Genomic DNA, 72,089 nt, shown 5'->3' with positions numbered 1-72,089 from the left:
CTCAGTGATTTTTAAAAAAAAAATGTCCATTGATTTGAGAGGGTAGAGGAAGGGATAAAGAGAGAGAGAGAGAAAGAGAAAGAGAGAGAGAGAAAAGCATCAACTCATTGTTTCACTTACTTGTTCCATTTAGTTGTGCACTCATTGATTGCTTCTCATATGTGCCCTGACCAGGGGTCAATACATAATCTCTGCTGCTTCGGGTTCATACTTTATCCACTGAGCTACCTGACTAGGGCCTAGCTTAGTGGTTTTTATTTTTTTTATTTTTTTATTTATTTTTATTTTTATTTTTTGTATTTTTCTGAAGCTAGAAACGGGGAGAGACAGTCAGACAGACTCTGTACTTACAATAGCTCTGTTAGCCTGGTATGCTCATTCAACTTTGCTGACTTCAAGTCTTTACCTGTAAAATGAGAGGCTTGGACCAGATCCTCCTATTCATTTCCCTTTTGACTTCATGATCCAGAATTAGCTGTAAATGCCATTGTATTACTATTTACTTTTTTCAAAAATTAAGTCAGAGCAGGGGAAGCAGAGAGACAGACTCCCACCTGAGCCCTGACTGGATCCACCAGACAAGCCCTGTATGGGGAGATGTTCTGCCCATTTGGGGTGTTGCTCCATTGCTTGGCAACTGAACTACTTTTAGCACCAGAGGGAGCCGTGGAGCCATCCTCAGCACCCAGAGACAACTCACTCCAGCCAATCTAGCCATGGCTGTAGTTGTGGGGAGGGGTGGAGAAGCAGATGGTCACTTTTGTGTGTCTCCTGACTGGGAATCAAACCCAGGACATTCACATGTGCAGCCGATGCTGTACCACTGAGCCAACCAGCCAGGGCCAGCTATTTACTTTTAAAAGTACATTTATATTCATTTTCTTCAATACCTAGTTCTACATTGCCTACTGGTGACTTTAAGAGAGATTTCCTATTCTTTTCTCTGAAATTACTGCCATACGTTTATTCCACAAGAATATATTACTTGTTCTAATGATCTGGTAATTATCAGGTAATGAAATGGCTAACTGTAAACGTATAATTAAGAGCAGTTGTTGTATGGAATTTTTTGTCATGCAATTATAAATGTTACTTATAGTTTAGTAATGCATAAGAAGTTACATGCTGAGGAGCATAAAAATAGAGCAATATTCTTTTATCTCATTCTGAAATAAGTCTCAAACCCATATATATATACTGCTCACAACAATATCCCCTAATTGTTGTGAGCAGAACTGTGATATTTCAAAAAGAATATTAAGCGATAAAATATCCCTTAATTGTTGTGAGCAGTGTACCTCCTAAGGAACCTAACTGCATGGGCTAGAGTTAAGCCCTGCTTGGTCTTTGAGTTCACTGAAAGGTGGAAACCACGGAGCTACCTGAAGAACATGAGGCCAAAATATATTAAAAATAAGTTTATTAAAAATGCCCGGGTGGCCCTGGCCGGTTGGCTCAGCGGTAGAGCGTCGGCCTAGCGTGCGGAGGACCCGGGTTCGATTCCCGGCCAGGGCACATAGGAGAAGCGCCCATTTGCTTCTCCACCCCTCCGCCGCGCTTTCCTCTCTGTCTCTCTCTTCCCCTCCCGCAGCCAAGGCTCCATTGGAGCAAAGATGGCCCGGGCGCTGGGCATGGCTCTGTGGCCTCTGCCTCAGGCGCTAGAGTGGCTCTGGTCGCAATATGGCGACGCCCAGGATGGGCAGAGCATCGCCCCCTGGGGGGCAGAGCACCGCCCCTGGTGGGTGTGCCGGGTGGATCCCGGTCGGGCGCATGCGGGAGTCTGTCTGACTGTCTCTCCCTGTTTCCAGCTTCAGAAAAATGAAAAAGAAAAAAAAAAAAAAAATGCCCGGGTGTGAGTGGGCTGAGGCAATCTAAGAAAAGGCTTTTTCTTTTATACTGAAAGGTGCGGAATGGGGTGTTTTTCAGCAGGTGGGTTTTCAGTTAACTCCCCAGTTTTCAGTTCCTGGCCCAGCATGCCTCAGTAACTGTCTTAATTGGCCTGTCTTCAAGTGATTGATAAACAGATTTCTCCTGCAGGGTTCAGTGATCAGCCAGCAGTCAAACTGATTTCTAGCTATAGAATGGGAGTGAATTGCCTCTATTTACCTAACATTCACAGTGAGCCCTGCTTCATTGATGAGAGCTCTTCCTTCCTGGAGAGTTGAGAATGTTGCTGCAAAACTGGATTAGGCTGCTACCTTTCTATGCTGACCCTCCTGATTCATCATGCTGCTCTCAGTCTTTTACTGGGCAAAACTTTCCTTATGAGAGTACTAATTCTGATGGGCAGAGAGTTTTACACACAAAATCAGGCATAGGATAGGTCCTTGTAAGGCCAGTGCTGCCGCCATGGCCAGGCAGGTCCACATTGGATTTGGGCAGACGGTCAAGAAACTGTGGAGCCAGAAAATGGTGGGCCATTCCATTTATTAAAGTCATAATGGCGGAGGAGCAAACAGGCAGGAAAGACCACTTCCCTCTCTCTCTCTGGACTCATAGGCCCCCACAAGTAAAACAGCACTCCCCAGCAAAATAGGCCAGGCAGAAATACCCCTCCTCTGGCAAACAATAGCAGACAATGGCCCCTCCCCATTGAGGCAGGCAGTCCACAATTTGCAATCTGCTGCCCTGAGGGCAACACCTGCAGCCTTCCCCAGACCATACACAGGTGGCGCTGCCCCAATACAAGGTAGCAAACCTAAAAACACTTGTTTCACACTTGAAACACATTGGTTTGTCCAACAGTCCTTAAGAATGAACTACATTTTACCCACACTGTAGTCAGATCACTTTTGCTGCACATGTAGCTGTTTTGTGAACATCGGAATGTGACATTGTTATTGTATCATGCATCTGCATCATTGTGCTGAGTGTGGAGATTCCCAATGATTAACTGTGATCTAAGATTTTGACCTTTGATTTTGGCAGTGCTAAATTGGCAGTTACCTTCTTTTATTATGATGTGTTTCAGAAGTGTTTCTTTCATATGGCGAATCAGAAGTTGCCATGCAGTCTTCCTACCTGGAAACAGTCGCCTTCTTCCCAGGTTCAGTCATCCCTGATCTGCACTGACGATTGTCTTATGTCTTAACTTTCTATCTACACATGTTACCACTTTTCATTCTCGACCAGAAGCCCCTGGAGGAGAGGATCTATGTCTGATTCATCTTGGTGTACTGTCAGCTGCCCGGGAGAGTGCTGACTTTGAGTCCAGTCCTTGACATTCTTCCCCCATCTCTATGAGCAGAGCTGCACAATATGCGCAGCAATACATTGTTGTGGCCCTGTCCATGAGGTGCGTTTAGTCCTATTTTATGAATGAGGAAACAGGTGCAGAGAGCTCCAAAAATTGATTTAAGGACACTGAACTAGTTAGTGCTGGAACCAGAATATAACCAAGTTTTCTCCAACTCAAGAGTTTGTGCTCTCAATAGTTAAATTGTCTCTTATTGACCTCTAACATTGTACAAACTAGTAAATAATTATAATTGTATAATGTATGAGTGATTCTCCATCTATATTATGTGACAAGCTGATGTACTTTGGGAAAGGTAAAAAATGCATGAGGGTACTACATGGTATGTTCTTGGGAAGTACGTAGATAGTAACAGGATCTATGAGACATGCTTTTTAATGTTTTTTTGTTTTTTTTTTCATTTTTCTGAAGCTGAAAATGGGGAGGCAGTCAGACAGACTCCCGCATGCGCCCGACCGGGATCCACCCAGCATGCCCACCAGGGGGCGATGTTCTGCCCATTTGGGGCGTCACTCTGTTGCACCCAGAGCCATTCTAGCGCCTGAGGCAGAGGCCACAGAGCCATCCCCAGCGCCTGGGCCATCTTTGCTCCAATGGAACCTCGGCTGCGGGAGGGAAACAGAGAGAGAAGAAGGAGAGGGGGAGGGGCAGAGAAGCAGATGGGTGCTTCTCCTGTGTGCCCTGGCCGGGAATCGAACCCGGGACTCCTGCACGCCAGGCCGATGCTCTACCGCTGAGCCAACCTGCCAGGGCTGAGACATGCTTTTGATGTAAAGGAAATGAATGCTCAATTACCTGAGTAAACCAAAGAAACTACTGTATTGCTTGTTATACCTATCCTGTTCCCACAATCAACCATCTCTGGAAGGAACAATGTTGTTTTTTGAACTTGTTTGTTTTCTGTGTTGCAGTTGATTACATCTTACTTCAAGTCTAAGATAAGTGATGTCTTACCTGTTATTGGCTGATTCTGATGCAACCACTTCTTTGACCAAGGTTAGTCTTCATAAATTAGTGTTCAGTTCTTGGGATTACAATTGCTAAGAGGAGTATCTGGGGGACTGTAGTCAATCCAATTCTATTCCACAGCTTGGCATTCCCGTGCCATTCCATTCTAGTTCTTCCATTCTGTTCCACTCCATTCTACAAGCATATCTGAATAAGAAGACAGGCAAATACAGTGCAGATAGGTAAACCCTATGAAAAGGGTACTGCAGGGAGCTCAGGTTGCTGTGGGGGTGGGGAGGTGAGGGTTGACACCTGTATCATAGAAGGTGCTTGGAGGGAATCACTTCTTAGTTATGACCTGAGAGTTGAAAAGAAAGGAGTCAGGCAGAGGGCATGTAGCTGTCTACTAAGAGTAAGCAAGTTGCCCTGGCCGGTTGGTTGGCCTGGCGTGAGGGGGACCCGGGTTCGATTCCCGGCCAGGGCACATAGGAGAAGCGCACATTTGCTTCTCCACCCCCCCCCCCTCCTTCCTCTCTGTCTCTCTCTTCCCCTCCCGCAGCCAAGGCTCCATTGGAGCAAAGATGGCCCGGGCGCTGGGGATGGCTCCTTGGCCTCTGCCCCAGGCGCTAGAGTGGCTCTGGTCGCGGCAGAGCGACGCCTGGAGGGGCAGAGCATCGCCCCCTGGTGGGCAGAGCGTCGCCCCTGGTGGGCGTGCTGGGTGGATCCCGGTGGGGCGCATGCGGGAGTCTGTCTGACTGTCTCTCCCCGTTTCCAGCTTCAGAAAAAAAGAAAAAAAAAAAAGAGTAAGCAAGTTGAAGACAGGCCCAAATTCTCAATTTTTCTCTCTCCAGTCTCTTGCAAAAATACTCAGCTTGCTGCTGGCTTGAGATCCCTAAATTTGCTAAATTGGAAACAGGACATATTGGTTTAATGTTAGGCTTGAGTTTCTTCTCATGTAACTGGGAAGTATAGAATGGCTTGTTATTAAGAAATGGGTGAAGCCCTGGCTCGATAGCTTGGTTGGTTGGAACATCATACCAAAGTGCAGAGGTTGCCAGTTCAATCCCCCATCAGGGCACATACAGTAACAGATCTATATTCCTGTCTTTCTGTCTCTCTTCCTTCCTCTAAAAAAAAAAAGAAAAAAAAAAAAAAGGGTGATAGTCAGAGAGGTCAGGTATGGATGGAGTGTCAGGAAAATATCAAGTATTTTTCCATTTACCATTTTAATTAGCTTTCTCTCCCAAAGCTATAAGATGTGGGCATGGTAGATAATCAAGACTTATTTTAAAAAGCAGGAGTATGCTTTTAAGGTGTAATGACTTGTTCAGAAGTATTATTTATACTCAGGATGGGATTTAAATTTTGAGTTGTTAAAGATTGAACTGTTCTGACATAATTTGATGTTTAACTTTGATTTTCAATTTCAATGACTTGAGTTCAAACAATAGTTGATAACTTTGGTGTTGATGGATGTTGGTTCTAAAACAGAAAAACACATTTGATTTTCTGAGTATCTAATATTTTACATTTAACAGGGGTCCCCAAACTTTTTACACAGAGGGCCAGTTCACTGTCCCTCAGACCGTTGGAGGGCCGCCACATACAGTGCTCCTCTCACTGACCACCAATGAAAGAGGTGCCCCTTCCAGAAGTGCGGCGGGGGGCTGGATAAATGGCCTCAGGGGGCCTCATGCGGCCCGCGGGCCGTAGTTTGGGGATGCCTGTTTTACAACATCACACTGAGAATTTATTTTGTGAAATATGGCTCTGGAGATACCTTTAACAAGCTGATTTTAAAGAACTAAGGAGAATAAAAGACTTCTTAAGATTTTCTCCCTCCTTGTAAACATATAAAACACTTGATGTATTTGGTAAAAGAAAGATTCAGGTTAAATGAGCAGCGCTCAACTCTTGATGGGTAAAAGTGGTGGTACTTTTACCCTGGCTGGTTGGCTCAGTGGTAGAGCATTGGCTTGGCATGTGGATATCCCAGGTTCAATTCCTGGGCAGGGCACATGGGAGGAGAGACCATCTGCTTCTCCCCCCAACTCCCCCTTCATTCTCTCTCTTCTTCATGGAGTCTCTGCCTCAGGTACTAAAAATTGCTTGATTGTGAGCATGGCCCCAGATGGGCAGAGCATCAGCCCCAGATGGAAGTTGCTGGGTGTATCCCAGTGGGGGGGCATGTAGGAGTCTGTCTTTATTTCCCTTCCTTTCCCTTGGAAAAAGAAGAAAAAAAAAGTAGTGGTACTTTTAATGCAATTATCTACTTACAATCCTGAAAGGCAAATAGTTCTATGATTAAAGACTTTGGTAATTCAAATTGTTACTGAACTTTTATGAATGAAAATGGACGCATAATTTCAATTAAAGATAAAAGCAGCTCATTTCTTCAATTCAACAAAAGTGATGCCTGGATGCTTTTGCCTTTAAATCAAGTTTATTAAAGTTGTGTCTCCTCACTTGTCCAGTTGGAATTGACCAAACATAGCATTTTCCTGTACAATCTTCAACTTTATTTTTTGGGCTTATTACAAACAGGCCCCAGTGGCTAGGATTATGACCAATTCTTTTTCATTAAATGAAACCCCCTTTTACCCAGCACTACTGAACTCTTTCACACTGGAAAGCAGAACTGACCAGGCCAACACGATGGGGGAAAAGTTTGTCCTGACTGGCCTGCTGTCCTCTTCGGGCCGCTGCCTCCACATCACGGTTCTCCCTGTCCTCCCAAGGAATTAACTCTGCTTGTTCTTTTTGTTCTAGTGCCTTTGATTAGGAAGCATGTGGAATAGTTTTTCTTTTTTTGATTAATTTTAATAGGGTGACATTGGTCAATCAGGGTACATATGTTCAGAGAAAACATCTCTAGGTTATTTTGACATTTGATTATGCTGCATTCCCATCACACAAAGTCCAATTGTCTTCCGTCACCTTCTAACTGATTTTCTTCATGCCCCTTCCTTCCCCCAACCCCCTCCCTCACCTACCCCCCACCCTGAAACCCCCACACTCTTGTCCATGTTTCTGAGTCTCATTTTTATGTCCTACGTATGTACCTATGTATGGAATCATATAGTTCTTAGTTTTTTCTGATTTACTTCTTTCACTCAGTATAATGTTATCAAGGTCCATCCATGTTGTTGTAAATGATCCGATATCATCATTTCTTATGGCTGAGTAGTATTCCATAGTATATATGTACCAAAGCTTTTTAATCCACTCGTCCACTGACGGACACTTGTGTTGTTTCCAGATCTTCGCTATTGTGAACAATGCTGCCATAAACATGGGGGTGCATTTCTTCTTTTCAAACAGTGCTATGGTGTTCTTGGGGTATATTCCTAACAGTGGTAAAACTGGGTCAAAAGGCAGTTCAATTTTTAATTTCTTGAGGAATCTCCATACTGTTTTCTACAGTGGCTGCATTCCCACCAGCAGTGCAGGAGGGTTCCCTTTTCTCCACATCCTTGCCAGCACTTATTCTGTGTTGTTTTGTGGATGAGCGCCATTCTGAATGGTGTGAGGTGATATCTCATTGTGGTTTTAACTTGCACTTCTCTAATGATTAGTGATGTTGAGCATTTTTTCATATGCCTATTGGCTATCTGTATGTCCTTTTTGGAGAAGTGTCTATTCATTTCTTTTGCCCATTTTTGGATTGGATTGTTTGTCTTTCTGGTATTAAGTTTTACAAGTTCTTTATAAATTTTGGTTTTAACCCCTTATCAGCTGCATTGTCAAATATATTCTCCCATTGTGTAGTTTTTTTTTTAATTCTGTTCTTATTGTTTTTAGCTGTGCAGAAGCTTTTTAGATTGATAAAGTCCCATTTGTTTATCCTGTCTTTTATTTCACTTGCTTGTGGAGACAAATCGGCAAATGTATTGCTTCGAGAGATGTCAGAGCTTACTGCCTATGTTTTCTTCTAAGATGCTTATGGTTTTACGGCTTACATTTAAGTCTTTTATCCATTTTGAGTTTATTTTTGTGAGTGGTGCAAGTTGGTGGTCATATTTTTGCAAGTAGCTGTCCAAATTACCCAACACCATTTGTTGAAGAGGCTGTCTTTATTCCAATGTATGCTCGTAGCTCCTTTGTTGTCCATAAAAGTGTGGGTTTATTTCTGGGTTCTCTGTTCTGTTCCATTGATCTATATGCCTGTTCTTATGCCAGTACCAGGCTGTTTTGAGTACAATGGCCTTGTAGTATAACTTGATATCCAGAAGTGTGATACCTCCCACTTTATTCTTCCTTTTCAAGATTGCTGAGGCTATTCGTGATCTCCTTTGATTCCATATAAATTTTTGGAATATGTGTTCTATATCTTTGAAGTAAGTCATTGGTATTTTAATTGGTGTTGCATTGAATTTATAGATTGCTTTGGGTAATATAGACATGTTTATACTGCCTATGTTTATAGACATAATATAGACATTTATAATCATAATATAGACATTTTAATGATGTTTATTCTTCCTAACCATGAGCACAGTATATGTATCCACTTATTTGTATCTTCCCTGGTTTCTTTTATCAATGTTTTATAATTTTCCGAGTACAAGTCTTTAATCTCCCTGGTTAAATTTATTCCAAGGTACTTTATTTTTTTGGTTGCAGTGGTAAAGGGATTGATTCCTTAATTTCTCTTTCTGAGAGTTCATTGTTAGTGTATAAAAATGCCTCTGATTTCTGAGTATTAATTTTATATCCTGCCACCTTGCTGAATTCATTTATCAGGTCTAGTAGTTTTTTGACTGTGACTTTAGGGTTTTCTATATACAATATCATTTCATCTGCAAATAATGATAGTTTTACTTCTTCTTTTCCAATTTGGATGCCTTTTATTTCTTTTTCTTGTCTGATTGCTGTGGCTAGGACTTCCAGGACTATGTTAAATAAGAGTGGTGAAAGGGGGCACCCCTGCCTTGTTCCTGCTGTGGGTTTGTCATAGATGGCTTTTATCATGTTGAGGTATGTTCCCTGTATTCCCACTTTGCTGAGAATTTTGATCATGAATGGGTGCTGGATTTTATCAAATGCTTTTTCTGCATCTATTGAAATTATCATGTGGTTTTTCTCCTTCCTTTTGTTTATGTGATGAATCACATTGATTGATTTGCGAATATTGTACCAGCCTTGCCTCCCAAGAATAAATCCCACTTGATCATGGTGTATGATTTTTTTCATATATTGCTGGATCCAGTTTGCTAATATTTGTTGAGGATTTTAGCATCTAATTCATCAGGGATATTGGCCTATAATTTTCTTTCTTTGTGTTGTCTTTGCCTGGTTTTGGAATCAGAATTATGCTTGCCTCATAAAAGGAGCTTGGAAGTCTTCCTTCCTCTTGAATTTTTTGAAATAGCTTGAGAAGAATAGGAGTTAGTTCTTCTTTGAATATTTGGTAGAATTCACTTGTGAAGCCATCAGGCCCAGGACTTTTCTTTTTTGGGAATTTTTTGATAACTGTTTCAATCTCATTTGTTGTAATTGGTCTGTTTAGGTTTTCTGACTCTTCCAGATTAATTTTTGGTAGTGAATTCCGTGAGGTTTTTTTTGTCTAGAAAGCTTTTTATTTCTCCTTCAATTTTAAACGATAGCCTTGCTGGATAATGTAGTCTTGGTTGTAGGCTCTTGTTCTGCATTACTTTGAATATTTCTTGCCATTCCCTTCTGGCCTCAAGTGTTTCTGTTGAGAAGTCGGAAGTCATCCTTAGGTGATAGTCTTTTTTTCTCTAGCAGCTTTTAATATTTTCTCTTTATCACTTAGCTTTGGTATTTTAATTATGATATGTCTTGGTGTTGATTTCTTTGGGTTTCTCTTTAAGGGAGTTCTCTGTTCCTCTTGAACATGTGAGACATTTTCCTGCCTTAATTGAGGGAAGTTTTCAGCTATGATATGCTTGAACAAAGTCTCTATCCCTTGTTCTTTCTCTTCTTCTTCAGGAACCCCTATGATGCGGATGTTATTTCTCTTCATGTTGTCACAGAGCTCTCTTAGAGTTTCCTTTGACTTTTTTTTTTTTTTGTATTTTTCTGAAGCTGGAAACGGGGAGAGACAGTCAGACTGACTCCCGCATGCGCCCGACCGGGATCCACCTGGCACGCCCACCAGGGGGCGATGCTCTTCCCCTCCGGGGCATCGCTCTGTCACAACCAGAGCCACTCTAGCGCCTAGGGCAGAGGCCAAGGAGCCATCCCCAGCGCCTGGGCCATCTTTGCTCCAATGGAGCCTCGGCTGTGGGAGGGGAAGAGAGAGACAGAGAGGAAGGAGAAGGGGAGGGGTGGAGAAGCAGATGGGCGCTTCTCCTGTGTGCCCTGGCCAGGAATCGAACCCGGGACCTCTACACGCCAGGCCGACGCTCTACCACTGAGCCAACCGGCCAGGGCCTCCTTTGACTTTTTGAGTCTCTTTTCTTTTTTCTTCTCTGCTTCTGTGCTTTTATTTATCATGTCCTCTAACTCGCTGATTTGATTCTCAGCTTCATCCATCCTGTGTTTAATTCCTTCCATTATGTTCTTCATTTTTGATATTGTATTTGTCATTTCTGATTCTTTTTTATTATTTCAATGTCCTTTTTTATATTTGCTATCTCTTTATTTTGGTGTTCGTAATGACCATCTATTGTTGTTCTAATATCTTTGAGCATCCTAACAATCGTTATTTTAAACTCTGCATCTGGTAATTTGATTATATCTGATTCATTCAGGTCCTTTTCTGGGGATTTCTCTTGATTCATTTTTGTTGCATTTCTTTGCCTTCTCATTATTTTCTGTGTAAAGGAAGGTTTTGGCCACTGGAGTCCACTGGGTGTGACCTCTGTTCCCTAGGTATGGTCTGTCTGCAGGCCCGCCACCCCTCTGCTGTTACTGCCTATGGCGTTTGGGTATGGGCATTGCCAGTGCCTGCCCACTGGGGCTATTGCTGTGGTTTCTGCCTCTCCTTCACGGGAGTGGCTGTGATCACATGCTCAGGTGTACAAGCCTTGGTGGCCTTGGCCTTCGCCCCGCCCCCATGGGTGGTGTTATGCTCGGCCCTGAGGGCAGGGATGAGCATCTTTGCTCAGCTGTGGGTCTCTGCCTGTTTCTGGGCTTTCGCCCTGCCCTTGCAGGAGGAGCCCGCTTGTGGGACTCTTGCAAGCCTTGGCTCCACAGGCCAGGCGGGACTGCGTGCCCACGTTCAGTAGTGGAACTCCACCTGTTCTGGACTTTTGGCTCTACCCCTGCGGGAGGAGCCGGCTCCCAAGTTAAGCCACAAGCCTCGGTTCTGTGGGCGGGGCAAGGCTGTGCTACTGCGTCCTTGCTCAAGGGCTGGTCTCCACCCTTTCCAGGGTTCCCGCCCTTCTCCCACAGGCTGGATTACAGGCTGCCTGTAGCTGGGCTTGGCTGCTTTTGCACACCCCCTTCTCCCTGCCAGGCAAGACTGAGCTTACACCTGGACCCAGTGGTGGCCAGCCAGCTTCTGCCCTTGCCGACAGAACCGCGCTTCTGCATCCTGCTGCCGCCAGCCCTCTAGCGAGACCTCAGCCGTGTGGGGTACGGGTGCTGCAGCTCAGATCCTAAGACTCCCTACTGTGGTCCTGAAAACTCCTTCCTTCTAAGTGACTCAGCTCTGAGTGCCGTGGGAGAGCTTGTTTGGCTGCTATCCTGCTTCCCTTTGCAGGTATTGCTGTTTCCAGGGGAAATATTCACTTCAGATTTGGGGAGTGACTCGTCCCAGGGATTAGGGTGGCTGTCTCCCAAAATGTCTCTCCCTGTGCCTCCTAGATTACACTCTCTTCCTGCTATTCTGGTACCTCCCCCCCCCCCCCCCCCCCGTCCCGTCCCCCGGGTGAGTGGTTTTGAGAGAGGTGTCTGCGTGGTCCCTTTAAGAGGAATCCTGGGTCTGAGAAATCAGTCTCTTTCTCACAAACAGTATCCTGTCTTGTTTCTGGCTAAAAACTGTCCATACGCCTCTTCTAGGTTCTGGGGCTGCATCCTGGGGCTCAGGACCCTCCCCTCTCTGCTAAACTCACTTCCTGCCAGGCAAGTCTCTCCCAGCTGCCATTTGCTCTGGGGAGCTGGGCAGTGCTCTCCACATTTCCACTTTTCCTACCAGTCTCAGTGTGGCTTCTTCAGTGTTCCTTAGTTGAAGAGTCCTCTTAGTTTAGTCCAAAGTTGGTTTTTCCAGATGATAGTTCTTACAATTCCAGGACATCTTTTTAATTTAAGAGAAAGTACTACAATTGTACAGATTCTCCAATCATCTACCAAAGATGACTGACTATGAGTTAATGCAATAATTACTACCCAGTGTCCTCCATCCACGATTTTCACTGAAACTCTGCCTCTGGGCTGGATATTGAGGCTGCTTTTCTGTGTTCCCAGCCAGGCAATAGTGAGTGGGACATTCCCTTCTTATTGAGGTGACTTCATGGAGCAACGTTTCTGACAGTCTTGACAAGGTGCCTCGCCTGGAAAATGCCAACAATGACCATCTTCCAGTGTTAGGGTTAACTGAATGTGACATTTACTCCCTCTAGTTCTGGAGGAGGCGGTGGCTACAGTCCCAGTCGCGACAGCGGAAGGGGCGGCTACGGTGGTGGAAGGCTGCGGATACAGGCGCAATTCCGTCGGTGGCTACAGGTGCAGTTTTGGCGGCGGCTACGGTTGCGGAAATTCCGGCGGCGGCGGTGGTGGCAGCAGGTACGGTCTGGCATAGTTTTTCATATTAAGCTATCAGTGGCTTAGTATTTTCCCCCAGTGAATAAATTTATGTTTGAAAAGAGGCTCTAGCAAAAGGAAACAACTTAGCCCAAAAGAATTAACCCCCAATGGTAGAATATTGGGTCTTAAAATGGGGAAGATTTTGGTATTTGTGTGTTGGAAGCCTTGCATACCCATTCCGTGAAAACTAGTAGGTGGTACGACCATAAATAAAGTCAATTTGTTGGTAAAATAAATTATTATGAATCTCAAATTGTAAAATATGAGTTACCCTGGATTGAATAATAACAGTCAAAAAGAACAAGTAACTTTTGAATTTCTTCTATATTCCATTTTTCTGCACGTCTCAGCCTATGGTGAGTACATTTTTTTTTTTTTCTTCATTTTTCTGAAGCTGGAAAGGGGGAGAGACAGTCAGACTCCCGCATGCGCCCGACCGGGATCCACCCGGCACGCCCACCATGGGGTGACGCTCTGCCCACCAGGGGGCGATGCTCTGCCCATCCTGGCGTCGCCATGTTGCGACCAGAGCCACTCTAGCACCTGAGGCAGAGGCCACAGAGCTATCCCCAGCGCCTGGGCCATCTTTGCTCCAATGGAGCCTTGGCTGCGGGAGGGGAAGAGAGAGACAGAGAGGAAAGCGCGGTGGAGGGGTAGAGAAGCAAATGGGCGCGTCTCCTGTGTGCCCTGGCCGGGAATCGAACCCGGGTCCTCCGCACGCTAGGCCGACGCTCTACCGCTGAGAAGTACATTTTTAAAGGTATACATCAGGATCTATGTTTAAAAAAATAATTTTCAGATTTCTATACATTTATATAAAGTCTTTCAAGGGTATTAAACTTAAAGTACATCTATGTATATTGGCTTTATCACTTTATGCTGCTATAACAAAAGATAACACAGACTGGATGGCTTAAACAGCAAACGTTTATTTTCATAGTTCTGGAGGCTTGGGAGTCCATGGTCAAATTGTGGACTGATTCGATTCCTGGTGAGGAACCTCTGCTTAGTCTACAGATGACCCTCTTTTTGCTATGTCCTCACGTGGTTGAGGGCAGAGAGCGAGAAAGTAAGCTGCCCACTGTCTCATTTCAGAAGGGCACTAATCCCATCATGAGGGCCCCACCCTTATTATTTATTTACCTCCCACATGTCCCGTCTCCAAATACCATCTCACTGTGGGTTAGGGTTTCAACATTTGAATTTTGGGGGAACACAAACATGCAGTCCATAACATATACATTTGATGAAATGCCTTTGTGGAAATAGTAAAGGATAAACAAAATGCTGGACCTATGGCTGTTATAAGCAGTGCAGTATTGGTTAAATACTCTGGTCTTAGAGTCAGGCAGTATTGGGAAAAGTGATCTTTCTAAACTTTAGTTTTCTATTCTGTCAAATGGAGACAATAATGGGACTCTTCTCATGACTGTTAGGGTGACTAAGTAGTATATATACAAGGAAGGCATATGAACCATTTAGCATTGTGCCAGAACTGAGGAAAGTGCTCAATACATTCTAGTCATTCTAATAACAGACTGATTTTAATACTTATTATTCTTTTTTTTTTCTTTTTTTTTTTTTTTTTGTGTGTGTGTGTGTGTTTTTCTGAAGCTGGAAACGAGGAGAGACAGACAGACTCCTGCATGCGCCCGACGGGGATTCACCTGGCACGCCCACCCACCAGGGGCGACGCTCTGCCCACCAGGGGGCGATGCTCTGCCCTTCCGGGGTGTCGCTCCGCCGTGACCAGAGCCACTCTAGCGCCTGGGGCAGAGGCCAAGGAGCCATCCCCAGCACCTGGGCCATCCTTGCTCCAATGGAGCCTTGGCTGCGGGAGGGGAAGAGAGAGACAGAGAGGAAGGAGGGGGGAGGGGAAGTGGGGGGTGGAGAAGCAAATGGGCGCTTCTCCTATGTGCCCTGGCCGGGAATCGAACCTGGGTCCCCCGCACGCCAGGCCGATGCTCTACCGCTGAGCCAACCCGCCAGGGCCAATACTTATTATTCTTATAATAATAGAACATATTGTTTAGAAGGGAGAAATCAAAGTGAGATGGTAGAAATAAAAACAAGCAGAAATAAAATTAGTAAATTCAAGAACCACTGTATTGATCATCCACACAGAGTAGAGTAGCAGGGACAAGGCAAGCAGAGAAGACAGAGGGAAACTCTGGGACCAACCACAAGAGTGGGTGAGGGAGGGATGAAGCTCCAGTAGGGATGTGACCAAGCAGAGTTTCAGGTTTTTGTCTGGGCTGCCCTGGATACTGTGGTATACTGTTGGCTGCCCTGTCACCTTATGCTAATGACATTATAATAAGGAAAATGACACCTAAGTGAAGAAGTTGAAATTACAAGAGGAACCGAAGTGTGGTTTGATTAGCTCTACTGTGGAAAAGTTTGGGAGTAAGTAATGCAAAACCAAGAATTAGCTCTTATAGGAAATTGAGTTGTAAGCAAAAGGGTTGTGTTGAGACTGTTGTTTTAATCCCCTGGATACTGCTAACTTCTACTTGCACCTGCCGAGTCCACTTGGGTCAGTGCAGGTAATAAATCACGGAAGTTCTACTTATTGGCATTGTTGCTGTTAAGGAATCAGAGGGAGAAAAGATGGAAGAACTTTCTTCTGTTGTGTTGATACATTGAAGTTTAGCTGGGTTCAAGGTGATCTCAGAAGACTGGACCTTAGTACTTTTTCCCTTGTCTTTACTTTTGGTGGTGGTCGTGGGGGAGGATAGGCCTGCTCAGAAGAAAGAATATGCATATGCACGATAAACCAAACTCTTGGCAGGTACTGTGTAGGGAAGGGTGATCCCTGGACTCACAATTGGGATTTATCCCAATAGTTGGAGAAGGGGGGCACACAGGAGATACTTGTATAGAACAACACATCTGTATGGTCAGTGCAATGCAGGGTGAGATCAGTTCCCAGATCTTACTGGAAAAGGGAGTGTGTCTCAGGAGGGATGAATTCCTATGCTGACTCCAGTGAGCATCATCATCAAGGGGGGTTTGTGTAGGGCTTTGAGTCCCTCTTCCCTCCCCTCCCAGCCCCCAATAAGCTGGTAAAGTTTCAATAAACTTGTTATTAGAAATATTTTTGACCCTTTTCGGGCCCCTTTCTTTGCCTTCCCCACATTTTCATCTTCCACTGTCCTGTCTCTCAGATGCTAATTACTCCACCTCATTCCCTGCCTGCCTCCAGCTCTATCTCCATAGCATTGAGACATGTTTTATATTCAGAGCTCTGCCTTTTAGTTTTGATTTCCCAGGAGATGTGCCATCTTGTTGAAATATAGCTACAGCCACTCTGCGAAGGTAAAAGGGCAAGGTACCAATTGTCCCAGCCTTACTTCTTGATTTTCATGCCCTTTATCAGAAAACTAAAGAAATTCAGGAGGCAGTTTATTCTCAGCCTTATTTCAGCCTATTTTAGAGTGTGAATTTGAAATGGTTCAGTAGTGGATGGAGTTCTATAATACTCTTGGTGAACTTAGATTAGGACAAGTGGCCTTTTGATATTTAATGGATAAATTCATATTTTGGGGTAATAACTCTCTCATCTGCTTTCTCTGTAGTTTTAGTTTTTCTAACTGTATACCAGCTCTCTCTTTCTGGTACGTCCTTGCTATGCTAGCTGAGATTCAGAGTGGGATGACCTACAATCAGAGAAAGAGGTTAATTGCAATGAGGCTCACCTGAGCTGAGTGCAGCCAGCCTCTGGAAAGCAGTGCTCTGACATGGGGGGAGGCCCCCAAAATGTTTTCAAACTTTGCCCTGTACTGGTTTTCTCCATGGAAAATTCCCATGACCTCTACTGATGTTAATTAAGCTCAGAGCAAGAGAAGCAAGTCTGCATATTATTCTGCCCAGACTGTAAAGGGGATCTTTCAAGAAGCAACAACAGGGGTGTATGTTGACTCTGGGGAACTGAGAGCCTGTTGTGGACGGTAAATGGCAAAAAGTCATTACAGATTCGAGGCTTAGCAAAAGGCTAAGTTCTCCCCCCTCCACCTCCATATTGACTGTGATGCTGAGTATTTGCACCCACTCCACTTGCTTCCTTGGGTTGCTGGAAGCAATATACATGCCCTTCCTCTCTTTGTTTTTGGATGTTGGTAGATTTCACTAATGCATCCTGTTTTATGCCTTGGGAGAGTTTCCGTCTTTGTCTTGGATGTGCAACTTTGTATCAAGGTCCTTGATTTGCATATGGCTATATAATAAAGTGAACTGGGGCTATGGGGCCCTCACATACTGCCAGGCATTTCCAAGAGTCCTCCCGGTCCCATTGTTTTTGTTTTGATAAGTGTGTTTCCTTAATTCTGCACGTTATTTGGAGCCGGCTGGTCCGTGGCAAGTGGCCCGGAACAGACAACTTGAGTATGAGTATGAGGAAACTAAAACTGAAGGAAGGTGGCGGAACTCCCCAAAGTGAAGTGTGCACAGTGAGTAAAGAAAGTTTTTGGGGAAAGTGTAGTAGAGAGTAAAAGATTATGGGACAGATAGGGTCAAAAATAAGGGACCTTTATGTAGAAATGTTTCCGTATGAAGACAAATCGTTGTCTGAAGAGTATCAGGATGAGCTGGAAACAGAGGGTTGTGAATACGAGTATAACTTGGAGTCTGAGGATGACAGGGGGGATGAAAAATGTGGCTATGGCTGCCTTAGCCGCGGGGCCTCCGCTGCCCTCAGCTCCTTTCTACATTCAACCCTCTGCTCCTCCGTTCCCTTACTGGGCTGATTGCGGAGTCTATAGCTCAAAATCTGGGAAATCCTCTCTCCAACAATCTACAGACCAGGCTCAAAATGTAGGGGAAACAGTAAATGGCTTTACCCGTTTTCCTGTCGTAGAAATACAGGATGATACAGGGAGACTAGTGCGAGGACAGAAACCTGTACCTTTTAGAGCTCTGAAAGAGCTTAAACTTGCTTGTGTTTAGTATGGGCCTACTGCCCCTTTTTCACTTGGTTTATTAGATACTATTAGTGCAAAGGCTCCTCCCCCAAATGACTGGAAGGTGATTGCTTGTGCTTGTCTCTCCGGGGGTGATTATTTGCTGTGAAAGTTGGACTTTCTTGAGTATGGATAGGAGACTCAGGTATTAGGAATATTACAGCTTTTCCTGTCATGATCTGATTTTCTTTAATGTTTTAACTATGATCTTCTGAGTTATTATTTTGTTTTTTTCTTATTATTTGCCTGGAAATTGAGGCAGGGGACCTGTGTTGGATCTGACTATAGAAAATATCCCAGCAGCTGCTGAGAGCAAATTTTCTCAGGGAGATTTTTTTTAGTAACATCCTTCAGTCCCTCTGTCAGAAAATGCCCTGACTAATATCAGGCAGGCATCTTTCTAATCTGGATGTGCTCTGAAATCCCAGGTTTCTCTCTGGTTTTTCTGGTACGTCTAATTCTTGTTTCTGTTTAGTCTTTGTTTAATGGTGTCAAAATGTGTCTGTTTTTAAGGCCTGAATTAAGTTTTTTTTGCATGCAAAAATTGGAAATGCTGGCTCTAGTATTTAGAAAAAATAAAATGTTTTTAGAACTTGTAAGGAGTGCTCATTTAAATTTAAATAGAATAGAATGTAGATCCTTAAGACTTACTAATTTGGTTAGTGCATTGTGAGTTGTGTTCAGAGTTAGGAGAGCCATATAGCAACTTAAGTATTAGGATCAAAGTTCTATGTTATACTTGTGTTTTTTGTGCGTAAATTATCTTGTTTATGTGTAAGGTTATATTCAGTTAGGCAAAACAAAGGAATTGAGCAAAATTAAGCAGGGCCCTAATAAGTCATTTCATGAATTTGTCTCACGGCTAATTCAAGCACTTGAAAGAATAGTAGGGGATAAAAATGTGGGAAAGGGGCCCTGGCCGGTTGGCTCAGTGGTAGATCGTCGGCCTGGCATGCAGAAGTCCCGGGTTCGATTCCCGGCCAGGGCACACAGGAGAGGCGCCCATCTGCTTCTCCACCCCTCCCCCTCTCCTTCCTCTCTGTCTCTCTCTTCCCCTCCTGCAGCGAGGCTCCATTGGAGCAAAGACGGCCCGGGCGCTGGGGATGGCTCCTTGGCCTCTGCCCCAGGCGCTAGAGTGGCTCTGGTCACGACAGAGCGATGCCCTTGAGGGGCAGAGCATCGCCCCCTGGTGGGCGTGCTGGTTGGATCCCGGTCGGGCGCATGCGGGAGTCTGTCTGACTGTCTCTCCCCGTTTCCAGCTTTGGAAAAATACAAAAAAAAAAAGTGTGGGAAAGATTTTAATAAAACAACTAGCCTATGAAAATGCTAATTCTGCTTGTCAGGCTGCACTTCGGCCTCAGCGCAAGAAGGAAGAGTTAGCGGAATATATCAGAATATGTGTCGATGTTGGGCCTTCATACATGCAAGGTCTTGCTTTTACCACAGGCAATAAGGCAAGATTTCCAGGACAATACTTTGATAAAGGACAAAACAAACAAAGAGTCAGAGGAAGGGCATGTATATTGCTTCCAGCAACCCAAAGAAGCAAGTGGAGTAGGTGCAAATACTCAGCATCACAGCCAATATGGAGGTGGAGGGGGGAGAACTTAGCCTTTTGCTAAGCCTCGAATCTATAATGGCTTTTTGCCATTTACGGTCCACAACAAGAGCCTCTTATTCTGATTATGAAATGTGGTATTTTATAACCCTCCCAAACACTGTCACTGCATCTGTGCCTCTTTTGTAGGTGATGGGTTGAGTAGTGCTGGGGAAATTTGCTTCTAATTTTTTTGTGATTCTACCTTTAGAAGGAGAGAGAGAAAGAGCTGGGATAAGTTATCCTTCAGTTCTATTAGTAGTTCATTTCAGTGTTATTCACCTGCAAAAATAACTCTGAAATATATTCTCCTTATAATTAAGAAATAGCTAAGTATGCAGAGTAAAATATGAGAGCATCTGTTTACCACTCTTATTCCTGTCTCACCTGCCCATCTTCTGTGAATCCTTCTGGTATTAATTATCTCTGAATTTTGACATCCTCTGAACCACATGTACATTCTTGTCAATCTTTTTACACATTACATTATCATCGGTGTGTTTTCTCTGGGTTTGAATCTCTTTAGATTTGATCTTATATGCTTTCTATATTTAGGGAGACCTGAAATTTCTGGCCCACAGAAAGCTTAAAAAAAAAGTTTTATTTATTCATTTCAGAGAGGGGGAGAGAGAGAAGGAGGGAGAAGCAGGAAGCATCAACTCCCATATGTGCCTTGACCAAGTAAACCCTGGGTTTTGAACCAGTGACCCCAGCGTTCCAGGTCAACACTTCATCCACTGTCACCGAGGGTCAGGCCACAGAAATCTTAAATGCAGAATTTGTACCCAGCAAATAGTACCCAAAACAACAAACAATGCTATAGATGTATTTTATTTTCTAGTGTTTTTTATGTTATTTTATGGAATTTTGAGTAGGCAGAATGGTGGTTGCAGATGCTTCTCCACGTTTGACCTAATCTCTATATCTAAATTTGGAGATGAGGTTTAGATTGCTTAAATTATTTGACTATACCTGCACTGTGTGCCTAGAATAGTGTCTGTTTAAAGTATTCAGTAAAAGTTAGAAGATGAATGGTTAAGGGGTTCAGTTAAGACTGGAATTAGGGCCCTGGCTGGATAGCTCTGTTGGTCAGAGTATCGCCGAGAAGCAAAGAGGTTGCTGGTTCTATCCTCAGGCAGGGCACATACAGCAACAGATCGATGTTCCTGTCCCCCCCACCCCAAAATCAATAAAGTGAAACAACAACAACAAAAAAACTAGTTTCCCCACTCCAGCATTAATTCCATCATGCTGTAAGAGAGAGCCTAGAGACACTGGCTTAAAAAAAAGATGGGAATTAGGTTTTCCAAGCCTTGGTTGTATACTCTTTCCATGATGATATACTGAATCTAAGTTTTCTATAAATAACAAATATTTCTTGGCTGGACAGTTACTTGGAAGGTAGATATTTAAAACATTAGAGCATGGTTTAAACAGCTATACAAATTAACATAGACTTGCAATAAGCATAGTCTAAAAAATTAGCCCAGGCCCAGAAGAAATTAGCCTCCAATCAAACATAGTTGTTAGTAGAAATCAATAATGCAGTTGGAAGGTCATGTACAACTCTTTGCTTTGTATATTTTTTCTGACACTTTGAACATGAAGATAATGCTAATCAATTCTATCTTTCATTACTGAGTTGTTTGAACCTGTAACACTGACTTAGCACAAATAAGGCTAATGAGCCAAAGGTAAGATTTCGATGTTCCTCATAGCAGATACATTAAATGAACTGCTGGGGAATGTGCAAGGATTTGAAATTATCTGGGGTTATCTGTAGACTTAAGCTAAACTCTGCTAACCTGTGAATGATAAGTTTTTTTTTCTATTTATTGAACAAATATATATTTTTTTATAATTTTATTTTTTAATGGGGTGACATCAATAAATCAGGATACATATATTCAAAGAAAACATGACCAGGTTATCTTGTCATTCAATTATGTTGCATACCCATCACCCAAAGTCAGATTGTCCTCTGTCACCTTCTATCTAGTTTTCTTTGTGCCCCTCTCCCTCCCCCTTTTCCTCCCCCTCTCCCCCCTCCCCCCGTAACCACCACACTCTTATCAATGTCTCTTAGTCTCACTTTTATGTCCCACCTAAGTATGGAATAATGCAGTTCCTGTTTTTTTCTGATTTACTTATTTCACTCAGTATAATGTTATCAAGATTCCCACCATTTTGCTGTAAATGTTTCAATGTCATCATTTCTTATGGCTGAGTAGTATTCCATAGTGTATATGTGCCACATCTTCTTTATCCAGTCATCTATTGACGGGCTTTTTGGTTGTATCCATGTCCTGGCCACTGTGAACAATGCTGCAATGAACATGGGGCTGCATGTGTCTTTATGAATCAATGTCTCTGAGTTTTGGGGGTATATACCCAGTAGAGGGATTGCTGGGTCATAAGGTAGTTCTATTTTCAGGTTTTTGAGGAACCACCATACTTTCTTCCATAATGGTTTTATTACTTTACATTCCCACCAACAGTGTATGAGGGTTCCTTTTTCTCCACAGCCTCTCCAACATTTGCTATTACCTGTCTTGTTAATAATAGCTAATCTAACAGGTGTGAGGTGGTATCTCATTGTAGTTTTGATTTGCATTTCTCTAATAACTAATGAAGATAAGCATCTTATCATATATCTGTTGGCCATTTGTATTTCTTCCTGGGAGAAGTGTCTGTTCATGTCCTCTTCCCATTTTTTTATTGGATTGTTTGTTTGTTTGTTGTTGAGTTTTATGAGTTTTTTGTATATTTTGGATATTAGGCCCTTATCCGAGCAGTTGTTTGAAAATATTATTTCCCATTTAGTTGGCTGTCTGTTTATTTTGTTATCAGTTTCTCTTGCTGAGCAAAAACTTCTTAGTCTGATGTAGTCCCCATTCATTAATTTTTGCCTTCAGTTCTCTTGCCTTTGGAGTCAAATTCATAAGATGCTCTTTAAAACTGAGGTCCATGAGTTTAGTACCTATGTCTTCTTCTATGTACTTTATTGTTTCAGGTCTTATGTTTAAATCTTTGATCCATTTTGAGTTAATTTTAGTACAGGGGGACAAACTGTAGTCCAGTTTCATTCATTTGCATGTGGCTTTTCAGTTTTCCCAGCACCATTTATTGAAGAGGCTTTCTTTTCTCCATTGTGTGTTCTTGGCCCCTTTATCAAAAATTATTTGACTATATATATGTGGTTTTATTTCTGGGCTTTCTATTCTGTTCCATTGGTCTGAATGTCTATTTTTCTGCCAATACCATGCTGTTTTGATTGTCGTGGCCCTATAATATAGTTTGAAGTCAGGTATTGTAATGCCCCCAGCTTCATTCTTTTTCTTTAGGATTGCTTTGACTATTCGGGGTTTTTTATAGTTCCATATAAATCTGATGAATTTTTGCTCCATTTCTTTAAAAATGTCATTGGAATTTTGATGGGAATTGCAATAAATTTGTATATTGCTTTGGGTAATATGGCCATCTTGATTATATTTATTCTTCCTAACCAAGGACAAGGAATATTCTTCCATCTCATTATATCTTTTTCAATTTCCCTTAACAATGGTTTATAGTTTTCATTATATAAGTCCTTTACATTCTTTGTTATGCTTATTCCTCGGTATGTATTTTTTTGTTGCAATCGTGAAGGGGATTATTCTTTTGAGTTCGTTCTCAAATGTTTCATTGTTGGCATATAGAAAGGCTATGGACTTCTGTATGTTAATTTTGTATCCTGCGACCTTACTGTATTGGCTTATTGTTTCTAGTAGTCTTTTTGTGGATTCTTTGGGGTTTTCAATGTATAGGATCATATCATCTGCAAAAAGTGATACCTTTACTTCTTCTTTTCTGATATGGATGCCTTTTATTTCTTTGTCTTGTCTGATTGCTCTGGCTAGAACCTCTAGTACCACATTAAATAAGAGTGGAGAGAGTGGACAACCCTGTCTTGTTCCTGATTTAAGGGGGAAAGCCTTCAGTTTTGTGCCATTTAATATTATGTTAGCTGATGGTTTATCATATATGGCCTTTATCATGTTGAGGTATTTTCCTTCTATACCCATTTTGTTGAGAGTCTTAAACATAAAATTGTGTTGTATTTTATCGAAAGCCTTTTCTGCATCTATTGATAAGATCATGTGGTTTTTGTTCTTTGTTTTGTTGATATGGTGTATTACGTTAACCGTTTTACGTATGTTGAACCATCCTTGAGATTCTGGGATGAATCCCACTTGATCATGATGTATTATTTTTTTAATATGTTGTTGTATTCGATTTGCTAGTATTTTGTTTAGTATTTTAGCATCTGTATTCATTAGAGATATTGGTCTGTAGTTTTCTTTTTTTGTGCCATCCTTGCCTGGTTTTGGTATGAGGGTTATGTTGGCCTCATAAGATGTGTCTGGAAGTATTGCTTCTTCTTCAGTTTTTTGGAAGACTTTGAGTAGAATAGGAACCAAGTCTTCTTTGAATGTTTTTTTTTTTTTTTTTGTATTTTTCTGAAGCTGGAAACGGGGAGAGACAGTCAGACAGACTCCTGCATGTGCCCGACTGGGATCCACCCGGCACGCCCACCAGGGGGCGACGCTCTGCCCACCAGGGGGCGATGCTCTGCCCCTCCGGGGCGTCGCTCTGCCATGACCAGATCCACTCTAGCGCCTGGGGCATAGACCAAGGAGCCATCCCCAGCGCCCGGGCCACCTTTGCTCCAATGGAGCCTTGGCTGTGGGAGGGGAAGAGAGAGACAGAGAGGAAGGAGGGGGCGGGGGTGGAGAAACAAATGGGCGCTTCTCCTGTGTGCCCTGTCCGGGAATCGAACCCGGGTCCCCCGCACGCCAGGCCGACGCTCTACCGCTGAGCCAACCGGCCAGGGCCTTCTTTGAATGTTTGATAAAATTTGCTGGTATAGCCTTCTGGGCCTGGACTTTTATTTTTGGGGAGGTTTTTAATGGTTTTTTCTATTTCTTCTCTACTAATAGGTCTTTTTAGGCTTTCTGCTTCTTCTTGACTCAGTCTAGGAAGGTTGTATTGTTCTAGGAATTTATCCATTTCTTCTACGTTGTTGAATTTAGTGGCATAAAGTTTTTCATAGTATTCTACAATAATTCTTTGTATATCTATGGTGTCCGTGGTGATTTCTTCTCTTTCATTTTGGATTTTGTTTATATGAGTTCTTTCTCTTTTTCCTTGGTAAATCTTGCCAAGGGTTTGTCAATTTTATTGATCTTTTCAAAGAAACAGCTCCTTGTTCTATTAATTTTTTCTATAGTTTTTTTGTTCTCTATTTCATTTATTTCTGCTCTGATTTTTATTATCTCCTTTCTTCGGCTGGTTTTGGGTTGTCTTTGTTCTTCTTTTTCTAGTTCTTTAAGGTGTGAAGTTAAGTGGTTCACTTGGGCTCTCTCTTGTTTGTTCATATATGCCTGAAGTGATATGAACTTCCCTCTTATCACTGCTTTTGCTGCATCCCATAGATTCTGATATGTTGTATTGTCATTTTCATTAGTCTGTATATATCTTTTGATCTCTGCACTTATTTCTTCTTTGACCCATTCATTTTTAAAAGTATGTTGTTTAGTTTCCACATTTTTGTGGGATTTTTTTCCTCTTTTTTGCAGTTGAATTCTAGTTTCAAGGCTTTATGATCAGAAAATATGCTTGGTACAACTTCAATTTTTCTGAATTTGCTGATGTTGTTTTTGTGGCCCAACATATGGTCAATTCTTGAGAATGATCCATGTACACTGGAGAAAAATGTATACTCATTCACTTTGGGATGAAATGTCCTGTAGATGTCTATCACATCCAGGTGCTCTAGTGTTTTGTTTAAGGCCACTATGTCTTTGTTGATTCTCTGTTTGGATGACCGATCTAGAGCCGTCAGCGGTGTATTGCGGTCTACAAGTATGATTGTATTTTTGTCAGTTTTTGTTTTAAGGTCAATAAGTAGCTGTCTTATATATTTTGGTGCTTCTTGGTTTGGTGCATATATATTAAGAATTGTTATGTCTTCTTGATTCAGTGTCCCCTTAGCCATTATGAAATGGCCATTTTTGTCTCTGAGTACTTTTGCTGTCTTGTAGTCAGCATTATCAGATATGAGTATTGCTACGCCTGCTTTATTTTGGATGTTATTTGCTTGGAGTATTGTTTTCCAGCCTTTTACTTTGAATTTGTTTTTATCCTTGTTACCTAGATGAGTTTCCTGTAGGCAGCGTACAGTTGGATTTTCTTTTTTAATCCATTCTGCTACTCTGTGCCTTTTCATTGGGGAGTTTAATCCGTTTACATTTAGTGTAATTATTGACACTTGTGAGTTTCCTATTGCCATTTTATATATTGGTTTCTGTTAGTTTTGTGTCTTGTTTGATCCTTCTCTTTTGTTTTTCTATCTTTTGTTTTTATTTGGTTGTATTCCATACATCTTTCCTCTGTTGCTATCTTTTTTATCTCATGTGCTTCTGTGGTGGTTTTTTCAATGGTGGTTACCTTTAAGTAATGAAAAGGGTTCCTACCCTGTTCATTGTAGCACACTATTTTGTGAGTACTTTTGCACTCCATCGTCCTTTGCTACTGTTAATCTCCATCCTCTCCCCCCCCTTTTTTTTTGTTGTTGTCACAGTTTAAATTTGGTTTTATTGTGTTCTTCTTGGAGCTTTTACTTGTGGCTTTGTTTTTTTTTTGTTCTTTGTATCTGATTGGAGAACCCCCTTTAGTAATTCCTGGAGTGGGGGTTTTCTGATGATAAATTCCCTCATCTTTTCTGTATCTGTGAATGTTTTTATTTCTCCTTCATATTTGAAAGATAGCTTTGATGGATATAGTAGTTGTGGCTGAAAGTTCCTCTCTTTCAGGACTTTAAATATTGGGGTCCACTCTCTTCTAGCTTGTAGAGTTTCTGCTGAGAAATCTGATGATAATCTAATGGGCCTTCCTTTATATGTTGTATTCTTCTTTTCCCTGGCTGCCTTGAGAATTTTTTCTTTGCTGTTGGTTTGTGCCAATTTCATTATGATGTGCCTTGGAGTAGGTTTGTTGGGGTTAAGAAAACTCAGAGTTCTGTTTGCTTCTTGAATTTGAGGCTTTAGTTCTTTCCACAGGCTTGGGAAGTTCTTGTCTATTATTTGTTTATGTTCTCCATTCCATTTGCTCTCTCTTCTCCCTCTGATATACCTATTATTCTTATGTTATTCTTTTTGATGGAGTCAGATAATTCCTGTAGGGCTATCTCATATTTTAAAATTTTTCAGTCTGTTTCTTCTCTCTGTTGTGTCTCAAGTTGCTTGTCTTCTATTTCACTAATCTTATCTTCTATCTGGCCTGTTCTATTAGCTAAGCTTGTTACCTTGTTTTTCTGCTTGTGAATTGAGTTTTTCGTCTCTGTTTGATTTGTTTTTATAGTTTCAATTTCCTTGGAAATATATTCTTTGTGTTCATTGAGTTGTTTTCTGAGCTCCCTAAATTGCCTTTCTGTGTTTTCTTGTATATCTCTGAGTATTTTTAGGATTTCTATTTTAAATTCTCTGTCGTTTAACTCCAAGGTTTCCAATATATTAATTTTTTTCTCCATAGTGTTTTCCTCTTCTATCTGTGTTACCTCTCTTTCTTTTGTATCCATGATATTTGATTTTCTCTTCCTTAGTGGCATCTGAGGGTGGTTTTGTTGATAGTATTAATGAGATTTAATAAAGAATAAAAAGTTAAAAAAATAAAAATAAAAAATCAAAAAAGTTTTTTTAAAGAAATTAATAGTTAAATAAAGAAAAATAAAATAAAATAAAAATTAAAGAAAAGGAAATTATTCTCCCCCCCTTTTTTCCTCTCCTCTCCTCTCCCCTCTTTCTTGAGAAAATCTTGTGGTGAACTGTGTATTATATTGTACTAAATAGAACAAACAATGCCTATATTGGAGGGCCTGAATTGAGGAGAAGTAATAACGGGGCAAAAAAAAGGGGGGTATGGACCCACAAAATGCAAATAAGAAAAAAATTTGTTTGAAGAATAAAATGATTTGCTTTTAGGTGTTGGTTGACTAAGAGATATGATGATAGGAATAAGAGGGAAACAGGAAAATGGGGGAAAAGTTAAAAAATTACTGTTGTATTTAGTAGAACAAGAACTAGATAAAATGGAGAGCCAGGGATGGGAGCACTACTAGTGAATTAAAAAGGTGAAGTAAAAAAACCCCAAAATGCCACAAACATAAGTTTGAGCCCAGATAAGATAATTTGTTCGTTATTGAAGTTTGAATGAGAGGAGACGTAAAGGAGAAAGGAAGAAACTAATATAGAGGGAGAAAAGGAAGAGAGAGAGATAAAAAAAGAGAGAACCACTAAAAGAAGAAAAAAGAAAAAAGAGGAGAGAGAGAGAGAGTTAAGGGTTTTGGAGTGCAACCTTCATAGAAAGAAATGAAGAGGAAAGAAAAGATAATGGGAGATGTAACACTTATGGGTAGTGTAGTTCAAGGAGAGGAGAGAGTAAGACCAGCAGAGAGTTAAACAACCAAATTGGAAGTGGGGAAAAAAATAAAAAGAAATCAAGAATGAAGATAAGAGAAACGAACAGATATAATAAAATGGGATAGGTTATAAAGTCTGCGGATTATTCTTGATTTTGAGAGGTTATCTTCTTGCTTTTTCTTTTCTCTCCCTCTTCCTGGTCGATGACTCTGTACCCCAGGATCTGCCCTTGTGGCATGCTCAGGTAGAGGTTTGCAGTTGATAAGTCTCTATGGCGATGTCATGTATTGGGCTTCAGTCTCGTTGGCAGTCGAGGCTCATTAGCATTTATAGGCTCCGACAGTGAGAGAGTCCGTGTCCCTGGAGCCTCTCTTCTAGTCTTTCCTTCCTCAATTAGTAGCCTGATAATCCAGCTATGGGGTTGCTGCTGCCTCTGACTGGATAGTAAGAGGCTCAAAGAGCTGGCCACTCCCCACTCTATTCTCACTCAGCACAGGGCTCTGGGTAAGGCTCAGTCAGTCAGAGCTGCTAGCATAATCAGGTGGGGCTTCCGCCTGGCTCTGCCAGTCTGTCCGGTAACACGGGCCAGCGCCCACTCCCGGGGCACTCGGAGGAAACTCTCTTTCACTATCTGTGCGCGCAGACCAGGATATCAGGCCGGCCGCCTCACACTCTGAGTGAAACCCCCGCCCACACGGAAAAGTTCCAGCGTTGGAATTGGCTCTCGCTCCCTCCCCATGTGTGGCTTTTTCAGGGCACTGGGGTGGCCAGGAGATTCCACTTTTTCCCACACAAAGGCCCCTGACTCTGCCCCTCTGTAGGATAACACGGGCGCCCACTCCCAGGGCATTTGGAGGAATCTCTTGCTCACTATCTGCGTGCGCAGACCAGGATATCAGGCCGGCAGTCTCACCCTCTGAGTGAAACCCCTGCCCACACGGAAAAGTTCCAGCGTTGGAATTGGCTCTCACTCCCTCCCCATGCGCATCTTTTTCAGGGTGCTGGGGCGGCCTGGAGATTCTGCTTTCGGCCCACACAAAGGGCCCTGACTCTGCTCCTCTGTGGGGGTAACATGGGCGCCCACTGCCGAGGTACTTGGAGGAATCTCTTGCCCACTCTCCGTGCGCGCCGACCAGGATATCAGGCTGGCTGCCTCACACTTTGAGTGAGACCCCCGCCTGCCCGGAAAAGTTTCAGTGTTGGAATTGGCTCTCGCTCCCTCCCCGTGCGCGGCTTTTTCAGGGCACTGGGGTGGCCTGGAGATTCCACTTTTGGCCCACACAAAGGCCCTTGACTCTGCCCCTCTGTGGGATAACACGGGCACGCACTCCTGAGGTGCTCAGAGGAATCTCTTGCCCACTCTCTGTGCGCGCTGACCAGGATATCAGGCCGGCAGTCTCACACTTTGAGTGAAACCCCACCCGCACGGAAAAGTTCCAGCGTTGGAATTGGCTCTTGCTCCCTCTCCGTGAGCGGCTTTTTCAGGGCGCTGGGGCGGCCTGGAGATTCCGCTTTCAGCCCACACAAAGGCCCCTGACTCTGCCTCTCTGTGGGATAACATGGGCGCCCACTCCTGGGGCTTCCGAAGGAATCTCTTGCCCACTATTTGCGCGCGCCAACCAGGAGATCAGGGCGAATGGCTGCCCCACTTGTTTTTCTTTGTCTGGGTTTGGCGGCACTGTTAGCTTGTATTGCCTGGGTTGCCATAGTCACAGTTTTTCCTCAGTTTCGATCTTCGTGCCAAAGCCTGGTTTGGCCATTTGTGCCACGGCCTGGATCTATTCACCTCCTTTGCCCGCCTTAGTTTCTATATTCTCAGTTCCCAGTGAAAGCAGCCCTATTTAGGTTAGTGAGGAAGGCGGAGCATTTCTTACTCCCTATTTCCTTCGGGGTTTGATTATATATTTAGCCAATTTTTCGCTCGACCATACCTTCGGGTGTATTGCGAAACATCCGGAGGCTCCAAGGATAGATTTTTCTACTTCTGGTTGAAGATCTTGTTGAGTTTTTGGGGAGATTTATCGGTATCGCTTCCTATCGTGCCATTACTCTGACGTCATCTGAACAAATATTTTTTTAAGCACCTACTATTTGCCAGGACTTGGCTGTATAGAATCCTAGGAATATAGCAGTGAACAAAATAGATATGGTTCTCACAAGGTTTTCCATTTAATATGGGAGTTGGGCATGCATTCAATGAATAATTACACGGACAGATATTTTTTTACAGTTGTGTTAAGCCATAAAAGATGAGAAGAGTATCCTATGAGAAGTTGGCTTATTCATGCAATGGAGAGAAATTCAGTATGGCTGGGAGAGATAGTTAGGAGCTGGGTCACATATGTTCTTAGTATAGCATGTCATATGCCCCTTGTCAGCAATCCATAGAGAATACGTAGAGCATGAGATGACAGGACACTATGTAGGTTGAAGCTGGATGTATTGTTTCCTGCAGAAATTTTCCTCTCTGAGAAAAGGATCAATTTTCAAAGTACCATGGGTGACACCATCACTATTTGTATTCACCCAAAAGCTAAGCAAAGTGGACAGGGTTTTCTGTGCTGTTGATGTCCAGTTAATACCTTCCAGGATTTCAATAAGCAATGTTTCCTTTATCTCAAGTGTTTCTTATACAGAATTTTGCTTGGAGTAACTTGGTAATCTCTACTGTTTTTAATTTATTTTGTTTTGGCACTAATCACAAACTGAATTATTTATGTGGCAATAATTTTAAAATCTGTGTTTTGCACCTTCCAGACAAAATTAGAATTACAGTGTGTAAACTTCACGGGAAAGGAAAATCTCTTCCAAATTAGATCCTCCTGTGAGTTTAAATATGGAAAAGTAGGTACTATTTTTGTCTTCTTAATTATTTTTTAAGAAGTAAACTTAGTTTTAGGTTAAGAACAATTTAGTAAATTCTGAGAGCTCTCATACACCCCACATCAGTTTTCCTTGTTTTAATCTTTTACAATAGTACGGCACGTTGGTCACAATTCATGAACAAATACTGCTAAGTATTATTAATTAACGTCTTTAATTTATCCAGATTTTTTTAGTTTTAGCTAATTTTTTTTTTTTTCCTGTCACAGGATCCCATCCAGGATACTGTGAGCCTCCTTAGATCATTTTGGCTGGAATGCTTCTTTAGACTTTACTTGTTTTTGATGACTTTGAGGGGTATGGCGCAGGTATTTTGTAGGAGGCCCATCGAATGGGATTTGTGTGATGTTTTCTCATAATTAGATTGGGGTTGTAGGTTTTGGAAAGGAAGACCACAGAGGTAAAGCATCATTCTCAACATACCACATCGAGGGTATCAACTATCTCTCTGATTTGTTACTGGTGATATTAATTTTTTTTTTTTAAATAGAGGAGAGAGAGAGAAAGATGGGGAGAAGCAAGAATCATCAATTCGTAGTAGTTGCTTCCTATATGTGTCTTGATTGGGTAAGCCCAGGGTTTCGAACTGGTGACCTAGGTCAGTGCTTTTTAATTTTTTTACGTAACAGAGAGAAAAAGACAGAGAGAGGGACAGATAGGGACAGACAGACAGGGAGAGAGAGAGATGAGAAGCATTAATTCTTTGTTGCGGCACCTTAGTTGTTCATTGATTGTCTTCTCATATGTGCCTTGATTGGGGGGCTCCAGCGGAGCAAGTGACCCCTTGCTCAAGCCAATGACCTTGGGCTTCAAGCCAGTGACCTTTGGGCTCAAGCCAGCAACCATGGGGTCATGTCTGTGATCCCATGCTCAAGCCAGCAACCTCATGCTTAAGGTAGTGAGGCCGTGCTCAAGCTGGATGAATCTGTGCTCAATCTAGTAATCTTGAGGTTTCGAACCTGCATCCATTGCATCCCAGTTCAATGGTTTATCGTGTACCACCACAGGTCAAACCAATATTAATCTTGATCATCTAGTTGATGTGGTGTTTTTTAGGTTACTCCACTGACAAATTACCCTCCCCAAACCCCTTACATGTTTACTCTGTGGGAGGAAGTGACTATCTCCTACATTTAAGGCAGCGATTCTCAAAATGTGTGCCAGGGCACACTGGTGCACCCTATGGTATTCCAGAGAAATATGTGCTTATTGGGGAACAAAAAACCAACAGGGTTTTTGGAGTTTAGATTTTTTGGGGACAGAGTTGTAGGGAATTGGCTGTAAGCTGACAGTCTGCCCAACCCCCGCACCTCACTTGCCTGATTAGGTTGCAAAAGGCTGTTAAGCTGTGGTGCTGGATTGTTTATACTACTTTCCATGTTCCCTGGAAAAACTGGAGGCAAGTTTCTTCTATCCTTTGTTTGGTGTCAAGTTAAGATGGTATGTATGGTGGGGGTTTTCTGCACTCAACACAATTAAGTGTAAAAAGAAGAATTCTTCAATGTATTGATGAGGAAATGAGAGTTTGCCTTTCAAATATATGCTCAAACATTGAAGAAATCTCTAGGACACATCAGTCATGTTTCTCATAAACACAAGAATGAAAAAACTTAACACATTCACGCTGAGATCTGCTGAATTTACTAAATCTTACTAAGAATGTATCTATATAAATAAAAAACTTTTTTGTCATTTTTTAATTTTTTATTTATTTTTTAATAAATAAATTTTTATTAATGTTAATGGGGTGACATCAATAAATCAGGGTACATATATTCAAAGAAAACATGTCCAGATTATCTTGTCATTCAATTATGTTGCATACCCATCACCCAAAGTCAGATTGTCCTCCGTCACCCTCTATCTAGTTTTCTTTGTGCCCCTCCCCCTCTCCCTTCCCCTCTCCTTCCTTCTCTCCTGCGTCTCCCCCTCCCCCCCACCCCCGGTAACCACCACACTCTTGTACATGTCTCTTAGTCTTGTTTTTATGTCCCGCCAATGTATGGAATCACATAGTTCTTGTTTTTTCTGATTTACTTATTTCACTCAGTATAATGTTACCAAGATCCCACCATTTTGTTGTAAATGATCTGATGTCATCATTTCTTATGGCTGAGTAGTATTCCATAGTGTATATGTGCCACATCTTCTTTATCAAGTCATCTATTGAAGGGTTTTTTGGTTGTTTCCATGTCTTGGCCACTGTGAACATGCTGCAATTAACATGGGGCTGCATGTGTCTTTATGTACCAATGTTTTTGAGTTTTGGGGGTATATACCCAGTAGAGGGATTGCTGGGTCATATGTTAGTTCTATTTAGTTTTTTGAGGAACAACTATACTTTCTTCCATAATGGTTTTATTACTTTACATTCCCACCAACAGTGTATGAGGGTTCCTTTTTCTCCACAGCCTCTCCAACACTTGCTATTATTACCTGTCTTGTTGATAAAAGCTAATCTTAACAGGTGTGAGGTGGTATCTCATTGTAGTTTTGATTTGCATTTCTCTAATAACTAATGAAGATGAGCATCTTTTCATATATCTGTTGGCCATTTGTATTCCTGGGAGAAGTGTCTATTCATGTCCTCTTCCCATTTTTTTATTGGATTGTTTGTTTGTTTGTTGAGTTTTATGAGTTCTTTGTATATTTTGGATATTAGGTCCTTATCTGAACTGTTGTTTGAAAATATCATTTCCCATTTAGTTGGCTGTCTGTTTATTTTGTTGTCAGTTTCTCTTGCTGTGTAATAACTTCTTAGTCTGATGTAGTCCCACTCATTTATCTTTGCCTTCACTTCCCTTGCCTTTGGAGTCAAATTCATAAAATGCTCTTTAAAACCAAGGTCCATGAATTTAGTACCTATGTCTTCTTCTATGTACTTTATAGTTTCAGGTCTTATACTTAGGTCTTTGATCCATTTTGAATTAATTTTAGTACCAGAGGACAAATGAAACTGTAGTCGAGTTTCATTCTTTTGCATGTGGCCTTCCAGTTTTCCTAGCACCATTTGTTGAAGAGGCTTTCTTTTCTTTATCCTGTGTTGTTGGCCCCTTTATTGAAAATTATTTGACCATATATATGTGGTTTTATTTCTGGGCTTTCTATTCTGTTCCATTGGTCTGAGTGTCTATTTTTCTGCCAATACCATGCTGTTTTGATTGTCATGGCTCTATAATATAATTTGAAGTCAGGTATTGTAATGCCCCCAGCTTCGTTCTTTTTCCTTGGTGTTTTACGTTAACCGTTTTACGTATGCTGAACCATCCTTGAGATTCTGGGATGAATCCCACTTGATCATGATGTATTATTTTTTTTAATATGTTGTTGTATTTGATTTGCTAGTATTTTGTTTAGTATTTTAGCATCTGTATTCATTAGAAATATTAGTCTGTAGTTTTCTTTTTTTGTGCCGTCCTTGCCAGGTTTTGGTATGAGGGTTATGTCGGCCTCATAAAATGTGTTTGGAAGTATTGCTTCTTCAATTTTTTGGAAGACTTTGAGTAGAATAGGAACCAAGTCTTCTTTGAATGTTTGATAGAATTCACTAGTATAGCCATCTGGGCCTGGACTTTTATTTTTGGGGAGGTTTCTAATAGTTTTTTCTATTTCCTCCCTGCTTATTGGTCTGTTTAGGCTTTCTGGTTCTTCATGAGTCAGTCTAGGAAGATTGTATTGTTCTAGGAATTTATCCATTTCTTCTAGATTGTTGAATTTGGTGGCATATAGTTTTTATAGTATTCTACAATAATTCTTTATATATCTATGATATCTGTGGTGATTTCTCCTCTTTAATTTTGGATTTTGTTTATATGTGTACTTTCCCTTTTTTCCTTGGTGAGTCTTACCAAGGGTTTGTCAATTTTGTTGATCTTTTCAGAGAACCAGCTCTTTGTTTTATTAATTTTTTCTATAGTTTTTCTGTTCTCTATTTCATTTATTTCTGCTCTGATTTTTATTATTTTCTTCCTCTGATTACTTTTGCTGTCTTGTAGTCAGTATTGTTAGATATGAGTATTGCTACACCTGCTTTTTTGGATGTTATTTGCTTGGAGTATTGTTTTCCAGCGTTTCACTTTGAATTTTCTTTTTATCCTTGTTGCTTAGATATGTTTCTTGTAGGCAGCATACAGTTGTATTTTCTTTTTTAATCCATTCTGCTACTCTGTGTCTTTTTACTGGTGAGTTCAATCCATTTACAGTTAGTGTAATTATTATTTTTTTAACATTGAAAAAAGAATTAGCTTTATTGTCCACTTTAAAAAAAATACAGAAGGACAGGCAGGCTTACACGATCTCTTCGTACAAGGTAAGGCCCAAGGAGTATTACCTTGTTGGCAGTGCTCATTTGTAGACTTTGTCCCAGACTGCTACTCTCTGGGAAATCAACCCTCTTTAAAACAGTGGTGGCCAGTCGAAGGCCCACAGGCTGAATTCAGCCAAAGAAAATTCTTTTAAAGTAGCATTTCAACCATTGTATATTTAAAAACACCCTGGATTTTCAGCCTCTCTTTACCAGTCGTGAGTTATGGGGGCACCCGGCTTACAGCGGCACAAGGCAGGAAACAGCTCCAATGGTTTCCTTTGAAAGGCTGTTCTCCCACTCAAACACCACTGCCGTTCGCAGAACGCCTGCAAGCGGACTGGGTCTCAGGCAATCAGCCTGAATGCCTGCGGGTCGGGGAGAGGCTTGCGGTGGCTGCACGGGGGTCAATGCCAGTCTGGGGTGGTCCCTTTAACACTAAGACCTGCAGGAAATAACCTAAGGGTGATTGCAGCCCCCTGCCTCAGTTTCCTTATCTGCAAGACAGGGCTGACAAGGGGCCGCTGAGGGGAAGACTGGTGATGGAGCACGCCAAGGGACCCGGGTGCACCGCTTCCATTGAGTCTGCGCCTGCGCCTGTGCCCACGTCCGAGCTGGGGCTGGAACCGGGGCGGCGCTGAGGGCGTGGGGCCGTAGCGCATGGGCAGGGAGGCACCGTGCCAGGCCGGCTCTCCCTTCCTCCCCGCCGCCGGCCCTCGCGCTCCGCCTCGCTCGGCCCCGCAGCGGCCATGGCCTCGCTGGTGGAGTAAAAGGGCCTCAGGGCTGGCTACCACTGCGGCTACTGCAACTCTGAGGAGGGCAAGGCATCGTGCGGTGAGTGTCCCCATCCCGGCGCTGGTGTGGCGGCCTCGCGTCCCACCTCACCCCACCCCGCTTGCCGCGCCCGGGCCAGATCCTCGCGCGGGAGCACACAGGCCCGGCTACCCGGCTCCCACTTCCCTTTCCTGCTGGTTTTTGCCCGGACCGTTTCCTTCCCGCTCCATCTCACCACCTCACCCTCACCGAAGATGGCGGTCTATCTCTGAGGAGGAACAGAACTAGTGGAAAGTTGCCCTGGTCCAAGATGGCGCAGTCGGCGTCAGCGAGTTAGTGTAATTATTGACACTTGAGAGTTTCCTATTGCCATGCCATTTTATATATTGCGTTTTGTTAGTTTTGTATCTTATTTGATTCTTCCCTTTTGTTTTTCTATCATTTGTTTTTTTTTCTTTTTGTACTTTTCTGAAGCTGGAAACGGGGAGAGACAGTCAGACAGACTCCTGCATGCGCCCACCAGGGGCGACGCTCTGCCCACCAGGGGGCGATGCTCTGCCCCTCCGGGGTGTCGCTCTGCCGTGACCAGAGCCACTCTAGTGCCTGGGGCAGAGGCCAAGGAGCCATCCCTAGCACCCGGGCCATCTTTGCTCCAATGGAGCCTTGGCTGCGGGAGGGGGAAGAGAGAGACAGAGAGGAAGGAGGGGGAGGGGGTGGAGAAGCAAATGGTCGCTTCTCCTGTGTGCCCTGGCCGGGAATTGAACCCGGGTCCCCCGCACGCCAGGCCGACGCTCTACCGCTGAGCCAACTGGCCAGGGCCTGTCATTTGTTTTTGTTTGGTTGTAATCCATATTTCTTTCCTCTGTTAATTTCTTTTTCAAGTCAGGTGCTTCTGTGGTGGTTTTTTCAGTGGTGGTTACCATTAAGTAATGGAAAGGTTACCTACCATGTTCATTGTGGTACACTATAAGTGCTTCTGCACTCCATCATCCTTTGCTACTGTTAATCTTTGTCCTCTCCCCTTTTTTGTTTTTGTTGTCACAGTTTAAATTGGTTTTATTGTGTTCTTGGTGGAGCTTTAACTTGTGGTTTTTTTTTTTGTTGTTGTTCATTCTTTGTATCTGGTTGGAAAACCCCCTTTAGTATTCCTTGAAGTGAGGGTTTTCTGATGATAAATTCCCTCATCTTTTCTGTATCTGTAAATATTTTTTATTTCTCCTTCATATTTGAAGGATAGCTTTGATGGGTATAGTATTCTTGGCTGGAGGTTCCTCTCTTTCAGAACTTTAAATATTGGGGTCCAGTCTCTTTTTTTTTTTTGCATTTTTCTGAAGCTGGAAACAGGGAGAGACAGTCAGACAGACTCCCGCATGCGCCCGACCGGGATCCACCTGGCCCCCCCACCAGGGGCGACGCTCTGCCCACCAGGGGGCGATGCTCTGCCCATCTTGGGCGTCGCCATGTTGTGACCAGAGCCACTCTAGCGCCTGGGGCAGAGGCCACAGAGCCATCCCCAGCGCCCGGGCCATTTTTGCTCCAATGGAACCTTGGCTGCAGAGGGGAAGAGAGAGACAGAGAGGAAGGCGCGGCGGAGGGGTGGAGAAGCAAATGGGCGCTTCTCCTGTGTGCTCTGGCCGGGAATCGAACTCGGGTCCTCCGCACGCTAGGCCGACGCTCTACCGCTGAGCCAACCGGCCAGGGCGGGTCCAGTCTCTTTTAGCTTGCAGAGTTTCTGCTGAGAAATCTGATGATAATCTAATGGGCCTTCCTTTATATGTTGTATTCTTCTTTTCCTTGGTTGCCTTGAAAATTTTTTCTTTGTTGTTGGTTTGTGCCAATTTCATTATGATGTACCTTGGAGTAGGTTTGTTCTGGTTAAGATAACTTGGTGTTCTGTTTGTTTCTTGAATTTGAGGCTTTAGTTCTTTCCACAGGCTTGGGAAGTTCTCATCTATTATTTGTTTGAATATGTTCTCCATTCCATTTTCTCTCTCTTCTCCTTCTGATATACCTATTATTCTTATGTTAGTCTTTTTGATGGAATCAGACAGTTCCTGTAGGGCTTTCTCATTTTTTTAAATTTGTGAGTCTCTCTCCTCTTCTCTCTGTTGTGCCTCATGTTGCCTGTCTTCTATGTCACTAATCTTCTCCTCTATCTGGCCTGTTCTATTAGCTAAGCTAGTTACCTCGTTTTTCAGTTCATGAATTGAGTTTTTCATCTCTGTTTTGTTTTCATAGTTTCAATTTCTTTGGTAATCTAGTCTTTGTGTTCATTGAGTTGTTTTTTGAGCTCCCTAAATTGCCTTTCTTTGTTTTCTTGTGTATCTTTGAGTATTTTTAGGATTTCTATTTTAAATTCTCTGTCATTTAACTCCAAGGTTTCCAATCTATTAAAAGTTTTTCTATAGATTTTTCCTCATCTATCTGTGCTACATCCCTGTCTTTTGTATCCATGATATTTGATTTCCTTTTCCTTAATGGCATCTGAGGCTCAAAGAGCTGGCAAATCCCCACTCTATCCCCCACTTTGCGCAGGGCTCTGGGTATGGCTCTGTCAGAGCAGCCAGCCTAATCAGGCAGGGCTGGGGGCCAGTTGCTCTCAAGGTGTCTTTCTGTGAGCCTCCAGGCATGTCTAGTATGCCTCAGCACTCTGTGGACCACTTTCCCCAGGCTTTTTGCACTTTCTAACTTGTGTTGGCTGGCAGGAAGATGCTCTAGACGCTGCCTGCAGAACAGTAGGTCTTAAAAGCTGCCAAGTCCCTCCTTTTAGCACACAGCCCTGAGTATGAAAGCTCTGCCAATCAGAGCCACCAGCTTAAACAGGTAGGGGGGTGTGTTGACTTTTGTTCAGGCTCCTTTCTAAGGTTCCCCAGGTATATCTAGTTATATTTGCCTTAGCGTTCTATGGGATTGCTCTCTGCAGGCTTCTTCCTTGTTAAAAAACCTACAGCCTAGCCTGTCTAGCTTCTGCAGTGTTCCCTGAGGTTTGTTCCATAGGAATGTGTTTTTCACCCTGTATCGGCTGGCAGGAAGTTGCCCGTCACTACGTGCAGAGCAAGAGGCACTAAAAATATGACGTCTCTTGTCTTAGATCTCTGACCTGAGAACAAAGGCCTTGTCAGCCAGAGCTGCTGCTGGGATAGGCCAGTTGGGCAGTGAGCAGACTGTGGGTTAAGCTAATTTCAGTGATTGGATCGTGGATCTGCTCCAGAGACTGTCTGCAAGCTGCCTGCGTGCCCCTCCCCCTTCTGTATTTTTTTCTTCCCCTTGGCAAAGGCACCCTGCCTGCCCAAAGAGGCCCAGGCGCAGGTAAGTTAGCCCTCGCGCACTATCCGCGTGCTGCTGTTTGGGGAGCAGAGATCACACCGAGACTCTGGCTGCAGCTCACGCAGAAGTCTCTGACCCTGTCCCTCTGTTCGGGAATGCGGGCGCCCACACCCAGGGCGCTAGGAGGAACCTCTCGCACATTCTCCACACTCACTGACCAGGATATTGGCGGTAATGAAGGCCACTGCTCACCCGCTTTTGCTGGTGTCCCCCAGCAAAAGCTAGCTCTGTGTGAGCTGAGCCACCGTGGGCACACTCTTTCCTTGGCTTGAACGTCTGTGCCCCAGCCAGTTCTTTCCATGTCCCCAGCCCTCACTTCTCTCAATTCCAAGTGAAAGCAACCCTTGCTCAGGTCAGTGAGGAAGGCAGAGTGTTCTGTTCTCTGTCCTATTTCCTTCAGGGTTGATTATATATTTAGCCATGTTTTCGCCCAGTCATACCTTCAGTGTGTGGGACTTATAGACGCTCTTAGGATCGTTTTTCTGTGTCTCTAGTTGTAGAACTTGTTAAAATTTTGGGGAGAGGTATTGGGAGTGCTCCTCATGGTGCCATTTCTCTGATGTCACTCCTATGTGGTTCTTGGTAGCAGGGTTATAACAAGGCCAATTTCTGGGATGGACTGGGAGTATGCTGGCTTCTTACCCTGGAAAGTTTCAAAACATGTCCTGAGAAATAACCTTTCTCTGTCTTTTTCTGAGGCTCACATGATGGTCACGTTTAAAGGCCATTTTGTGGTGTGATTTCAGTTGAGTTGTGGACCATCGTTTCATATTCATCAAGCATCAACTTGTGGACAAGAGTGAATTATGCTCATGTGGGATGGGCCGTTGTTTTGCCTCTGGGTTTGTTCGTGACTTTTTCATGGTTCTTCAACTTCCTCCCAAACGTGGGAGATATTCAAGCTTCCATCTCATACTGAGAGGAGGTCCTGGATCCAAGATGAAGGTGATATGGGGATTTTCTATTCTGATCAACTCCTAAAGGTAGAGTTTTTATTAGAAAGTCATTGTTCAGAAATCTTGCAAATGCTAGGTTTTGTTTTGTTTTGTTGTTGTTAAGTTGACTAAATGAATACATATAGTTGTTTACCATAAGCAATTTTAAGGATTTCCATTGTTTTGTACAGGGGGACTTCAAGGAACAAAGTGCCTCACCTGACCCTAAACAGGTTGCCGTGGTTTTGGTAGCTGGTGGATTCAGGTGAAGATTAATGCTCCTCTTTGGTTGGTGACTTAATAGTAGACACAGAAGACGGTCAGCTGCTCTGAGCAGTGCTAGGTGTGCAGGAACTTTTCGGGACTGTAAAAGTTACTCCCAACACAGGCTCAGATGCTGTGCCATGGTTGCTGTTACCAAACCCAGCACTGACATCGTGGAAAGGAAAATAGGCCATGATTTTGTGTTGCCTTAAATTTGGGGAGAATAAGAAAATTGGGAAACCAAGAGTTACTCTATTATTATCCAGAACAGTTTCATTTTTTCTTTGTACTTCCTCAGTGAGACATGTAAGAGTTTAGTTTACTACACATTGAAGTCTACTAAAAATTTAATCTATCTCTCTTTCCTTTAGACACCTATTGTTCAGCCACCAACTTCTAAAAACCCAGAGGCTGCAGTGGTAACATTAGTGAAATTCATCTCTGAGATGCTCAGTTAGGGCAGCCACAACAGAATACCACAGACTGTGTGTGTGGCTTAAGCAACAGAAATGTATTTTTTCACAGTTCTGGAGGATGGAAATCCAAGATCAAGGTGCTGGCAGAGGTGGTTTCTCCTGAGGCCTCTTGCCTTTGGTTGGAAGTGGCTGCCTACTTTCTGTGCCAGCACATGGCCTTTTTCTCTGTGTGTGCCCACCCCGGGGATTTCTCTTCTACTTCTTATAAGGAAACTAGTACTATTAGATTGGGGCCCCACTCTAGGACCTCATTTAATCTTTTTCTTTAAAAAAATGTTTAATTAATTTTTAGGGAAAGAGGGAGAGAGAGACAGGAACACTGATCTTTTTCCATATGGAAAGGATCAAACTGGCGACCTCTGTGCTTCGGGATGATGCTCTAACCAACCAAGCTATCCAGCCAGTGCTTTGACCTCATTTAATCTTAATTATCTCTACATAGAGTCACACTGGTGTTTAGGGCTTTAACATGTGAATTTTGGGAGGGAGACACAGCCCATAATAGTGTATTTTGAGAATTAAATTAACTAATAAAAGTGAAGTGTTACTCCAGTAGCTGATACACTATGAGTACTCAGTACATAAAACAACCAATTTAATGAGCACCTGCTCTATGCCATGCACCATTCTGGTGCTAGGGACACCACAGTGAACAAAACAGATGCAAATTTGTGCTGTTGAATTTATATTGTGTTATCATTGGTTATTAGCAAAAATAGTAAATAAATCATGGAAATCTTATTCTGTGATGCTTAAAAAAAGTTTTTTTTTTTTTGTTCTGGTTGGTAAAGTGTGGCCAGTACACTGTAGCAGAAGGCTTGGATTAAGAGGGAAGGATTTTTTTTTTTATATCACTGATGGAACATTTTATTTTTTTGCTTCATTCTTCAGTGTTAAAACATGGCACAATTTTTTTTATTTTGAATATTTGTTTCAAGTATGCAGCATAGTGGTTAGACAATTATATACTTAAAGTGTTCCCTCGTGAATTCTAGTATTCATCTGGCATTGTACAGAGTTACTACAATACTATTGACTATACTCCCTATGCTGTACTTTACATCCCCGTGACTATCCTGTGACTTCTTACCTTTTTTTACCCATCCTCTCCATCCCTCTCCCATCTGGCAACCCTCTATTCATTGTATCTATGAGTCCTTTTCTGCTCTCTTTGTTTATTTTTGTTTTTTAGATTCTACTTATAAGTGAAATCATATGCTATTTGTCTTTCTCTGTTTAAATTATTTCACTTAATTTAATACCTAAGAGGGAAGTTTTGAGTCTACTCTGGTTTTAACTGTGGGCTGTAACAATTTCTTTGGGCCAAATTTTCTTGAGTCTATTCCCTTTGTAAAGGAGGTTAGAGATTGATGTGGTCAAGGTCATTCCTATTCTGTAGAAATCTGTAGAAGTTCAGAGAGGCATTCATTCACATTCAAGGTTACACCGGCTTGGGTTTCATATTTCAGAATGCATTTACAGAAAATGTAATAACGGTCCCTGGAGTATTTCTCTCTTTCTTTTTTCTTTCTTTTTTTTTGGTGTGGAATGGCTTAAATTACTTTGATTTTTAAATCCATACTTAGCATGGAAAAATTAAATCTTATCTGAAAGGCGGGTGTTCAGGCTGAGAAAAAGAATCAGGTTGACACTTTGAGTATGCAAGTACAAAACTTAAAAATTCAGTACTATGTTTTTGAATTCACTATACTGAATAGAAAGCTAACTTCTTAGAAAGAGATTTCATAAAAATCCAGAAACAATAAGCATGAGAGTGTTATTTACAGGATATCCAAATTTTCATCTTTAGGCAGACTTAGCTATTTCCTATATTAGAAACAACTTTCTGTAAATGAATTTTATTTTAAAGTAAGTTCCTATTCCATTTAGTTGTTTTCCCACCCTGTCCCAAGGTGTCTACATGGTCTTTTATGAATGGCATATATAATTTTTACCAAAGCCTTATACAGTGTGTCCGTAAAGTCATGGTGCACTTTTGACCGGTCACAGGAAAGCAACAAAAGACGATAGAAATGTGAAATCTGCACCAAATGAAAGGAAAACTCTCCCAGTTTCATACCTATTCAGTGCAGTTTTTTTTTTTTAAATAAATTTTTATTTTAATGGGGTGACATCAATAAATCAGGGTACATACATTCAAAGAAAACATTTCCAGGTTATCTTGTCATTTAGTTCTGTTGCATACCCATCACCCGAAGAGAGATCATCCTCCGCCACACTCCATCCAGTTCTCTCTGTACCCCTTTCCCTCCCCCTCTTCCTCCTTCCCTCCCCCCTCCCTGTAGCCACCACACTCCTGTCCATGCCTCTTAGTCTCGCTTTTATGTCCCACCAATGTATGGAATACTGTAGTTCCTGTTTTTTTCTGATTCACTTATTTCACCCCGCACAATGCTACCAAGACTCCACCATTCCAAGTGATCCGATGTCACCATTTCTCCTAGCTGAATAGTATACCATGGTGTATATGTGCCCCATCTTCTTCATCAAGTCCTCTATTTTTTTTTACAGTGATTAAAAGGCTTTAAGCAAACTCTTGACCAATACAGCAAGAATCCCTAAAAGAGTAGTGTCCTTAACATGTTCCCCAAGTCCACGTTGGCCCCATCACCATGCCAAATCCCTGAAAAATGCAACCCAACCACAGTTCAGTCTGTTAGGAGCTGTCACAGGGAGCAGTAGTCCAGGAAAGTTCCCCACAGGAAAAGTCCGCATGGCACTGGAATTGTCGTCACCATTCTATACTTTGCAGCTCATGTCCAAGTCCCAATGACTGCTGCTTCTAGCTGGTAATGATTCAGGTAGACTGGAAAAAGCCATTTGCAGCATGCGTGGATATGGAGCTTCTGTTCTCCTCTGCCTGGAGAGTTGAGACCAGGTTGCTTTTCCCTGGAGCTCTGTGACTGTGGCCTGGTAAAGAGAACCTTGGGATACACTAAGCTGGGTGGCAAAGGTAAATTCATAATACAAGTTGGCAAAAGGAGGAAAGAGAGCTCTAAATTAGGAGTAGGTCCCAGCCTGAAATATGAGTGGGGCATTGAGGTAGGAGGGATAAAGGAAACACTATATATTAAGCAAAGCAGCAGAAAATAGGACTATCAACACCCACAACAGAGATCTTTGAGGGAAGAATAAAAAAACCTGACTATTCAGGCAAAACATAGTTAAGTGGCCCTTGTGCGAATGAGATCAGTTTACCTGCTTCTTGGAAGAAATACCCTAGGCTCGTCCACAGTGTCGTAGATGGGGCCGACGGCCCTGGGCACCTTCAGCCTTCAGTGGCAAACCCCAGCTTTCTGGGCAAGGTTAGGTCATAGGTGGCTGGAGCAGGGCTGGAAGAGACTGAACCCTCCCTTAGAGGAGCGAGGGGGAAGCCTACCTTCCAGTACCCCTGTTTCCTCACAGCAGAGGCATGTAAGCCTGGCAGGCTTTAGCTCAATGACCTTCCTTTCCACTATTGAAGCAGGACCCAGATGGCATCCTAGGAGACCCCTTTGGGGCATTGGAGCCTTTAAGGGTGTATCCTAAAAGCTGGTAGTTCCCCTGATCTCTATTGGGCTTTTTCTGCCTCTAGGTATCTTAAAAGCCATGCTCAGAAGATCTCGCTGAGGAGTTTGAGGATCCACATCCGCCAATATAAATCTTTTCCATATATCTGGAGCTATATGGAAAAAAGACAGAACAGTGTTATTAGCTAGATCTAATAAAGAAGGTAGTAGTTTGCAGGCGAAAAAGATTTGGTGTCTTCTGTTCATCAGCATTCAAAAGAAATATAAATTTTTTTTTTTTAAAGTAAAAAGCATGATATGGTAGACCCGTCGGAGTCATTGGCCTGGTGTGCAGGATTCCCTGGTTAGATTCCTGGCCAGAGCACACAGGAGAAGCGCCCATCTACCTCTCCACTCCTCCCCCTCTCCTTCCTCTTCATCTCTCTCCTCCCGCCCGCAGCCAAGGCTCCACCAGAGCAAAGCCACCCTGGGCACTAAGGATGGCCCCATGGCCTCCGCCCCAGTCGCTAGAATGGCTCCGTTTGTAACGGAGCAACATCCCAGATGGGCAGAGCATCCCCCCCGGTAGGCATGCCAGGTGGATCCCAGTCAGGCACATGCAGGAGTCTGTCTGACTGCCTCCCCATCCCCATCCTCAGAAATATACAAAAAATAAATAAATAAAAAAAAATACTAAAAAAAAAAAAGGGGGTGGGGGCATTCCCTTGTGCTAAAGCTCCAGGGAGCATGGAGTGAGCTTGAGTATGTCCTATGAAACATGGAGCTCTATGTTGACATATAAGTCTTTGAAGAAGAAGGAACTGCTGAAATAGTTTATCAGCATTTTTCCCTAAGACAGCAGTCTTTATAGTGGGAACACCATATGTAAATATTTGCTGTCTGTCTATAGATTAAGGGGGGAATATGGCAAATGCTGAAAAGCCATGATCTTTGTGCCCCTCCCTCTCCTCCCCCCACCCTGTAACCCCAACACTGTTTTTCATGTCTCTGAGTCTCATCTTTATGTCCCACCTATGTATGGAAACATATAGTTCTTAGTTTTTTCTGATTTACTTCTTTCACTCAGTATAATGTTATCAAGGCCCATCCATGTTGTTGTAAAAGATCTTATGTCATCATTTCTTATGGCTGAGTAGTATTCCATAGTATATATATATCAAAGCTTTTTAATCCACTCGTCCTCTGATGGACACTTGAGCTGTTTCCAAATCTTTGCTATTGTGAACAATGCTGCCATAAACATGGGGGTGCATTTCTTCTTTTCAAACAGTGCTATGGTGTTCTTGGGGTATATTCCTAACAGTGGTATAGCTGGGTCAAAAGGCAGTTCGATTTTTAATTTCTTGAGGAATCTCCATACTGTTTTCCACAGTGGCTGCACCAGTCTGCATTCCCACCAGCAGTGCAGGAGGGTTCCCTTTTCTCCACATCCTCGCCAGCACTTATTCTGTGTTGTTTTATTGATGAGCGCCATTCTGACTGGTGTGAGGTGATAACTCATTGTGGTTTTAATTTGCATTTCTCTAATCATTAGTGATGTTGAACATTTTTTCATATGCCTCTTGGCCATCTATGTGTCCTCTTTGGAGAAGTGTCTATTCATTTCTTTTGCCCATTTTTGGATTGGATTGTTTGTCTTCCTGGTATTAAGTTTTACAAGTTCTTTATAAATTTTGGTTATTAACCCCTTATCAGACGCCATGTCAAATATATTCTCCCATTGTGTAGTTTGTCTTTTTATTCTGTTCTTATTGTCTTTAGCTGTGCAGAAGCTTTTTAGTTTGATAAAGTCCCATTTGTTTATCCTGTCTTTTATTTCACTTGCCTGTGGAGACAAATCAGCAAATATATTGCTGTGAGAGATGTCAGAGAGCTTACTGCCTATGTTTTCTTCTAAGATGCTTATGGTTTCACGGCTTACATTCAAGTCTTTTATCCATTTTGAGTTTATTTTTGTGAGTGGTGTACGTTGGTGGTCTAGTTTCGTTTTTTTGCAGGTAGCTGTCCAGTTTTCCCAACACCATTTGTTGAAGAGGCTGTCTTTACTCCATTGTATTGTCTTAACCTCCTTTGTCAAATATCAGTTGTCCATAGAGCTGTGGGTTTCTTTCTGAGTTCTCTGTTCTGTTCCATTGATCTATGTGCCTGTTCTTATGCCAGTACCATGCTGTTTTGAGTACAATGGCCTTATAATATAACTTGACATCTGGAAGTGTGATACCTCCCGCTTTTTTCTTCCTTTTAAGGATTGCTGAGGCTATTCGTGTTCTTTTTTGGTTTCATATAAATTTTTGGAATATGTGTTCTATGTCTTTGAAGTAAGTCATTGGTATTTTCATTGGTATTGCATTGAATTTATAAATTGCTTTGGGTAATATAGACATTTTAATGATGTTTATTCTTCCTAACCATGAGCACGGTATATGCCTCCACTTATTCGTATCTTCCCTGATTTCTTTTATCAATGTTTTATAATTTTCCAAGTACAAGTCTTTAATCTCCTTGGTTAGATTTATTCCTAGGTACTTTATTTTTTTGGTTGCAATGGTAAAGGGGATTGATTCCCTGATTTCTCTTTCTGACAGTTCATTATTAGTGTATAAAAATGCCTCTGATTTCTTGAGTATTGATTTTATATCCTGCCACCTTGCCAAATTCATTTATCAGGTGTAGTAGTTTTTTGACTGAGACTTTAGGGTTTTCTATATACAATATCATGTCATCTGCAAATAATGATAGTTTTACTTCTTTTTTAATTTGGATGCCTTTTATTTCTTTTTCTTGTCTGATTGCTGTGGCGAGGACTTCCAGAACTATGTTGAATAAGAGTGGTGAGAGGGGGCACCCCTGCCTTGTTCCTGATCTTAAGGGGATTGCTTTTAATTTTTGCCCATTGAGTATGATGTTGGCTGTGGGTTTGTCATAGATGGCCTTTATCATGTTGAGGTATGTTCCCTGTATTTCCACTTTGCTGAGAGTTTTGATCATGAATGGATGCTGGACTTTATCAAATGCTTTTTCTGCATCTATTGAAATTATCATGTGGTTTTTCTCCTTTCTTTTGTTTATGTGCTGAATCACATCGATTCATTTGCGAATAATGTACCAGCCTTGCCTCCCAAGAATAAATCCCACTTGATCATGGTGTATGATTTTTTCCATATATTGCTGGATCCGGTTTGCTAATATTTTGTTGAGGATTTTTGCATCTAAGTTCATCAGGGATATTGGCCTATAATTTTCTTTTTTTGTGTTGTCTTTGCCTGGTTTTGGAATCAGAATTACTCTCGTCTCATAAAAGGAGTTTGGAAGTCTTCCTTCCTCTTGAATTTTTTGAAATAGCTTGAGAGGGATAGGAGTTAGTTCTTTTTTGAATATTTGTTAGAATTCACTTGTGAAGCCATCAGGCCCAGGACTTTACTTTTTTGGGAATTTTTTCATAGCTGTTTCAATCTCATTTGTTGTAATTGGTTGTTTAGGTTTTCTGATTCTTCCAGATTGATTTTTGGAAGATTATATGATTCAAGGAATTTGTCCATTTCATCTAGGTTGTCTAGTTTTTTGGCATACAGTTGTTCATAGTATTTTCTTACAATATTTTGTATTTCTGTTGTGTCAGTTGTTATTTCTCCACTCTCGTTTCTAATTTTATTTATTTGAGTCCTCTCTCCTTTTTTCTTGGTGAGTCTTGTTAAAGGTTCATCGATCTTGTTTACCTTTTCAAAGAACCAGCTCCTGGTTTCATTGATCCTCTGTATTGTTTCTTTAGCCTCTATGTCATTTATTTCTGCTCTGATCTTTATTATTTCCTTCCTTCTACTAGCTCTGGGCTTTACTTGCTGTTCTTTTTCTAGTTCTTTCAGATGCAGGGTTAAGTTGTTTATTTAGGTGCTCCAATATTAGGTGCGTAGATATTTATAATGGTTATATCTTCCTTTTGGATTGCTCCCTTTATCATTATATAGTGACCTTCTTTATCTCTAACTATGGTCTTTGTTCTAAAGTTCATTTTGTCTGATATAAGTATTGCTACCCCAGCTTTTTTTTCATTTCCATTTGCGTGAAATATTTTTTTCCATCCTTTTATCTTCAGTCTATGTGCATCTTTTGATTTAAGGTGTGTCTCTTGTAGACAGCATATGTATGGGTCCTGTTTTCTTATCCACACAGCTACCCTATGTCTCTTGATCGGATCATTTAATCCATTAACATTTAAGGTTATTACTGATATGTAATTGTTTATTGCCATTTTTTTTCTTTAAAACTGTTTTTCTCTTTTGCTATATTCTTTTTTTCCTTTGATCTGTTTACAACAGGTCCCTTAGCATTTCTTGCAGCCTTGGTTTGGTTGCAGTGAAATCCTTGAGGTTTTTTTTGTCTGTAAAGCTTTTTATTTCTCCTTCAATTTTAAATGATAGCCTTGCTGGATAAAGTAGTCTTGGTTGTAGGTTCTTGTTCTGCATTACTTTGAATATTTCTTGCCATTCCCTTCTGGCCTCAAGTGTTTCTGTTGAGAAGTCAGAAGTCATCCTTACGGGGGCTCCTTTGTAGGTGATAGTCTTTTTTTCTCTAGCAGCTTTTAATATTTTCTCTTTATCATTTAGCTTTGGTAATTTAATTATGTTGTGTCTTCGTGTTGGTTTCTTTGGGTTTCTTCTTAATGGAGTTCTCTGTGCTTCCTGAACATGTGAAATGTTTTCCTGCCTTAATTGGGGGAAGTTTTCCGCTATAATATGTTTGAACAAAGTCTCTATCCCTTGTTCTTTCTCTTCTTCTTCAGGAACCCCTATGATGTGGATGTTATTTCTCTTTATGTTGTCACAGAGCTCTCTTAGAGTTTCCTCAGACTTTTTGAGTCTCTTTTCTTTTTTCTGCTCTGCTTCCGTGCCTTTATTTATTGTGTCCTCTAACTCACTGATTCGATTCTCTACTTCATCCATCCTGCTTTTAATTCCTTCCATTGTATTCTTTATTTCAGCTATTGTATTTGTCATTTCTGTCTGATTCTTTTTTATTATTTCAATGTCCTAACTCTTTATTTAGGTTTTCATAATGGCCATCTATGGTGGTTCTAATATCTTTGAGCATCCTAACAATCGTTATTTTAAACTCTGCATTTGGTAATTTGGTTATATCTGATTCACTTAGGTCCTTTTCTGGGGATTTCTCTTGGTTTATTTGTGTTGTATTTCTCTGCCTCCGCATTTTCTCTAAACGGAATGGCTGTGATCACGTGCTCGGGTGCACAAGGGTTGGTGGCCTTGGCCTTTGCCCCGCCCCCGTGTGTGACGTTATGCTTGGTCCTGAGGGCACTGGCGAGCACCTTTGCTCAGCTGCGGGTCTCTGCCTGTTTCCGAGCTTTCGCCCTGCCTTTGCAGGAGGATCCCACTCAAGGAACAGCTGCTAGCCTTGGCTCTACCGCCAGGCTGGGCTGTGTGCCCAAGCTCAGCTCTGTAGCGGAACTCCGCCTCTTCTGGGCTTTTGGCTCCACCCCCGCGGGAGGAGCCGGCTACCAAGTCAGACCGCATGCCTGGGTTGCACGGGCGGGGCAGGGCTGTGCTCCTCTGCCCTTGCTCCAGGGCTGGTTTCTACCCTTTCCGGGTTTCCTGCCCTTCTCCCGGAGGCTGGATTACAGTCTGCTGGCAGCTAAGCTTGACCGATTTTGCACGCCCCCTTCTTCCCAGCCGGGCAAGATTGAGCTCACACCTGAGCCCAGTGGTGGCCAGCCGGCTTCCGACCCTCCCAGCAGAACCACGCTTTTGTCTCCTGCTGCCGCCCTGTCTCCGGTGCGCCCTCAGCCGCGTGGGTGGGGGCGTTGCAGCTCGGACCCTAAGACTCACTACTGTAGACCCGAAAGCTCCCTCCTTCTATGCGACTCTGCTCTGAGTGCTGCAGGGGAGCTTGTTTGGCTGCTCTCCTGCTTCCCTTTGCTGGTATTGCTGTTTCCAGGGGAAATATTCACTTCAGCTTTGGGGAGAGACTCTTCCCAGAGCTTAGGGTGGCTATCTCCCAAAATGTTTCTCCCTATGCCTCCTAGTTTGCACTCTCTTCCTGTTACTATGGTCCTCTCCCCTCTCCCTCCATCCCCAGGAGCCCCGGGTGAGTGTTTATGAGAGAGATGTTCTGCATGGTTCCTTTAAGAAGGATCCTGGGTCTGAGAAATCAGACTCTCTCACAAACAGTATCCTGATTTGTTTCCAGCTAAATACTGTCCTTACGCCTCTTCTGGGCTCTGGGGCTGCAGGCTGGGGCTTTGTTCCTGGGGCTCAGGACCCTTTCCCCTCTGCTAAACTCACTTCCCGCCATGCGAGTCTCTCCCTGCTGCCATTCGCTCAGAGGAGCTGGGCAGCCCTCTCCGCGTTTCCGCTTTTCCTACCAGTCTCTGTGGGTTCTTCAGCATTCCTTGGTTGAAGAGTCCTTTTAGTTTAGTCCAAAGTTGGTTTTTCCAGATGATAATTCATAAAATTAGTTTTTAATGAACTTTGGTTCTGGGAGGTAGATGCTGGTACGTCTGCCTACTCCAGCGCTATCTTGTCTCTCTCTCTCAGTGCAGTTTGATGTGGGCTCACGCACAGATTTTTAAGGTCTCCTTAGGTAGCTACCCCGTATAGCCTCTACAGACTCGTCACTGACTGGCGTACCAGAATGGGGTTTCTCCACCAAGCTGCCGGTTTCCTTCAACTGCTTATTTCACCGAATAATGTTATTCCTACGTGGTGGCGCTTTGTTATAAACATGCCAATATTCACGTTGCACTTTGGTCACAGATTCGAATTTAGCGAGCCACAGAATACTCTGAACTTTCTTCTGTACCGTCCCCATCTCAACTGGCCTGGCCGTGGGCTGCTCTGCTGTATACACGGTGTTATGTCATCATCTGCGCATGTGCACATGCTGCCACATCATCCTACAGAAACTGGGAGGGTTTTCCTTTTATTTGGTGCAGATTTCACATTTCTAGCGTCTTTTGTTGCTTTCCTGTGAAACAAATCATGAAGCCAAAATCTCTCTAAGGATTTATTTATTTATTTATTTATTATTCAGTGAGAGGAGGGGAGGCAGAGACTCCCACATGCACCCCGACCAGGATTCACCTGGCAAGCCCACTGGGGGGTGATGCTCTGCCCTTCTGGGGCATGTTCTGTCACTCAGCTACCAAGCTTTCCTTAGTTCCTGAGGCAGAGGCCATGGAGCTATCTTCAGTGCCCGGGGCCAAATTGCTTGAACCATTTGAGCCATGTGGGAGGTGGTGGGGAGAGAAAGCTGATGTTCTACAACACTGAGCCAACCAGCCAGGGCCATAAGGATTTATGATTTTAAACTAAAACATAGCATCTATCTTCATTGGTTAACTTAACGATTTCTAAGGCATACTGTACATTCTCTGGATATCTGTATCAGTTCTCACGTTAGGCCTTTGTTATTTGATCTTTCCTAATTCTCAGCATCATGAGAACTGCATCTGCCTTAGCAGTATGATGAGGGACAAGAATTACCCTGCTCCTTTCCTCTAGCGCTGTATCCTTTTGTTACTGGTGTAAGCTAGGGTTTGAGTTACCCTTTGCAGCTGAGTCACAGAACCTGGGTCCGAGTGGTATAAGGTGTCTTTTATTCAGATGCCAGAAAGCTGGGAAAGCAGGGAGCCTAGAAATGGATCAAATCCTGCTTTACATGTTCATGGTGCTAACTCGTTTTATAGGGTTTGGGGGCTGTTAGTAATGGTGCAAGGGGTAAAGTTCTTGCTGTTAGTCACGTAACAATGTATAGGAGGTGGTGGTTCAGTTGGCAGGAATGTCTTTCTGGCTAGTTCTTCTGATGTTAACACGGGTCCAATTAGCATGGGCCCATTTGGTGTCCTTGGTAATATCTTGAAGACAGCTGGAGTCAGGTGTCTCTGAGGAACAGCCAGGGCCTGTACCTTCAGAAATCATTTGCCTCTGGGAGTTATCTGCAAAAGAGACTCCCTATTTTCCTTGGGAGACAAAATCGAGATGTAAGATTGGTGAACTAAGTTTCTAGTTATTTGTAGGGCCTTAACTTTTCATAGGAAATTCTGTGGCTAGGAATCTACAAGAGAAATATAGAATAAATAGCATTTTCCAAGCATATTTTCAGAAACCATTTTCCCCTGAAATGATCTTGTGAGACTAGTGGTCTGAGGACTATAATCTTAGGATAAGTAGAACTCAGGTTTTATTACACATAGTTTTATCTTACTAACAAGCTTTTATAGTCACTGTATCATTTAATTCTTATAACCTTGGCACAAGATACATTAGGTATTATTATGGCCATTACACAGGGGGAGATTTAGATATGTCAAAGTCAAGTAACTTCCTCACGTTTCATGTTAAATCATGGAAGAGTAGCAGTTGGAATATAGTCAATTAAAGGAGATCTAAGAGGATATAAAGTTAATTTTCACCATTTTTACTATTGATTATCAGGATATGGTGAATATTAAATGTATTTTGATAACAATAACCAACTTTCACTAATTTAGAAATGGACTTGAATGTATGTTAAATATTTCCTCTATCTGCAGTTCTGCCTTGTTTTTGAAACAAGGCTATGTTAGAGAAGGGAAAGAAACCATTAATGGAATGGAAATACACTGCAGAGCTTGCCAACTAGGAAGGGAAGGAAGAGACTGTTGATAAGTATGGACTATATTTTAAAGAAAACTTTTCAGTTAAACTTCAAATGTGTATAGGTTTGGACTAAGTCAAAAACCCATGCTTATACATTGGGTAAATGCTTCTTTAATCTGGTTGTTTGCCTTATTGGACATTTGATGATGAGCCACAAACAATTCTCAAGTGATGACCCATCACCATAATTAATGGCTTTAAGACAGCCTTTTCCTGGCCCTGGCTGGTTGGCTCAGTGGTAGAGCGTCTGTGGAAGTCTAGGGTGTGATTCCTGGTCAGGGCACACAGGAGAAGCGACCATCTGCTTCTCCACCTCCCCCCCCTCCTCCCTCTCTCTCTCCCCCTCTTGCAGCCATGGCTCGAATGGTTTGAGTAAGTTGGCCCTGGACTCTGAGGATGGCTCCATGGCCTCCCCTCAGATGCTGAGATGGCTTGATTGCCGAGCAACAGAGCAGCAGCCTCAGATGGGCAGATCATTGCCCGGTAGGGGGCTTGCCAGGTGGATCCTGGTCTGGACATATGTAGGAGTCTCTCGGCCTCCCTGCCTCTCACTTCACTTGAAAAAAAAAAAAAAGGCAGTCTTTTCCCAATATCATTGGTTTTAACACTAGCATTTTTCCAGCTGATAGTTCGCTAATTAAGTGAACTACCTTAATATCTTCTTGCTCACTGATGAATATACATTGTTTAAGGCCAAATGTTAAATCAAGATACTTGGTTTACCGTATTCATTTTCAGTAGATTATTTTCTCTTGTGGTCACACTATCTTCCTCTTCATTGTTACTAATGTCCTTAGATTTACCATATTTAACACTGCCATTTCCCCAGCACCCAAGGAAAACATAATTCGTGCATCATGGTTAAAACTAAGCCTTTTTCAATGACAGTTTCTTTTCACTTCATAACTTTTCTGGGTAAGCAAGGTGGTTTGCTATCTTCTTTTCATTGTGCGCATGGAGTTCTTCAAATATTCACATGCAAACTCATTTTTTTTTTCAAACTCATTTTTAAACCTTCATTTTCAAAACCTGTGCTAAGCGTTTGTAACTTTTAATTAATCAACATGATTCCAACATTAAGAACTATAAATGGCATCCTCAAGACTGAACTCTTTAGGAAAATATTGAATCTCTCAGTTCCTTATTTAATATAGCAAGCATAGAATTTTTAAAAAGGTGTCTGTGCCTATTCTTCATAGATCAGAAAATTCCTTGCTAATGGGGCTTTATAAAGATATCACATTGCAGGGAAATAAGTGCCAACATTTTATTTTTTCACAAGTTTTGGAAAGAGACATGCAGATGTACAATTTTCTTCTAGTTCAACTTATACCTCTGCTACAAACTATTGTTGAGTCTGTCAGGAAAACTTTCTCTGATAACCTATATATTTTTCTTTTAACAGTATTATTAAGATATAATCCATATACCATCCAAAGACAGTTTAAGTTGTTTGGTAGTTTTTAGTGCATTCTCCGAGATGGGCAACTATAGCCATATCTAATATCAGAACATTTCCTTTATCCCCAAATGAAACCATGCACCCATTAGCAGTCAGTCTCCATTCTCTCTTCCCTTGGCCTCTGGCAGCCACTGCCACTGTCCTGCTTTCTGTCTCTATAGATTTGCCTATGCGGGACATTTTATATCAATGGGTTCCTATAATGTGTGGCATTCTGTGGCTGGTCTCTTTCACTTAGCACAATGTTTTCAGGTTACAGCCATGTGTAGCATTTTGGATGTTGGCTTTTATCTGTTATTGCCATGTCTTTTTCTTACTGCTGCCTGGGGCACTAGCATGTCATCATGTTGTTGGCTTTCTTAAGATCTCTTGTTTATTTATTCAGGGCTAAGTTTTTCAGTAACTCTTACAATCAACAGACCCCTTTTCACCTTTTATTCAGATATTTTATGCACTAGGAGGCATGTTTTCTGCAGCTGATATTCTGAATGTTCACACTTAATGTTAACGTACAGTTCTTTAAAGTACCTCCTAGTGGGTTTGAAAGCCAAAAAACCAGTTAATGACATACGTACACTCTTTGGTGAATAAAAATTTATTTAACAAACAATGAAGATTTTCATTTTTTTAAAGCTTTGCAATGCTTTCCCATTTATCCTTTGTGCTTGGTCATTAGTATCACTGTAAAACTCCCACAACTTGTCTTTTTCTTTGTCATATAGATTCTTCACCATATTTTTCAGTAGATGAACTTTAATTAAACTTTTGCAATGACCCTACTTTTGGTACTCTTGCTCATGATGTTACTTGTTTTTCTCACTGTTACCTATTGGTGTATATTTAGTTCTTTCTGATATTTTCATAGTGTAATTAAAACAAAAGTTAGAAAGTGGCAAAGAACAGCAGAGGTGCAGAGGCACTTATGACGGACGGGCAAGGCCACCAATACACACCTGACATCTCACTTCAGGTCAAGTTGGGTTTTACCATAAGTGAAGTGATTTTGGTGCTAAACTTAACAGGAAAATTGTTCAGTTTTTAAACTTATTTTAGTTTTTTAAGCAATATGGAAGTATAACTGACAAAAATTGTATTATATATTTAAAATGTATAATGTGACAATTTGATTTTTTTGAAATTACCACAATGTCATCTGTGAAAAAAATGTCCATTCAGGTCCTTTGCCCATTTTAAAAATCAGGTTGTGTTTTGCTATTGAGTTGTATGAGTTCCTAATATATTTTGGATGTTAAACTCATATTAGATATATAAATGCAAATATTTTTTTTTCTGATATTGTAGTTTGTCTTTCCATGTTATTGATTGCTTCCTTTGCTGTGTAGAAGTTGTTTCAGTTCTTAAAACCTTTCTGATTTCAGAGTTAAGAATTAGGGATTACAGTACTGTATTGCCTGAGTTCAGTGCTCCTTATTTGTGCTCCTATAGCACAAACATTACATATGTCTTTAGCATGGCTCCTGGCACATTGACTTGAAGCTATATGTTCACATGTCTCTTGTCTGTTTATATAATAGAGTCTGAGGAACCATGTCTTAATCATTTTTCCCAGTGTCTACTAATTAGAAGACTCTCAGTAAATGCATTTTTGACTAATGAATAAATACATACTGCAGGTGATTTAGTTGTCTAGAAGAGAAGGACTAGAGTGGGCTATAGCAGTTGGAAGAACACTGAGTGTTAGGATCAGATTGTATGTTTAGACCAAGTTTCTTCTGCATTACTGACATTTCGGGCCCGGCAGCTCTTTGATGGGGTGGGCAGTCCTGTACATTGCAGCATGTTTAGCAGCATATTTGGCCTCTGCTCACTGGATGGCAGTAGCATCCTTCCCTCATCTCCTGTGTGAATCCAAACTATCTCCAGACATTGCCAAGTGTTCTTGGGGGAGAAAAAGCACCAGTTGAGAACTGCTGGTGTATACAGTCTTAGAATAGAGAACCAGACACATTTGGGTTGAAATATTCTGTCTTTTATGAGCTAGGCAAGTGAGTCTATAAGAGCCAATAGTATTTAATTTATAAAGTGAGGATAAAAACATTGTTTCCTAAGATGATTGAAAAGATTACACTGAGAACATGAGAGCTCAATAAAAGACAGCTTTGAAAATATCATCAGTAGTGCCTGGACACACACAGCACTCAGGTGTAGGGTGAGTGGGTCTGGGTCTGTGGTTATATCTACTTTACTCTGTGTCTGTGATGTCTTTGCCTCTCTCTGTTTCTCTCTCTGTATCTATCTGTAAGTCATTTTTTGCATCTATGTCTCTGTATCTCTGTCAGTATGTGTCTCTGTATCTGTCTCTGTCTTTCTCAATCTCCATCCCCTCTCTCTGTCTCTATCTCATTCTTTCTCTTTATCTCTTTAGCTGTGTCTCTATTTCTGTGTCTCTCTCTTTGTCCCTTTTATTTTTTTTATAAATGAGAGGAAAGGAGATAGTGAGACAGACTCCTGCATATACCCCAACTGGGATCCACCCAGCAACCCCCATCTGTGGCTGATGCTCAAATCAACCAAGCTGGTTTTAGCACCTGAGGCTGACAAGCTATCTTCAGTTCCCTGGGGCAAAGCTTAAATCAATTGAGCCACTGTCTGTGGGAGAGAAAGAGGGAGAGAAAGGTGAGAGAGAGGGGAAGAGAAGTAGATGGTTACTTCTCATGTGTGCCCTGATCAGGGATCAAGCCTGGGATGTCCATATGCTGGGCTGATGCTCTGTCCAATGAACCACCAGCCAGGATCTTCTATTTCTAGCTTTGCGTATCTGTGTCTCTGTTTTCTGAGTCTCTCTGTCATGAGGGTGTGAGAGAGTATACTAATATGGTAGAGACAGCAAGCGGTGTACTCTGAAGTTGGCAGAGCCGATCACAGAGCTTTTCCTGCCTACAGGTAGAGGAGGAACAGAAGTTGCTGTCAAGCTAGCAGACTCCAGCAGAAATGTCTACACTTGTTATGATAAGACTTTGGGAAAGAATTAGGGTTCTGGAGATAAAGATAATAATATTACAGGAGATTTTATAGTCAGAAGAGATTGGGATTATGGGGATGAATCAGGATGTGGTTGCAGCGATTTGGACATGAGGTAATGAAGGTGGGAATGAGAATGGGATAGTTGGAATGGTCTGAAACCCAAGAAATATTTGAAGGAAGTAATGGCAGAACTTGTTAACTGGCCAGGTTGGCCATGAGAGAGATTTGAAAATGTTGTGGGCTTTTGAATCAGACAAATCAGAATTAATGATTGATTCTGCCAAACACCAGTTGTGGGGTGTGGGGAAAACAACTCAGTGGTGCTGAGTCATGGTTTGTCTCTAAATGGTGATGATAATGCCATCTCGAGGGACTGTTGTGATAGTCTGAGACATTGTGTGAAGTTTAGCAGGAGTTGACTTGGAGCATGAAGGAACAGCACAGGTGCTTCAGTAGAAGCAATCTGATTCTGTGTGGAGCAGCTTAATTTAAATGTGGTTGTAAGGATAAGTAAATTTTCTAAAACAAGTGTGGCTTCCAGCAGTATTTCCAGCCAGCCTTACATTTTATAGCACCACTGGGCATCTATGTGCCCCAAGGCAGGTCATTTATAGTTTTTATGAGCCTAGATAGATTTGGAACACTTCGGTTTACACTTGCATACAAAATCCACCCCCTTCAAGAAGTGCCATGAAATATGACTGAAGAAATCCCTAATACTGTTTGTACTATGGTGTGGATGTGGAACATGACAAATGAGAGTAATAGCTGGTAAGCAATATTAGGTGATTATGACAAGGAAATTCATTGTTGGGAACTTTCCTATACAGAACGGTTAGTACAATCAATCCATTCTCTCAGTCAGAAAGTTACTTTTTGAGAAATTATTCTTCCCACCTCCACTTTGCCTTTTCATAGTACTGTGGTTTGATTTAGCGCCTCCCCCCCCTTTCTCTCTCTCTCTCTCTCTCTCTCTCTCTCTCTCTCTCTCTCTCTCCTCCTGCTTTTGCACAAAATGCCATTCACTTTTCCAGTGCCCTGTCACTCACTTGATGAGCCTTACTTCAGAATGCTGGGGCTGGTTGTAGTTTTTATTAGGCATTGTGATAAATTTTGTATTTGTGTATTTCTTGGTTATGTGAGTTTGTCTATGAAAGGGGCATGACTTTGACAGTGGCTTTTGGCTGTGGGCCTTGAATAGTAGTTACACACAGCTTTAAAGTCTGTTCCCTCTGTCTCTGACCTCCCCCTACACATTTATGTGCAGGGCTGTGTGTGGGGTTGGGAGAAATGGGATGTGGTGAGTGGCTCTGGTTTCTGCCTACCTGACATTCCTTCCTTCTGATCAATTGTTCCTTGCTTTTCTGTCGAAGGCCCAGTGCCAATTCACTGTTGTTCTGGTTGTACTATCAATCAATTTCTTTTTTATTGAAGTTATTGGGGTGACACTGGTTAACAAAATTATACAGGTTTCAGGCACACAATTCTACAACACATCTCTGTACACTATATTGTGTGAATCAGTCTTGATTACCCTGGGAAGGACATGCCATTCATTTTGGTCATAATACTCCATTTTCCAGTCACACCAGTCATAGGGATCAGTTTTGTACATGGACATTTTTGTTCACCCATTCAACAGTGTTTTTGAGTGCCTACTATGTATCAATATTAGGTGCTGATATTTCTTGTGGATAGACAGTAAGCTAAATAGGGTCTCTGCTTACAGAATTCTAGTTCAAGAAGACATAAAGTAAACCAGTAAGCAGAAATACAATAAAATGTCAGATAATGGTTTTTCTTAAAAATGTAGAAAGCATGTAAAAGCACGATCTGAACGAAGTGAGGGGATAAGCCATGTTAACATCCTAGAGAAAAGTTGCTTTTCATTAGGGGAACTGCAGGTGCAAAGGCTGTGAGGTTGTTAGCAAGGAGGGCGGCAGTGTGACTAGAATGGCCAGGGCAGGCTGATAGGGGTGAGGACCCAGAGGTAGCAAGGGGCGGAATCATACAGGAGCTTAGGGTCAGTGATGAGGACTTTGATAGGGTCGTGAGGAGAAGGTTTTGGAGGGTTTTGCGAAGATCTGAATACAGTCATGAAGAAGGGTTAATTAGTGTCTTCCCTGAGATGTGATATATGGGTGCTGGGAGAGAAAGGAGCTTCTCTACCTTTAGGGTAACAGTCTTCCAGCCCATGTACAGAAAGATAATTACAGCACTGAAGTACAGGAACCAATAAAAAAAGGAAATAAAAAACCTGAGACAGGAGAGGGACAGAAAGAAAAAGTACTCTATCAACGTAAGACTCTGGATCCTGCCATTCCTGAAATACTTCTGCTTATATAAACCAATACATTTAATTTTTTTGTTGAAATTCTGTTGAGTGTGAGTCAAGTGAGGTCATTTGTAACCTGAAGAGTCCTGAGTAATAATAATTGTTTTCTTTGAGGCTATTAATAATACCCAATTTTTGGTCCACCAATGGCGGGACCGCGCCGCTTCCCCGCGCCGCGGTTGTTGCGGGAGCCCGCGCAGATCGGGCGGCGGTAGAGGGCCATGGCCATGGAGCGCAAGCAAGGCCTGGAGACCGGGCGGGAAGCGGGGGCCGAGGACGGCGACCCCGCGGGGAAGAGGCGGAGCCTGTTGTGTGCCGACTTCAGCATTGTCTCCTGCTGTGATGCCGCCTTGGCGCTGCGCTACCTGGACGACCACACATGTGACATGGAGAGGGCGCTGAACGCCTACTTTGAGCCGGGGGTGGTGGCGGCGGAGGCGGGCCCCAATTTACAAAGCCCGAGGACTCCGCCCGGGACCGGGCCCTGTGTTGATCTGACCAGTGAGGAAACAGCTGAGTCCAGTATGTCTAAAAGCAGCACATCTGAAAATCTTCAGCAAGAAGATGGCAGTGTGTTCTCTTTCATTACCTGGAATATCAATGGGTTAGATCTGAATAACCTGCAGGGGAGGGCTCAGGGGGTGTGGGCCTCCTTGGCTCTGTGCAGCCCAGATGTGATATTTCTGCAGGAAGTCATTCCCCCGTAATATAGCTCCCTAAAGAAGAGAGCAAGGAATTATGACATTGTTAGAGGTAATGAGGAAGGATATTTCACAAACATAATGTTGAAGAAATCAAGAGTGAAATTTAAAAGCCAAATTTTCCAAATACACAAATGATGAGTACCTTTTGTGTGTGAATGTTACCAAGTGTGGCGGTTTACCCAGCAACATTTGGGACGTCTGGGAGTTGTTGGGGAAGCCTAAGCATTGCCAGTACACGTGGAACACACAGGCAAACTCGAACCTGGGGATACGCACTGTCTTGAAGCACTGCTTTGATCGAGTCTTCTTCAGAGCAGTGGCCACATTACTACCCGAAGTCTGGATCTCCTGGGATTGGAAAAACTGGACTGTGGTCAATTTCCTAGTGATCATTGGGGTCTTCTGTGCACCTCAGATGTCATATTGTGAAAAAATTTTCAAATATTTGTCACATAGGAGTCTTAAGTGTCCTGGGTAATTTTGTGCTAGAGATTTGCCCTTGTAATTTCTTCCCGTCTGGAAAGTCAGGTTTGACATGGGGGGGGGGGGGGGGTTAACATACTGAATCATCAGGAGAGAAGAAAAAATGACTGATTCTATTTTGTCAATTGTGTTCTTAGATTTTAGGACGAAATATTACTGTTCATTTCAGCGACACAGCTGAGCTCAGAGTGTGAGGCCCCTGGGGATGGACTTGGAGGCGTGGGCGCTGTCAGGAGAGCTCATGGCCACCATCTGGGCAGTGGGGATTCCGGGATTGCTGTTGTGTTTGCTTTGTTTTAAAAATCAGGGACCAAAATAATTACTACTGTAAATAAGTCTTCCGGAGAAACAGATTGGAGGTTACTGACTCCTCGGGACTGGTCCTCGGTCCTTTGTCACCGATGCAGGTAGTCAAGTGAAAAAAAGCCATGCAGTCTGTATCCAAGTAGATGACAGCTGTCCTGTGTCAGACTTTATTTTTGCCAGCTGACATGAACTCATGAGTTAAAATGCCTTAACTTTTTCAGATTCTTGCTTGTGCCTGTGTCACCACAGTGAGGACTAACGTCAGTTTTATAGCAGCGCTGGGCTTTTTTCCTAGAGAAGAATAAATGTGGAAAGGGAAATAGTCTTTTAGTTTTGCTACTCTAAAACTAAATTATTTTACAAGAGGTAAGAAGCACCTTTAAATGTGCTTTAAGGAAATACTTGTTTTCCCATATGAGAAAGGTACTTTAAATAAAGAATTCTACTTGTGACTTAAAAAAAATACCCAATTTTTATTTATTATTCTATCAGTTATGACTAGCAACCCCCCTAATTTTTATATAATCTTCGATATATAAAGTCTCGATAATATGGTGAGACAGGCAGACAATAAATGCTCTCTGGCACGTGATGAGAACGAGATTGAGTGCACTGGACAAGTGCTTTGTTCAGTGATAAGCAGATGATCATTGGAAGTAGACCTCCAGCAGTAGAAGTTTGGCTTCTTCATTCCCCTCTCCTCTGTCTCCCCAACTCCCCATATTTCTTCTTTTCCACCTTACTACTTTTCTACTCTTTCATTTCCTTTTATTAATCTTTCCCTTTATGACGCCTATTCAGTTCAATTCAATAATGTTTTACATAGCATTTTTCTGAGTCATAGTTGAGTATGTGGGGGAAAGAGGAATAAAAACAACATTTCAAAAATAGAAATGAAATGATGTTTTCTTGTATCAATATATACTAATTCTAGAAACCAGGCTAGGCACTTTTATACTCTTATCTTGTGTAACCATTTAATTTATTCACTTATATAACCCATGTTTCTTGAAAGCTTACTATGTCCTAGAAGGGGCATGGCTGATATCATTGGTATAAGGAGACAAGAACATTAAAAAGCCACAGGCCCTTGTGTACATTCTCTCCTGCTTCATGGTCTGAATCCTGACACTGCAGCCACATAATTCACATGGCTTCCTCTAAAATTCTGCAGTTCTGGAGTCAGACTGCCTGGGTTCAAATCCTGACTCTACAACTACTTCCTAACTGTTGGGATTTGGGAAAGTTATGTAATTTCTCAGTGTTCCAATTTTATTATTTGAGAAAAGGGATAATAGTTCCTACTTCAAAGGATAGTTTTGAAAACTGAATGAGATAGCACACAAACATTTAGAACAATGACTGGCTTTAATCATTGTCACCACTGTCTTCACGTTAACAAAGTTACTACTTTTGGAAGATATAAGGTAGCATCCTGTCTCCCTCCATGCCCCAAGCTGTGCCTCTGAGGTATGCACCAGAGACAGAGGGAGCAATTCATTTTTACCAGGAGTACTCTGGGCAGGCTTCATGGAAGGGGCTGAATTAGAGCTTCCCTTTGCTCTGAGGAAAGTCAGAGGCAAAATTCTGAACCCAAGTAGGTCATACACTGTAGAATCAGATGAGATGTGTTCTTTTCTCCCTGTTGATTTCATATGTGCACATTTTGCAGACCATTTCCATGGGATCATACAATTCCATGGACATTTTGGGGAGCTGCAGACCATAGGTTCAGGACCCTCAGTTTGAGATCACTTGCAGGTTGATATTCTTGGTCAAAACACAATAAAACAATATGAGAGTTTAGCAGGTGCTATTAGCACCACACCTAGATCTCTGTTACCCCTCTCCCAACTGCTGTGGATGTTGGCTGTTAAAGGCTCACACCTGTGCTTCTTTCCTGAGCTTATCCTTGGCTGATGGGAACCCCAAGCAGGAGATACACCTGCTCTACACCCTCACTCCCACACAGTGGTGGCCCTCAGCAATGACGGACTGAGGAAGGTGTGTCCTAGCCCAGTTGCCTTGCCTCTGTGTGGTTCCAACACTGTGATACAACCGGTGTTTCTCAGCTCCCAGTGAGACCAGGCTGAGATCTTTCCTGAAAGCATATGTGTACCTGGCTCTGTCTCCTGCCCTGTCCTGCCTCCCTCACCCCTGTGGGTTTCTTTGGGGACTACTTATTCAGTAAAGCATGTGCATAGGAATCTTTCATCTGAGTGTCTGCTGGAGGCAGCCTGAGCTGAATTAGAGATAGCTTATACAGGAGGCACAGAGGGAATGCAAGGGACAGGGAGGAGGGGCATCTGTTCTGAGGCTCAGCCCCTCCCTCCATCTGGGCTGCTTCCTTCCTCCTTTTTCACTGCTCCCATTGTCCTGTGACATTCCAGTTGATTCTAGATGTGTGTGACAGCTTTTAGGGGAGCTTACCAACGGCAAGTGGCATAAGTGGTCACCTTGGAGCCTTCTGATTTTAGACCAGAATTTTTCTCTTGAGCTGTAGAAAGTCTCCCATACAGAGATGATCCGTTATTTAATATGGTTGCTGAACAGCGATGATTAATGTATTAGGGCTGGGAGCCCCTACCCTAGCAAACAGTTTCCTTTGACAGAATGGACTAGGCATTCTGAGAGAAAGTACAGAGACATGTTTTGGTGTTTAATTTGGCAGCCCATAGCTCATTTTAATTACCCTGAAACAATTATCTTTGGCACACAGCTGGGTTTGTCTTCGTGTAACTTTTGAGTCATTTTTCCACATTTGAATAAATCACACAGGTTGAAAGGAAGGGCTGGAGCCAAATGACATAAAAGAGGTTCAGTGGTAAAGGTTCAGGCAGTGGCAAACTTAGGACCTGAAAGAGAAGACTGACTGGAGACATGTGTTTTTGTGTCCGAGGCTAAGAGCACTAGCCATTGAAATCAGAAGCAGAGCCCCATGGCTATTATAGGAGAAGAGTTTCCAGAGCTGAGTGACGGGTGGCATTAAGGGCTAATGGAAAAGGGCAGTCACCAAGGAGGAGCCTATAGTATAGTGGTCAAGAGTATTCATTTTGGGGTTAGACTTGATCTTTGATCACTTACCATTTTAGTTAGTTTGAGAAAATCATTTCATTTTTCAAAGTCAGCTTCCCTATATCATAAAATTAGAAATGTTTTTTGGTGTCATATCACTTCCCTTTTATCTATGGCTTCTATCATAAATGCTGGGTTGTCCTGCCACTGCTAAGGGCTTAAAGACAGAATGGTGTGTAGGCTACCTCTTCCATAATGTTGCCCTGGCAGACATTATTAATCAACCACAAATTTCTCTATTATTGAACCTTACTGTGGCACCTGAGTCCTCAAATAGCACTTTTAGCAGCTACTCCCAATCTATCCGAATTGACATGCATTGAAATAATGACTCCTGGATTAAAATGTTTTGTTTCTTTAATGTTTGATATTTTCATCTGAACAATTAGGAGTTTGAAGATGATCACTAACTAATCTTTCTAATTGGATATTCTAGGCAGAGATGGATATTTTAGATCGGAGCTTGAATTATTTTGCCTTCCATGCCTTGTTTCATGTTCTGCAGATAATCAGTAACTCAGTTTGTAAAGCTGGGGCTGCTTACGAGAGGATGAGAAGAAGTCTGGGGAACTGGGGTCAGGATGCAGTGAGTCTCCCCCTGGTTCTTCATCAGTGAGCCTTCTGTTGATCTCAAAGGCATGTTTAACTTTTAAATCATATAGGTAATATTCCTTTATGGAGTAAAATTAGAAACTAGAGATAAACCAAAGACAAAGTTCACTGTTAAAATGTGGTTGAATATTATATATATATACCAACTTTTTCTATATATGTGTATATTTAAAATAATTTATGACCATATTTGCATGTTTTAAAATATATTCTCTGTTTAAAATGCCATAATTAAAAAAATTATTTATTGATTTTAGAGAGAGGAGAGAGAGAGAGAGAGAGAGAGAGAGAAGCATATAACAGGAAGCATCATCATGTAGTTGCTTCTCTATGTACCTTGACCTGGCAAGCTTGGGGATTTGAACCAGCGACCTTAGCATTCCAGGTCGATGCTTTATCCACTGTCCCACCACAGGTCAGGTGAAAATGCCATTATTCTGATTTGATATGTCCTTCTTGGACTTTCTTTTTGTTCAAGTCAATTAGTTATTTATCGAGCATCTACTTTGTGCTGGGTGCTTATATTTTCTATGCCCCAATGGCGCCTAGAGCCTGGCTGGGCCAGATAGACATGAAAGAACTAATTACAATACACCTTGACATGCTGTAGTAGAGATATATGCATATAACATTTTACAGGAACAAAGGTTGCTGAGTGTTGACTAGGGCCTAGAGGGAAAGGGAACTTTCAGGGGAGAAGGGCATCAGCCAACACCTGCGAGGATGCATGGGCCTGAGAAGGAGCCTGGCTTGCAGAAGGTGTACAGAAGGACATGGGTGGGACAGAGAACAAGGACTGTAAATGTTGTGTTCATGATTGTCCTCTGTCTTGAAGTAGGCCATCAATTAATATTTGATGAGTGAATCAATATTCCTAGTCCTAACATTGTCCTCATCTCTTTTCTGAACCTTGGCCTCAACATTAAATTGGAGCAGGGTTGCATGTGCCCAGTCAGGTCTGGTGACTCAGATTGCCTGTGTGGCAGATGCTGTCCATGTCCCTCCTACAGCCCTTTGGGTCTTTCTGTTGTGTGTACTTTGCCCACAGTGTCAGAGAATTAATGCCCTCTGAGAATAGCCATCATCCATTGATTTACTGGGGTCAGTGTATAAATACCTTGCTGCTTTCACCCCTCAGGAAGTAACTTGGTTGTACTCTGGCTCTCTGAGTTTCTCCATATTAAGCTCTACATACCTGCAATAGTAACTTGCCCTTTATTGTTTCCCTGCTTCATTCTCCATTTTTGCCACTGGCATTTTCTAGAATTATGCCCCAGATAAATTACTTGCACTCAAATCCTGTTTCAAGGTCTGCACTGACACAGTGTGACTCTACAGGGTAGCCAAAGACAGCTGATTGGTTTTTTTGGAATCCTGTCTTAAAATAACCTGAACCAGAAGCAAGTTCACAAACTTGAAGTGTTTCCTTCCAGACTCTATTTCCTGACTAATGGCTCAGGATGAGCTAAACCAGGGGTCCCCAAACTACGGCCCGGGGGCCGCATGCGGCCCCCGGAGGCCATTTATCTAGCCCCCTGCCACACTTCCGGAAGGGGCACCTCTTTCATTGGTGGTCAGTGAGAGGAGCACATTGACCATCTCATTAACTAAAAGCAGGCCCAGAGTTCCCATTGAAATACTGGTCAGTTTGTTGATTTGAATTTACTTGTTCTTTATTTTAAATATTGTATTTGTTCCCGTTTTGTTTTTCTACTTTAAAATAAGATATGTGCAGTGTGCATAGGGATTTGTTCATAGTTTTTTTTATAGTCCGGCCCTCCAACATTCTGAGGGACAGTGAACTGGCCCCTGGTGTAAAAAGTTTGGGGACCCCTGAGCTAAACCAATATGCATTCATAGCTGGGATGTTGCAGAAATAATTCTGTTTCCATGTATCTTAAGGTAACAGAGATATCAATAAAGCATTTGCAGCCCTGGCCGGTTGGCTCAGTGGTAGAGCGTCGGCCTGGCGTGCGGGGGCCCCGGGTTCGATTCCCGGCCAGGGCACATAGGAGAAGCACCCATTTGCTTCTCCACCCCCCCCTCCTTCCTCTCTGTCTCTTTCTTCCCCTCCCGCAGCCAAGGTTCCATTGGAGCAAAGATGGCCCGGGTGCTGGGGATGGCTCCTTGGCCTCTGCCCCAAGCGCTAGAGTGGCTCTGGTCTTGGCAGAGCGACACCCCGGAGGGGCAGAGCATCGCCCCCTGGTGGGTAGAGCGTCGCCCCTGGTGGGCGTGCCAGGTGGGTCCCGGTCGGGCGCATGTGGGAGTCTGTCTGGCTGTCTCTCCCCGTTTCCAGCTTCAGAAAAATACAAAAAAAAAAAAAAAAAAAAAAAAAGCATTTGCTTGGATCCAAAATAATAGTGAAGCCTCTGTTAGCTACATTATGGCATCTGCCAAGCTTTCTTTTATAAAAAAAAAATTACAATGTGAAAATACTATCATGTAACTGCATCTTGGTTGGTTGGCAAAGAGGAGCTTATATTTGATTTTCTCAGACAATGTAAATTCCTGACAAAGAAAATAGTTCGTTTTGTTAAACAATAAAAGAAAAAAATGTGGAAATTTACATCTGCGACAATAAAAAATTTTAATGCTATTTATTTATGTATTTCTATTTGTTTCTGCAGTACCTCTATCCAGGACCTGGGGGTGGACAGGTTAAAGAGTTAAGGGTGTTCAGTCTGGTGTAGGAAGGGCATGATCACAGTTTTTGAGTCAGTGTGCCGGTGTGTTTACATGAACAATCCCACTTAATCTCATCTTGCACTCTCTTAGAGAAATTATATTCCTCCAGATTGGCATGTGGAAAATGGAATCCAGCAAGTGTTGAAGCTGGGAATTAAACCCTAGTCCAAAGAATTCTGATGCCTGTGGTATGTCTACCTCGTCTAAGCAATTCCCCTAATACCTTAAAAATGAGTTTTTAGCTGTATCTTTCTCACTGTTTGAATGTGGTATCCTTGGCATAGAAAAGAGACCAAAGCAGATGAACCAGTGTACCTTACTCCCTTTCCTTTAATATATTCATGTTATGAGCATTTTGGGTCTTATAGGCTAAAGTAAGAGATTTGAATTTTCTTCCAAGAACTATTGTGCTTGTTTTGAAAGGTGGTGTGATCTGATCTGGTTTGCTTTGAGAGGGGAGTTAGGAAACTTTGTTAAGAGTTGGGAAATTAGTGAGTTAGGCTTTGTAGGATGTACTATAACTATTCAACCTGCCACTGCTGTGAAAATGCCATAGATAATACTTAAACAAATGATTGTGTCCCTAAACTTTATTTATAAAGACAGGTAGCCAACACAATTTTAAAAGGTTGCTCTGACGGCTTTGTGGAGACCATGGGGGAAAAAACATGGAAGCCTGAGACCAGTAAGGAAGCTATTGCAGTAATTCTGTAAAAGATAATGGTAGTTCACACTGTGGTGGTGAGTGATGAGATAAGGAGAGAGGACAGATTGGGATATATTTTGGACAGAGGGCTGAAATGTAGAGACTTGTGAAGGAGCCTGGCTTGTGGAGGGCAGAGTAAACAGAAAGGCTGAACGATTGGATGTGAGAATTGAAGATAAAAATGGAAACATGGATGACTTTTGTTTTTAGAAATTGGACAACGAAGGAATGGGTGCCATTTTCTGAGATGGTAAACCCTAGGGAAGAAGCAGGTCCTTTACTTCCAAGGTCAAGCTCAGGTTCACTTCTAGCATCTCCAGTTTGGGTTTTGGTAATGTTTGTTTTGTCTAAAATGGAAAACTCAACTTTCATATAAATGGACTTTCATTAGGATCACATAAAATGTTTTTGGATTGATTTCATGGGAGCTTCAAGTTTGAGAGCACATCACATATATTATGCTTTGATTCAGATAAACTTAGGCATGTGAACACCAGCCCCCATCCCCCACCAGTGGGGAGCCATTGGAGTGAAGAGATCTGATGATTTAAGTGCAACATCGCTATATCTAAAACAGATGCTTGTATGTTAAAAAAAAATCGAACTGTTAAATAGGCTTTTATGCCAAATCAAAGATCATGTGACTCTGATTTGTATACGGGGTATGGTAGAAGTAGGTTTATAGTTATTTGTTTGGAAAATGATACAATGACCAATAAATAATAATATAAGAATAAATTTTGTTTTACATCTTCACAACTGTAAACCTACTTTTGCCCCACCCTGTATATGGGGGCTTATATTATCTTTGACTTTCTTTGTTCAATATATTCAGGTAAATGTAATTAGAACACTTTGAAGTATAATAGAAGTAAATGATTTCCTTTACCTTTCTTTCTCCCAGATGTAATTATTTTGAGGTTTTTTTTGGTGTGCATGTGTGAGTTGAGCTGACAAAAAATGCTTCTAACAGTGTGCAGAAATCCTTAGGGAAAACATGTGTCCTGAGCTCCGTGATGATCCTGAGCTAGGTTTAGTGTGGCTGGGGTATTTTTTCATCGTATTTCAGAAACAAAAAATTTGGGGCAAAGTATAAGTGCTTTCATATTCCCGGCTTATCAAGACCCAGAAGACTAAAGATATATCGAGAAATGATTCTGAGGTATCATAGTAAAATTTTGTGAATTTAAAGTAAAATTCTCTTGAATAGCACGTATTAGCCCTCTAGCTCATGGTGCCATTGAGATCATTGGGAAGACAGTTCTGGCTTCAGATAAGATAGGTCTTCACAATCAGACCACTCCCCTAGACTCTGGACTCTGGGATAACTTAAAATATGGCAGACCCTCTGAGGCAGGATCTCAAGGGTATATTGGCTGCATAACAACCCAGTTTCCATAGGAATCAAGGACTGACTGCTCTCATCCACACCAGATTCAGAAAGAAAAGCATCACAGGATTTTCTAAGAGGATTTTCCAAGTTCTCTCTCCAGTAGCTGGCCCCTCCATCACCATGATAATTCACAAAACAAAAGGGACAGTAGGAAAGGTTTCTGAATCAGGGACCTTGTCCACACAGTTTTGATCTTTGTTATTGCACATGGTTGTTGGCAGATTCCTCAACACCCCATGCTGCACACTGTGAACTCTGAAATTCCTAGATTTTAATATCAGAATGTATGGAGACACTCACATACTGTTGCTTCAACACTTAATTCCCTGGGTTACACCTTAACGTAGTCATATGCTAAAATTCTAGCTCACTAGGACTGTAAATAATCTCAAGGTCTAGAAGTATCTTTCTTTCTTTTTTTTCTTAAGTGAGAAGTGGGGAGGCAGAAAGACAGACTCGCACATGTGCCCTGACTGGGATCCACCTGGCAAGCCCCCTACCAGGTGGTGCTCTGCCCATCTGGAGCTGCTACTCTGTTGCTCGGCAACTGAGCTATTTTAGCATCTGTGGTGAGGCCATAGAGCCATCTTCAGTGCCCAGGGCCAACTTGTTCCAACCAGCATGGCTGTGGAAGGGGAAGAGAGAGATAGATGGAGAGAGAAGGGTGATGGAGAGAGGTTGAGAAACAGATGGTTGCTTCTCCTGTATGCTCTGACTGGAAATTGAACCTGGGACATCCACACGCCAGGCCGATGTTCTACTGCTGACCCAACGAGCCAGGACTAGAAGTATCTTTTGTTAACAGCTTTATTCTAATATGATTAGCTGGAAATCAAAAGAACAAAGGTAGACTTTCTGTGGCAAAGTATGTAACAAGGTGGAAAGTGGAGAAAGCAGGTGAAAGTTGTTTGAGTTATAAAACCTTCATGTAATTAATTAATATCAGACTGCTCTATGATTAATAATGTAATTTTTTACTCCCCAATAATGAAGTTTGGTGAGTTGAATTTTTTTTTTTTTTTTTTTTTTTTTTTTTTTTTACAGAGACAGAGAGAGAGTCAGAGAGAGGAATAGATAGGGACAGACAGGAATGGAGGGAAATGAGAAGCATCAATTATTAGTTTTTCATTGCGACACCTTAGTTCATTGATTGCTTTCTCATATGTGCCTTGACCATGGGGCTACAGCAGACCGAGAAACCCCTTGCTTGAGCCAGCTACCTTGGGCTCAAGCTGGTGAACATTTTTGCTCAAACTAGATGAGCCCATGCTCAAGCTAGCAATCTTGGGGTCTTGAACCTGGGTCCTCTGCATCCCAGTCTGATGCTCTCTCCACTGCGCCACTGCTTGGTCAGGCTTGTGACTCTTAAATATTGGGGTCCACTCTCTTTTTAGCTTGTAGAGTTTCTGCTGAGAAATCCGATGATAATCTAATAGGCCTTCCTTTATATGTTGTATTCTTCTTTTCCCTGGCTGCCTTGAGAATTTTTTTTTTGTCTTTGGTTTGTGTCAATTTCATTATGATGTGCTTTGGAGTAGGTTTGTTGGGGTTAATAAAACTCGGTGTTCTGTTTGCTTCTTGAATTTGAGGCTTTAGTTCTTTCCACAGGCTTGGGAAGTTCTTGTCTATTATTTGTTTGAATATGTTCTCCATCCTCCCTCTGATTTACCTATTATTCTTATGTTAGTCTTTTTGATGGAGTCAGACAGTTCTTGTAAGGTTTTCTCATTTTTTAAAATTTTTGAGTCTCTCTCTTTTTCTCTCTGATGTGCATCAAGTTGCTTGTCTTCTATGTCACTAATCCTACTTTCTATCTGGCCTGTTCTATTAGCTAAGCTTGTTAACTTATTTTTTCAGTTCATGGATTGAGTTTTTCATCTCTGTTTGATTTGTTTTTATAATTTCAATTTCCTTGGTAATATATTCTTTGTGTTTGTTGAGTTGTTTTCTGAGCACCCTAAATTGCCTTTCTGTGTTTTCATGTATATCTCTGAGTATTTTTAGGATTTCTTTTTTAAATTCTCTGTCATTTAGCTCCAACGTTTCCAGTATATTAATTTTTTTCTCCATAGATTTTTCCTCATCTATCTGTGCTGCATCTCTGTCTTTTGTATCCATGATATTCGATTCCCTTTTCCGTAATGGCATCTGAGGGTGGTTTTGTTGATAGCACTTTGTTCTCAGTGTATGGGACTTCCAGACGCTCCAAGGATAGATTTTTCTGTCTCTGGTTGAAGAACTTGTTGAAATTTTGGGGAGATTTATTGGTA

The 72,089-nt window shown here is 42.1% G+C and overlaps 1 pseudogene; it reads left to right on the top strand.

The window, feature by feature from the left end:
- The first annotated feature begins 60,023 nt into the window (after positions 1-60,023).
- On the top strand, positions 60,024-61,255 carry LOC136382152 (tyrosyl-DNA phosphodiesterase 2-like; annotated as a pseudogene).
- Positions 61,256-72,089: the final 10,834 nt, after the last annotated feature.

Source organism: Saccopteryx leptura, chromosome 10 (genome assembly GCF_036850995.1).
Source record: "Saccopteryx leptura isolate mSacLep1 chromosome 10, mSacLep1_pri_phased_curated, whole genome shotgun sequence".
NCBI classification, from domain to species: domain Eukaryota; kingdom Metazoa; phylum Chordata; class Mammalia; order Chiroptera; family Emballonuridae; genus Saccopteryx; species Saccopteryx leptura.
This window is presented reverse-complemented; position numbering and strand designations above follow the sequence as displayed.